We start from the raw sequence: 72,089 nt of genomic DNA, 5'->3' as shown, positions 1-72,089 counted from the left end.
AAATGTGACTAGTGTGACTGACAAAATAAATTGCTAATTTAATTTAATCTTAATTAATATACATTTAATTTTAAATACTCAAATGTGGCTATCATATGGGATAAGTGTGGCTGTATAATGTACAAGCTTTTATGTAATTGTTTCCTCGTGTCCCAGTTTACAGCATCATTTGCCAGCTTTAAGGTCTTCTGTTCTATTGGGCTACCTTAAAATCGCTGTGAGAAGGGCAAAATAAATTATTTGCATCTTTGATTATAATCATGGTAATGAGTGTTAGTGGAAATTACTTCTAAATGTTAATTTCTGAGAAAAATATTATGGCATCATTATATATCTTTGTTCTTGCTTAGCTTCTTTTCAAAGAATGTTAAAAACAACACTTTCTCCAGCCACAATGCCTTGAAATTGGAGATCAACTACAAAAACAGAGAGGAAAAAAACAGACATATGGAGACTTAAAAGCACGCTACTGAAGAACGACTTGGTCAAAAAAGAAATAAAAGGAGACATCAAAACGTGCATAGAAACAAATGAAAATGAAAATAGATCGTATCAAAATTATTGGGATGCTGCGAAAGCAGTATTAAGAGGGAAATTTATGTCATTACAGGCCTATGTCAAGAAACAAGAAAAATCCCAAATGAAGAACCTAACATTACATCTTAAAGAAATAGACAGAGAGGAAGAAATGAAACCCAAAGTCAACAGAAGGCAGAAAATAATGAAAATGGGAGCAGAATTAAAAGAAATAGGAATAAAAAGACAATAGAATAAAAATTAATGCAACAAAGAGCTGATTCTTTGAAAAGTTGAATAAAATTGACAAATCCCTGGCAAGACTCACTAAGGAAAAAAAGAGAAAAGACACAAATAAACAAAATCAGAAATGAATGAGGAGAAATTACCACAGATACCATAGAAATACAAAGGATCATTAATACTATGAAGGACTATATACCACCAAATTCAATAACCTAGAAGAAATGGACAAATATATACCAAGAAATGGACACATACTAAGGGGTTGCGAAAAAAATGTATACAAGTGGACACTTTGGTCAACGTTGCTCAAAAGTAGTTCACCATAATCAGAAGTGTCTGGATGCTGATGGTAACCAGTTTGAGCACCTCTTGTAATTGCAGAAGTCAAACGTGACTTGTATTCATCTTTTGTTATTGGTATATATTGAGTATTACCATTTTAATATTTTTTTTCCTTTCTTAAAATGTGTATACATTTGTTAATGGCTATATATATATATATATATATATATATATATATATATATATATATATATATCCATCCTTCCTAGACTGAATCAGGAAGAACTGGAAAACCCAAAGAGACAGATCAACAGTACGGAAAAAGATTGAATCAGACATCCAAAACCTCCCCAAAAGCAAAAGGACCAGATGGCTTCACTGGTGAATTCTACCAAACACTCAAAGAGGATCTAATACCTGTCCTACTGAAACTCTTCCAAAAAATCGAAGAAGAGGCAATACATCCTACCTTATTTTATGAGGCCAAAATCACCCTGATACCAAAACCCGATAAGGATAACACAGAAAAAGAAAACTGTAGACCAGTATCTCTGATAAATATGATGCAAAAATCCTGAACAAAATACTAGCCAATCAAATACAACAATGCATTAAAAAGACTATACATCACACTCAAGTGGGGTATATTCCAGAAGCATACAGATGGTTCAACATATACAAATCAAACAATGTGATACACCATATAAATCAATAAAGGATAAAAATCATATAAAAATCAATAGATGCAGAAAAGCATTTGAAAAGATACATCTATTTACGATTAAAACACTTAATAAAATGGATATAGAAGGAAAGTACCTCAACATAATAAAGGCCATATACGACAAACCCTCAGCTAATATCATACTTAATGGTGGAAAACTGAAAGCTTTTCCTCTAAAGTCAGAAACAAGACAGTTGTCCCTTGTCACGATTGTGACACAAAGAAATGGAAAGATAGTCCCTGTTCATGGATTGGAAGAATCAACATTGTTAAAATGGCCATAATACCCAAAACATTATGCAGATTTAATGCAATCCCCATCAAAGTCCCTATGGCATTTTTTCAAGAAATAGAACAAAAAATCACCCAATTTGGATGGAATCACAAAAGACTCCAAATAGCCAAAGCAAATCTGAGAAAAAAGAACAAGGCTGGAAGTACAAAGTCCTTGACTTCAAATTAAACTACAAAATGACATAATAAAAAATAACATGGTATTGGTAGAAAAACAGACATACACAGGCCAATGGAGCAGAACTAGAACCAAGAAATAAACCCACATATACATGGGCAGATCACTTTCAACAAAAAAGCCTGAAACACACATTGGAGGGAAAAAAGCTCTTCAATACATGGTGCTGGGAAAATTGGAAACCATGTGCAGAAGAATGAAACTACACTGCTATCTGTCACCATATACCAAAACTGACTCAAATGGATCAGAGAGCTAACATAAGACCTGAAACTATAAATTGCAGAGAAGAAAGCATAAGTGTTAAACTTATAGACCTTGGGTTCCAGGTCCATAAGGATTTTATGAGTTTGACCTCAAAGGCAAGGGAAGTAAAAGCAAAAATAAATGAACGGGACTATATCAAACTAAAAAGCTTCTGCACAGCAAAAGATACCATCAACAAAGTAAGAGGCAACCAACTGCATGGGAGAAGGTATTTACAAACAACACCTCTGATAAGGGGCTAATATCCAAAATATATAAAGAACTCATACAACTCAATAAAAAACAAACAAACAAAAAACACCACAAAGAATCCAGTTAAAAAATGGCCAGAGGTCCTGAATAGACACTTCTCCCAAGAAGACATACAAATGGCCAACAGATATATGAAAAATTGCTCAACTTCAATAGCTATTAGGGAATTAGAAATAAAAACCACAATGAGATACCACCTCACACCTGTTAGAATGGCTATTATCAACAAGTCAAGTAATAACAAATGTTAGAGAGGCTGTGGAGATAAAAGAAACTCTCAGACACTGCTGGTGGGAATGTAAACTGGCATAGCCACTATGGAAAATAATATGGAGATTCCTAAAAAAATTAAGAATAGAATTACTATATGACCCAGCAATCCCTCTTCTTGGTATCTACTCCCCAAATCTGAAAATATTTATCTGTAAAGATATATGTATCCCAATGTTCACTGCAGCATTATTCATAGTGGCCAAGACATGGAAACAACTAAAGTGTCCTTCGATAGATGATTGGATAAAGAACATGTGGTACATATATACAATGGAATATTACTTAGCCATAAGAAAAGATGAAATACTGTCATTTGGAACAACACGGATGGATCTTGAGATTATTGTGCTGAGTGAAATAAGTCAGAAAAAGTTGGAACCATATGACTTCACTCATGGAGGGTATAAATCTGAAAGCAACCAACAAACAAGACAAACAAAGAAACAAAAACTCAGACACAGACAACAGTTTAGTGGTTACTAGAGGGTGAGGGGGGAAGTAGAGGAGGTAGAAGAAAGTAAAGGGGGTCAAATAGTATATAGTAATGGAAGGAGAACTGACTCGGGATGGTGAACACACAATGCAACATATAAATTATGTATTATAGACTTGTACACTTGAAACCTATGTAATCTTACTAGCCAATGTCATCTCGATAAATTTAATAAAATTTATGTGAAAGAAAAACAACGACAAAAGTTAACACTTTTTCTTTAGTTGGGACTTAATTAGCTTCAGTGTGTAATGTAAATGTTTGCTTTAACACTTCTAATTCACAGTTTACTTTTTTTTGCTCCTTAGCATCACTTATGTTCTCTGTATGCTTTGTTCTCGTGCATTTAGTATTTAAGGTGCAAAGAGGCTGAGGTCATATCTTCTACACTGTGGAGTATCACCCCTATGTCATGTAATTTATGTACCTAAACTTTTAATGTATGAGAGGTAAGTTAGTCACATAAATTTTTTAAAAGACATTCTTCACAATATATATTTGTTTAACAAAGTAAAACATAAAATGAAATTTGTTTGGAATAATAAAAACATATAATTATGTAAAGATATAATATGGACCCACATCATACATATATGCCTTGTTTTTAAAATATCACTTAGTATTTTAGTTTTTTATATTGTAAAAAAGAATCACCATTTTACCAAAAATAATCCTTTAAAGTTCCTTTAATAATCAACTCTCTTTTTTCATTAAAAAGATATTATCATTATCTTTTTGGGAGTATATCTATTGCCTGCATATGATACACCTACAATTATTTTGATAAGGGCCAAGTCAGTTTACAATAATAAACAGAGTTGTTCCAAGCAAAAGTTTCTATGTTAGAGAATATAACATGATCTCAGTTACAAGATGAAAGTGTTTTGATATTGAGCCCTTTGGATGGGTGGGAATTTGTTATCCACTAGTGTAAACGCATGATTGAAAAAAAAAAAAAATCACTCCCAGTGGAATACAACTCCGCTGATTATACATAGATTTTCAAGGACAATTCTCTATTATCTCCTCCCCTGAAATTCTTCTCTTAGGGTGTAGACCACGTAAGAGGAAATGAGTCTTTAATAAGAATTAAAAACAACTACTCCAGAGCTAGCTTGCTGTCTGCTCTCAAAATTGTAATGACCTGTAAGACATAGGGGAAAAGGCTGATGAAAGAAAAAGTCAGAAGAAAAAAAGTTATTTAGAGTATTATATTTATCTTAATATAATAATACCATTTTAAAATTTTGACATCATTTTACTTATAACCAAAATGTTCATTTGGTACAGAACACTATTGAGAATATTTTGAAACTGGACGATTTATTTGAGCTGGTTAGCCACGAGCTTCCATATGTCATGAATTCCGTTGAGACATGTAGATATGAAAGAAATTTTTGTTTTCCAGCTATAGGAAAATGAAACTATCTTTCTCCTTTATTATTGAAGTTCCTTCTTCAAGGAAAAATTTATTTTAAATTTTCGTAAGTGTAAAATCATGTCACTGTTCTAATGTAAGAAATAATGTTCAAGATTTAATATTCACTGAAAATATTTTCTTCTTTTTTCTGTTTCCAATTTTTATTCCTATGGGTCTTTTAATTTTTTAGCTATTTTATTTAACTATAATTTCTACTAAAATATATGTATTTACATATTTAATATACCATTTTAGTCCTTGTTGAAGTGCACTACTACTATTTCATTTTAACTTTATCTCCTCAGATTAATAGCCTGACATTAAAAAAAAGAAAATGAGAACTCATTATGAGAGCTCACTATAATTAGGAAGTAATCCCCATAAAACTAGCTAAAATAATACCTAGAATAGCTCTTAGAGATTTCCTAATCCAAGTTCATTTTATTAAGCATTAATAATAGGGTTTTGTATAGATCAGGCACTAATTATAGTTACCATGTACTGACCTAGGGTCTAAATGCTTTACATGAGTCTTTTCATCAAATCACTTCTCTGTTCTGTGGCATGAGTATTATTATTACCTCAATTACACATGAAGACATTTAAATTCAGAGACGGAAAGACAGAGGCAAGAGTGGCAGGAGTAAAAGAAGGAAGTCACTAGGCAAACAAACAAGGGAGTACAATGCCTTCAACACATGGCAGGCGAGAGAAAATGCAATTTCTATTCTACCAAATTAGAAATGATTTGAAAGACAAAATGGCAGTGTCCATGCTTTCCCATTGCAGTGTTATGCTGTACAATCCTTCTGGCATTCGGCAACTGACTACACTGTAATATAGATTTTCAGGCTAACGGAGTTTTGCTGTACTGGCTTTAGGTTAAATGGTTGGCTTTCATTTCACAGGTTAGGAAATAAGTTCATTGTAGTGAAATGATTTGGCCAAGCTTGCAATGTGACTCCTTTCCTGCCAGAATGTTGCCAAGAAAGTCTAGACGAGGGCCTGGGTCCTGGGAGGAGGAGGTTATGGAAGGGGACAAGCAAAGAGAATGCGTGCCCGCCTCACTCTGCAGTCATTTCCATGTTTCAAATATGCGTATGAGAGATGGAATGAGTTGACTGACTCATTTAACAACTTCTTTGATGTCATAACAGATAAGAACAGAAAGAATTTGGGCAGGTGATCTTCTGTGAGTTCTAGTGGGGAGTGAGACCATGAAGTGTTTTATGGCCAAGTGAAACCTGAATCAGGGCAGAAGGGGAAGACCGCCAGGTGCCTCCTTGAGAAGAAAATCCTAGAGCTACACCCTTCCCCCAGCTCCACCTGCAATCTTCAGTCCCCTGTCCATTTTGCACTTTCCTCCTGTGCATGAAAAAGGGGCTCTACAAAAAGTAACTTCACAAGGCGACCTGACCATAAATTCCTAACTGGGAAGGTCTAGGTGAGAAGTCATGTCCCGGGAATATAGCTTCTCTAGGAAAAGGTTTCTCTTTGCCTTAAGCAAGTCATGTCCATTGTTCTTGTGTGTCTACAGTGTTTCCCCCAAAATAAGACTGTGTCTTATATTAATTTTTGCTCCAAATGATGCATTAGGGCTTATGTTCAGGGGATGTCATCCTGAAAAATCATGCTAGGGCTTATTTTCCGGTTAGGCCTTATTTTCGGGGAGACACCCACCGTACCTTAACACGTCTTTGAAATGCCAGAAGTAATACACTTCAAAGGTGGAACCACCCTCAAGAGAGCACAGAATTTTGTTAACTATCCTGTAATCCAATTCCCACATTTCTTTCTTCCACCTTCATCTAATCTTCCTTAAATTCTCTCCTTCATTTCAGATGCATAAAGAAACTTCACAACTGTTCTTTTCTGGAGCCTTTGAGATCTTGCTTCCTGGAAATTGTCATCAGTTTTGGATCAAATAAATTTATAAAAATTCTCTACAGGTTTGGACATTTCTGACACCAATTCTCCTTAGGTTTATTTGTTAAAAGACAAACTGGCATGTATTATAAATTTTAAGAGTATTTGAGCAAACATTAATTCAAATTGGGCAGCGCTAAACTGGAAGTGGTTAGGAGTGCCTTGCCCCACCAATAGGAGCTGGAGGAAAGACTTTTACAGAGAAGAGGTAGCAGCAAAGCGAGAAAATTATTTGATTGGCTGTAGTTTACACATTTGGCTTATTTGGAAAAGCCTAGTTTGTTGTTTGTGATTGGTTGTCTTAAGGTTTTGATTTCATAACCTTGAGGCATTTATAAGCTTAGATTTTTATTTGTTTACATAGGTTACTATGGCATTAAAGTCACCTCATTCTAATGCCCTCCTTGTTTAATTAATTTGACACATTAAAAACTGTTATTATTGTTGTATTTATTATTGTTGTATTTTTATTAACCAACTTTGGATAGCCTATCACATATTGTAAAATTATCCATTCTCTCATTTAGTTTTTACCATAACCATATGTGCCAGATATTAGAATCCCCATTTTACAGATAAATCCTTTGCTTTCCCAGGGGTAGAGGGGGAGATAGCTGTTCCTCTGTGAAATCCTGTAAATGCTAGAATTTGCAAGCTTTGTTCTGAAACATGGACTCCCAGACGAGGTGTTCTACCTTTCCCCAGAAAGTTTGCAGAAACTTTTTAGAAAGGAAATCACTTGTGGGTGGAGGGAGGAATGGAGAGTGGTGATGCAGGAGTGGGGCTGTGGAAGTGGTGTGGGGAAGACCTGATTATCTGGTGTCAGGTATTCTTCTTAGGGTGGAGACTTGTGGGGGGAAGGAGCAGTGGACTGCAAAGTGTAGTTACTTATAATTGATTTTCTTATTTTTATCCCAACATGTCTCATACTTTTACTCAAACTAGGCATTTTCATGTCCCAAGATTCTCTGAGGTTTGTCAAGGCAGAGACTCATTTCCTAGAGTCCTTCTGCTTTGTCTTTTCCCCTATTTTGTTAGTCACTGCTTCTATAATTCATTTCAATCTTTCAGGATGTGTTAAAATTTCTTTTCCTCAATCCAATCATGTATTCCTGTTTGTTGTGACTATACACACTCCCCTCCTTATTTTTAAGATTTTCATTTTGAAAGAATTGTAGATTCACAAGCAGCTGTAAGAAATAATATAGCTGTTTGTACCCTTCTTCTAGAATCTTCTAATAGAACCTCTTGCAAAACTACAGCACAACATCACAGCCAGGACCTGACACTGATACAATCCACTGATCTTACTTACATTTTCCCAGTTTTACATACATTCGTTTGTGTGTGTGTGTGTGTGTGTGTGTGTGTGTTTATTTCTTTGCCATTTTATCACATATGTAGGTTCCTTTATCCACCACCCCAGTCAAGATACAGAACAGTTCCATCACCACAAAAATGCCTCCTGTTACCCTTATATAACCACACCTACTTCCATCCCACCCCCAACCTCCATTGTTAACCCCTGACAACTACTAATCTATTGTCTCTCTATATATGAGTGATTTTTGTCATCTTAAGGTTGCTTTGTAAGTGGAATCAAATAGCATGCAACCTTTCAGGATTAGCTTTTTTCCACTCAGTATAGTTTCCTCAATATTCATCCAAGGTTTTCTGTGTAGCAATGATTTGCTCTTTTTCTTTTTTTGCTGGATAGTATTCTATGCGATGGAGACTCTATAGTTTGTTTGACTGTTTATCTGCTGAAGTACATTTCAGTTGTTTCCAGTTTTGCTGCATACAGCAAAATGGGTAGGATGTAAAAACATAGTGTTATGAGTAAAAAGGTAAAAAAATAGAATAAGGTCTAAAGCAAATGCATCTTATTAAAATCTATACACTCAAACACTGTATGTTTTATAAGGATCCATTCAAATAAATGATAGCTAGGTAACACATGGAACGGTTGTTGGAGGGAAGGAAATAGGAGTGGTGAATGAAGATGAAAGGGAATAAATAAAGATGAAATAATAACAGAGGTGCAAAGAAACAAAAGTACACTAGCAAGCACAGAGTGATGATGAAGAGTACCACGCAGGGATGAGTATGGCCAACACTATCCTGACCCTAAGACCACCACCCCCTCCAAAAAGCAGAAAAGTAGTAAAATGCAAGGGTATCCTTAGAATTATCAGTCCAACCCACTCTTTCCTTGGCTCTCGTTCTGTGAAAGATATGTAATTACTCAGAGAAACAGGTCGTATAAACAATTTTTAGCATATGGAACCCATTTATGGAAGTATGGAGTATACAAAGTACATTGTGAAATAAAATTATTTTAAATAAAGTTTTTGTTCCGAAGTTTAATACATTTTCAAAGTTTGCTCTAATATTTCACTCAATAGCTTTCAAATTATGAATAAGGATATAATCAATATACCTAAAAATTATCAACAAACATTATGCATTATTAAATAGTCATGAAATATTTTGTTATATTATGATAATGCATAATAGTGAATTACTAGTATCATTTTTAAATAAAAATTGAATTTTATTAGATTAATTGATATCTAATGATTAAAACAGTTAATTAGTAAGTCATGCATCATATCAACTATTGAGCATGCTAGGTAAGTATAATACTAATAATTATTAAATAACTTTTATGCCTAGAGGGATGGTATAAGATTTTAAAACTATGAGGGAGGTACACAACATGCATCATAGTCTAAGAAGGAAAACTCAATATTAGGAGGCATTTAAAGAATATTCAATCAGGTAATTTTACACTTGACTAAAATTGCTATAAAATTTAGAAAAAGGATGAGAAACAGTTTTATGAAAAATAGAGCTGACGTTGAGTCAGGAAAAAGAAAACGTAGAAAAGTGGTAGGAGACTCATTTGCATTACAAGTGGAATGGAAATATATATTTTAAGAGAAATGTGTAAAATAGGAAAAGATATATGGGACTATTGTATTTATTTGTAGGAATGTAAAAAATACAAAATGAGATTTACAAATCTATGGCCATCAACAATATAAAGGACTTTTAAAATTATGATTAGAGCCAGAAGATAGAAATAAAATAAAGGCCAGTGAACTGTGGATATAGTTCTGTAAAATGGATCTTTAAAGATAACTATATTCATTTATACATTCTTGCACATTTACTCTTCTGTAAGAATTTTAGAAGGGGCTGATCAAATCCAATAAATAAATGTTGTTAATAAGATCTTTTAAAATATATATTGTGCATCAGTATTTAGTATACCAAGAATATACTGGAAGAAACTGATAGATTTATATTATTTGGTCTTCCTATTCCAGGAGCATGGTGTTTCTGTCCCTATATTTGTTTTCTTTTATAAACGAATTCAATTTTACAATTTCCGTAATAGATAGTGTACAATTCTTATTAAACATTCCTTAAGAATTTTGTAGATTTTTTCATTAAGATGACTATATTCTATAACATTTTCTATTGGTTTTTTGGTATATAAGAAAACTGCTTATTTTTAGATCGTTGGTGTTTTATTCAGTAACATTATCACTCTTCTTGATCTTCATAGTTTAACAGTTTAATCTCTTGGATTGTAACTGCCACTGAAAAATCATGGTCCCTCCCCTGGTTTCCAGAGTTGAGCTGGTCTTTTTTGATTCAGAATCTATCAAATAAAGCAGAGTCCTAATATGCTTTATTGAAGCACACAACCTGTAATGTGTGGCAGGTGTATATAGTAGCAATTTCCTCAATCTTCCTACAGTGAGACCTGTGGCTTCCAAGGTAAGGAAAGAATTACTGTAACTTGCACCTGACATATGGCATTCCATTATGTACTACAATGTCTTTGGAAACATAAAAATAAAACTATAATAATTTGCTAATGGAGTAATTGTTTATATACAAAATTCACAAGAATCTGTTGACAAATTACTAGAAATAATAAGACCCTTACAAAAGTTTACTAGACATAAAATCAATATGCAAACTCAATTAAATTCCTATGTCAGTTTGTGGCTTGTAGTTTTATTTTCTTCCTGAAGTTTTTTGATAGACATCAGTTCTTTATTCTAATATAGTCAATCTTTTCTCTTCAGTTTGTGTTTTTTGGTGTGTTTTGTTTAACAAGTTCTTCCCTATTTTGTTTTCTAAAAGTATCAGTCAGGAGGTATTATTTTTGCATGGTGCATATTAGGAACCCATTTTTCCCATGTGGATAGTCAGTTAAACAACAGCATGGTTTTCTGAACAGACCACCTTTCACGGATGGTAGATTTGTCCTGGATCCATTTCTGGATTCTTTATTCTGCATCATTTGTCTGCTCATTTACCCTGGAATCAAAACTATGCTGTCCTGAATACTACAACATTCTAATAAGTCACAATATCTGTAAGTCTCCTAACCTAGTTGTTTGTTTGTTTGTTTTCTTTAAGTGTGCTGGCTTTTTTGTCCCTTCGATTTTTCATGTATATATATTAGAATCAACTTGCCAAATTTCTTAAAAAATACTGTTAAGATATTTTTATGAATTACAAAAAATGTATGTTGAAGACAGTTGATATCTTTTCAGTATTGAACGTCCCACCCCCATTCATGAACATATTATTTATTATATCACTACGTTTTAAAAGTTTCCTTTCATGTCCTTCAACAAAATTATTTTCCACCTGAATCTTGTACATTTTTTGGTTATATTTTTTATTTGCTATATTTTGTTGCCAGTAATGACTTCTTTCCTTTGTACATTTCATGCTGTTTGTGACAATGTAGATAATCACATAATCTACAACAAATTACAGTTTCATTTTTATCTTTCCAATCCATCTACATTGTATATTTATTTATTTTTCCCATTGTACTAGCAAGGCTGTGCAGTGCAATGTTGAATACAAATGGGGAGAGTGGGCCACTGTTTTGTTGTTAAAAAAGAATGTTTTAGATAAATTATCAAGGGAATGTTTTAATATTTCTTCAATGATTATTACGTTTGATGAATTTGTTTTTAATTCATACTATATTTCAGGTTAAGGAAGTTTCATTCTTTTCTTCTTTCTATACTTAATCGTGTCTTTATATTCTTTCTGAATAATTAAGCCACCTGAATACTTTAGCTCATTTTGTACTTTTTATAAACTGTATTTTCCTACAGGCTTTAGTTTTTGTCCTGATTTTTTTTTTATTATTGCAACAATTTAGAACTTGTAATCATTTTCATGATATAAATATTTGGATGGACCTTTTTTTTTTTTTTTACATAGCATGTCCTCTCTAGAATAATTTTCCTTCCTTCTGAGCTTAATTCTTTAGTAATTAACTTAGGATAATAAAATCACTCAACATTTGTTTTCCAGAAAATGTTTGTATTTCACTTTTATCCTTGAAATTACAGGTTCACTGTGCACTCAGCTGCCTATAGGTAGACAGTTTATTTTTTTCTCTCAGAACTTTGAATACAACTATTCCACTGTCTTCTGTTTTCTATTGTTACCATGTCAGCTCAGTTTTTAGAGGAACTGAGTTCCTTTGGAAATAATCTGTTCCCAGGGTCAGAAGCCTAGTCACAATGTGGTTCAACCAATGTCTCTGTTCCAGGTCTCTTCGGACTGAAATCAAGATGTCAACAGACATGCACCCTTTACAAAGGGAGGTTCTCGAGAGAATCTGCTTCCAAGCTCATTTAGGTTGTTGGCTGAATTCAGTTCTCGGTGGATGCGGGGCTGAGCTCCCCACTTCCTTGCTGGCTGTCAGCTGAGGTGTCCCCTTGCACATAGCACCTACATCTCAGAACCAACAACAGTGTGCTAAGTCCTTCTTAGGCTGGGTTCTCTCTGACCTGCTCTTGGCTGCTTCCCTCTTGCCTCTCTTCTACCACGCCAAGTGCAGGGCTCTGCCTCTCACTGTTCACCTGCTAGTGACCTCCCTCTAGTCTGACTGTCACTCACCACAGCCTCACTCAGACATTCAGACGCTTATTTATTAATACTTAGGAAAACTACTACCCCCGAACCCCAGGAAATGATTGTTATCTGCACTACAATTTGTAAAATCTAAATCCTAGCAACATAACCTGACTTCTGTTTTTGGTCTTTCTTAGTTTTGTCATCCTTCTACCACACGGAATGAATTTAGGGAGAAAGGAAAAAGAAGACCAACTCCCACACCATGTAAAAAAAGAAGAAGAAAGGCATATGTTAAAATGTTTACATTTTACTTTATCTTCTAAGTTAATTTTTAAAAACTGGGTTTTAAAAAAAAATTTTAAAGATTTAAAGTTTTATTTTTTGTAGGCAATTCTTATATGTTCTGAGGTTATTCTCAGTTTAAGTAAATTGCTTGGATCAATTTAATATGAGGAAGAATAAAACCCTTGATAGTTTTAAAAGATAAAGTTAAAAAAAGCAAGTTTAAAGTCAAATGTCTATCTTCTCTTAAGTGTGACAGTGTTCTTCTGTATTCTTTGACTATATCAAGTTATAACTCAAACTTTAAAAATATTGAATGCCTATTAATAGAGACTTTTAACTTTTGTTATTAAGTGATAAGTGACATGTTTTATTAACCTGACTTGGAATGTTTTATATACTTTCATCTTCAGATTCCTTGGAATTATTTTATTCCTTACTGAACAAATATTTATTAAGAGCTTGTTGATGAATAAAGTTCCTCTCCTCATGGGACTTAACTTCTCATGGAAGAGACCAAAAAAAAAAAAAAAAAAGGCAAAAACATGTATAGCATAATGTCAGGGAGTGATAGGTGCTCTGAAGAAACTGATAATGCAGGGTCAGAAGAGAGAGAATGGTTCAGTGGGAACACTTTAGACAAGGCGCTTATGGAATGTTTGGTGATAAGGTAAAGACCTGGATGAAGGGAGGGAGTGAGTCCTGTGACTACCTGAAGGAAGAACAAACCTCTACACATATTTTATGACTACAGGAGAATCCACATCTAAGGACCCAACTTGTGAAATAATGAACAGTAGAAAAGCAGACCTAACATTTCTATAAAGATAAAAATTCACTTCCTGTTTTGGCATTATAAGTCATGAGACTCGAAAATCACACAGACATAAATTCATTTACATGGATCTCTGCCAAAGAACAGTGCGAATCCTTACCAAGCAAATTACGTACACAGATAAGAACTAATGCTATCAACACACTGTTAACAGAAAAGAAGACTATTCCTGGATCATAAATTGATAGGAAACAATTTTTCTTCAGGGTTTTGATTGGGTTGTGACCATCTGCAAAAGTGAAAATATGTTGGGAGAAAATCTGGATGATTAAATATGAAACAAAGAAAGGAAGTCTCAGCCTTTATCCCAGCCCTGAGATGGAACGAGCTGTGTTTCTGCACAGAAGCCAGTTTTGACAAAGACAGACTCATCTATTCTACTCATTTAGTTTGTTATTTTAAGGCAAATGCAATCCACATAATTTTTAAAATAAAATGTATCAGTTTGTGAAAGTAGCATTTATTGAATCGGGTAGCCTGTAACACAACCAAAAGAGTATTTTAAAATACCTATAGTAATTGAAGAATCCTATTCCACGTTTCTAGAAGAATTTAGAAGTATTTCAATATACTTTTATCCACATTATATTTTTTTCAGAAATAAGATGGTTTTTAAAATTTCTACTTCTACAAATTTTGTCCAGAAATATTAAAAACTACAGGCAACTTCTAAAATGTGAGCCCCCATTTTTTAACTTTCCTTAAGCAATAATATGAGTATTTTATTTACTTGATTATATGGAAAACAAACCTTAGCAAGAATATTATAGAGGTAAGTCTTCACATTTGCTCAATGATGTCTATATTTTCTGTAACATTCTATTACTCTCCTTGAGGTCATCTATATTTTAATTTCCAGTACACTTACAGTTAATGTAAATCTAGCAATGTTAAGAGAGTAAACAGAAACAACCTAGTTTTTAGAGAATTAGGACTGCAAAAATTAATATTGTAAAAAAATTCATATTAATTTTTTCAGATTTTCTGACAGCTACTCAGGAGTATGTTCCTTGACAAAGATGATTACTGCTTCATGCTAAATTAAATTCTAATGACAGAGTGAATGCAAGTTATACAAGAGTTAATGCTAGAGTTATTCAGATTGAGGAAACCAGATTTCTGTATACAGTTTAGTGTAGTTATTAAGGGTATTTTGGCACAGTTACTCCTACTTCCAATAACTTCCCAATGCTCAGAAGATCGAGTCTAACCTAATAAATCTTGCAGAAAAAAAAAAAAAAAAAAAAAAAACTTGAAATTTTAACTAACCTACATCTCCTGAAAAGTCTCATATAATTCTTTCCTATAGCCACACTTTCCATACCCTATCGTCATGGCTGGAATATCCTCAGGGGGAATAATTATAATTCCTGTCTTTTGTTTATGTTGTCCTTTCTACCTTGCTTCCTACTCTCTGCTTAGTAAAATTGTTGTCATACTTTCATGTACAGTACCAAAGTCAGCACGGCTCTAAGACCGCTCCATAAGGAAAAAATTCCTGTGACCATTGTACTCTATGCTACAGCATTTAAAATTCTGTAGAATCAAATGTCTGCCTTTGTGTTTCTCCTACTTGATTTTAATGGGTTCCCTCACTGTCAAAACTCTAGTTTTCATGTTTAAATAACAATTTTAATTTAAAAAATTAAATATAAATTACATTTTAGATAAATATTTATAAAATGAAGGAAGTAACATTTCTAAACTAATGTGCCACATAGAGCAAGAGCCATGTTAAGAATTTTAATGAGTAACTGAGATTTATAAAGAATAGGTATCAAAATTAATTGTACTTGAACAGAAGATGGATTTCTGAAGAGCTTTTCCGCTCCGTAACTTGCTATGTAAATAGAATTTTCAAACGTTGGAAAGCAGTCTAGTTCTCTATCCTACACAAATTTAACCCAAAATGCTGTAGCTGAGAGTTTGGAATGTTCTTCTGTATGTCAGTAGGAGATGGGGAAAGGACAAGAGAAAAAAGTCCCTTATCCCAAGAGCCGTTTGGACGTTGCCAAGAGGAGTGTATTCTGTAATTTAGCTGAGGAAATGACGAGAAGGAAATTGTTCTGTGTCTCAGGAACCATGTGGAATTCCAAGATAAGAAAAACAGTTGCTAATTTGAGTATAAAAGCAGGAAACATGATACACTTGTTTCCTTTTATGCAAACACACGTATATGAGGGGTTGTGTGAAAATTAGTATTCTTCTGCTGAACCACAAAGACATAGAAACAAAGTGCTTCTTTTGGATATACTGGCTTTTCTTTCTTTCTTTCTTTTTTTCTTCTCTCTCTTCTATTTCTTGTGGATATTATGGCTAATAACACAGCGAGTTCAGGGAGTTCATTGCCAGAAAACTTTTGGGGTAAGATATTTTCTTTAACTGCTTTTAATGTAAAATAAGGATGCAGAGACATGGCCTGCATTATTTACTAAAAGATTGGATATCTCTGAGACATTTTGTTTGCTGTAAACTGTGTTTTTATAGATTGATTATAACAAATATATTCACATAAAATGTCTTTAAAGTGGGCTATGAAGACAAGAAGAATCTGGGCAACAAATACAGATGTGGGCTGGTGTTACAAGATATAATTAGATAATAATAAGAATAAAAATGAGGAAATAATAAGGTGAAAGTAATTGCTTTTTGGAATATGTTAATGTGAATTTTGTTGGAAAATTAAGTTTTGTTTGTTTTAAGGTTATAGATGATGTATTTTATTTAATGAAACCAATAATTTCTATAGAGGTTATTTGAACTTACATTGTCAATGTTATACTCTTTAATTTCCTGAGTGAATCTAAATGACAAATCTATACTTAAGGAGTATGATAACATAGATGAAATAAGGAATCATATCATGAAATTAGAGGAAAAAACTGTAATAGAGAAAGTTGCGTGGAGATAATATCACATATAACAATCCAAAGAAAGCCTATCACGGGCCGAAAAACAAAGAACACAAAAGGACTTCTTGACTGAATTCAGACAGAGGTACTAGTCAAGCATTGGCAGCAGGATGGAGGCCCAAATTACCAGTTGTTCAAGGCTAAAGGTACAAGGAAGAAGGACACTGACATGTACTCTGGGGTTCAGGGAATTTTTAAAAATAAAGGCAATTTGCGTTACATCCAGAAATGGAGCTTTTGAAGAGATCAGTATTCATACTTACTAGTCCAGAACAAGTTTTTCATCCTCTGAGAGAACTATTTCAGACTTTCTGATGTGATTCAAGGGGACATCTGGGAACCGTGAGGTGAAAAGGAAGCAGCCCTGGCGGACTGTTTTAACAGCCTCACCTACTTATCCACCATCACAGAAAGTTATATGAAAAGAATTAATTCTTTTTTACCATCAACCATTTATGTTTGCTTCGTGTTTGAAAAGGAGAGATATTAGTGAACATTCTAATCTAATTATATAACAAAATTAAGAAGAAGAAAATAAATTATGCTTGCATATCTAAAAGGATGGCTTGGTAATAAATTAATCTAGGGAGACACCAACAGATAGTAAGGTTTTGACTTGTAGATGTCTAATTATACATACTGGTTACAATACTTCTTAGTTTCCTCATTTACAGAGAAAGTGAATGGGCTACACACGTGCTGAAAAACAGCTAGTGTGTGTTTACCCTAAACTTATCATTACAAAAATAAGTAGCTATATAAAGGTATTCAAAAGTAAAGTGACTCTTATTGCAAACATTCAGCTACAAAAGCCAAATCTATTTTTTTCAGACCATTAAAAGCTAAATTTCAGGTTCACTTAAGGAAATCATTATCCACTAAAACAGGGATGATAGTCACGAAATAAACTTGATCCAGTGAGAGCAAATGTTTAATTGGAGTCCAGTTACCAATCTTAAAACTGATAGGTTTATTTTTAATATGGAAATCCGTTCTTGAGAAAGAATTCAAAGTTACCGTTCCAAAGATAGTTCCTCGTGTTTGTTTGTCTTAGTATGTGACTACAACAGAAAAATAGATAAAAATAATGAAAACCTGGAAGGGGAGCATTATATTGACAAGCATTGACAAAACCAGCACAAATGTGCTGAGCAGATACAATGTTTGATGATTGGGAAAAACGTCTGAAAGATTACATTATTTCTTCTGAAGTAAAAAATATTCAGTGTAAAATGCAAAAAATGGAAACATATATAAAATTTTTCTAAAATATAAATATCCAGCTTTTTGTTTTTATTTTTATTTGTATCTAAATTGATATCTATTTTGATCACTGACTTCCCAAACATATTATTTTGAAAATCTTGTGAAGTGTAGTGCAATGCATTGTCTATTGCTTCCAAAATCAATTATCTGCTTGGCACTTTGAATTCAGAGAATTAAAGACTAGCTTAGAAAAATAAAACTTATATATTGAATTGTATCGTTTTCCCAAACTTAACACACTTAAGCTGCATAAAATGTTGTTCTCCAAATATAATTCTCCTGGTTTACTTTACTGAATGCTAAAAATTAAGGTAGTGATAGCAGGTTATTACCAATCATGATGGCTAGCATTTTCATAGTAATCACCCATGAAAACGTACTAAACTTGCCAGCATTAAAGTAATTCGGGCAAGGGTGGGCAGCAAAATCGGCTTGGGAGTGACAACACAACTGAAGACCACCTTGTATCTTTTGCTGTCTTTCATGCATTTCCCTTCACTGTAAACATTCCCCATGAAAGCAGCAGGAAACATAACCTGTGAGTTTGCTGCACCCTGCTGTGAAAGAGAGAAGCATCATTAAGCTTGATTACCCTTTTGGTCCTTAGAGTCCTAAAGAAGACACATGGTAGCTGTGGCTATACGTCCTGCCTTACCACGTGGGTTTTCTCTTTTGGTTAGTATTGTGTATGTGTTTGGCTAGCATTATTGGCTCAGCAACTTGCGTGTTCATCTCGATCAATCCTCTCCAACAATGTCTGTCCTCAAGAAGATTACCCTCTTGGAGGAGATTATGTGGCCATACATATGCAAACAAGTGCCTGTATTGTTATGGAATAACACAAGATAACATACTGTAAAATGTCAATGATTGATAATATATTATGGATTTTAAAAACTAGACCAGAAATGGTCCCTAAATCCTTCTTTGAAAAAAAAAAAAAAAAAAAAAAAAAAAAATGAGGGCTGTAATCTGTTCCTAGAAGGTCAGATAAGATTCAAATCGGGAAAGACATTTCAGTCATTCATTTTTCCTTCATTCACTCACTAACTCATTCACTCGTGTATTTATCTATTCAGTTCATTTGTTTACTCAGATGCACTGACTGGCTACCCATTATATGATAGGCAATGTGTTAGGTGCTAGGATACAAATAAGGCAAAACGAGCATTTCAGGGAGTTCAGGTGAAATGTGATCAGCAAATCTGCACAAATACATACAAGCCATGTTTGTAGAGAAGGGAATGGCTTGAGAAAGATTTGTGTAAAATTTTGATCGGCAATGTAAAAGTTCGAACTCATTTAACACAATAGTTCTCAATTTCATGAAATTAGGTCTCCCCACTTTCCTCTTCCCTAAGACTTTTTCTCTAAGGTTGGAAAGGAAATGGAGTGTGGGGGGAGGGATCATGTACTATCAGGGTTCTCGAAGGAGAGGACCTTTGGTTCTTGGTCAAGTTCTGGCCCCTGCTGACATATACTAATGTTTCTCATTGCTGTGGGGGCATTGCCTTTTTTCCTTCTTGCCTCCACTGCTGAAGGCTTGTAAAAAAATCAGGCTATGTGGTCTATGCAGATTTTGCTAACAGCATGGTTTTTGCTTTCTTTAAGGCCCCTCTGGTCTACTAGCTCTTCCATCTGCCTCAGAAAATCATGACTGCTCTCCTATAACCTGGAGCTGAGGGAGCTTCCTAACATTGGAGCTTCCTAAAGTGTGTCAGGTGCCTTAGACCTGGATGTACTAGCATCCACCCCGACCCTGACTCCTTCTCTGCTCTTCAGGCACCCAGGGTTTCTCAGGGGGCTTGCCATCTTCCTCATCTGGACTCAAAGAAGCTGCCAACAAGCACCAGTTCTCTGGGATTCCCTAAATTGATCTGTAGCTCATCACAGGCAGGGATGGAATGATGGTTTCTTCTCCAAAAACTTTACTGGTCACATACTTTTAGCTTTTCTCCTTGTTTTCCCAAAACTCGTCCTCTGACCCTGACGAGTTATGGACCGAATGTCTGTTTCCCACTCCCCAGTCACATGTTGAAGCTTGAACCTGCAATGTGACTGTGTTTCGAGATGGGGCCTTTGGGAGGTAATTAGGCTTAGATTAGGTCATGAGGGAGGGTGGGACACTCATTGATGGGATTAGTGGCCTTATAGGAAGAGGGACAGACCTTGCCCCCTCTCCCTCTCCACACATGCACAGAGGAAAGGCCATGTGATGACATGGTGGGAAGGTAGTCATCTGCAAGCCAGAAGGTAGGCTCTCCCCAGAACCTGACCATGCTGACATCTTGGTCTTGAACTTTTTAGCCTCCAGAACTGTGAGAAATAAATGTTTGTTGTTTAAGTCACCCAGTCTATGGTATTTTGTTACAGCAGCCTGAGTTGACTAAGACATGACTTATAGGCAGCAGTTTATACCTTCCAATACTGTTTCAGGTAAAAAGATATCTTGTTGAGTCCTGTAGGCTCTTAGCATTTTGAAACAATAACAAACAGTAACAAATAAAACACTCTTGTCTCTTTCAAAATGCCTCATGATTGCAGTAAACAATCAGTTTTCAAGATTATCATCTATTGTATACACTTAACAATACAGTTAGTAATTCTGAACAGCGACTTTTTCTAACAACACTAATCCTCTCCAAAATAATTGTGAATTGATTTGCTGGAGAGTCAGGTGCTGTCAAGGAGAGAAAACCTTTGTTAAAGTCTCACAATCTGATTCGTCTTCCTCCAGAATAACCATGGCTCCTAGAGATACCCTAGCAGATGGGGGTAGGGTTTTCCTAGAGGAGTCAGGAGGGAGCGAGCTTATGGGCTGGACATACATCACAATGATGGTCTCTGGATTCCTGCTTCCTGAGCACCAAGCAAATACTGCGTATTTCAAATGCCTATCTTTAACTTGTATTTGAAAACTCTTGGACATCTATGCATTATTGCATGTTAACTGCCTACTAATTATTTCTCTTATTTCAGTTAAGTGGAAAGTTTGAAAAGTAAGTATCTGCAAAGGCTTGCCTTTAAAAGTGCTGCCTCTGAATTATGCAGAGAGACTCTTGAAATTTCATTTCTCACTGGACTCCATGTTCAGAAACTGTGACTCAGTAGGGGTGGGGGGAGCTTAGAAAGCTATCTCATTTAATAAGTCCCTGACCTTAAACTTCCGCATCTACGTTCATGAGACAAATTTGCCTGTAACAGTCTTGTCTTGCAACAGCCTTGTCAGGTTTTGATGTCAATGTCATGCAAGTCTCCTAAAACAGGCTGGGAAGGGTTCCCTGGTTTTCTATTATCTGCTAAAGTTTGTGTAAGATAGTCCTTGTTTATTTCTAAATGTTTGAAAAAATTCAACAGTGTAATTATCAGTAGTATGTTTAATAGGAACGTTTCAAATGACAGAGTCAATTTCTTTAACAATAGTGGACTACTCAAATATTCTATTGATTTTTCTATAATTTAGGGTAATTTGTGTTTTCCAGGAATTTGCCAATTTGAATTAAATTTCCAAATATATTATCTTAAAGTTATTCATAATACTCTCTCATATGTTTTTTCCAATATATTACTATGACAATGTTCAAATACACAAAAGTATTTAAAGAATTCAGTGTATATTTAGTCTATGATTAATGATGCTATTATAATATCATAATTACATTTCCCAATAATTTACTTCTAGTATACAGAGTATTTTAATGTATAAGTGTAGTCTGCAAAAGCTTACTTGGAATTTTATTTTCATGTTTCAAATGCCTACATAATCTGTTTTAGTGTTATCTTCTTTGTTCTTGATATTGGGTGGTAATTCATTCTCTCCTCTCTCTCTCTCTCTCTCTCTCTCTCTCGCTTTCCTGCCCCCCAACCCCTTTCCTCCTTCCCTTCATGGTCATTCCAATCAGTAGTTTATCAATCTTTATTATTATTTTTGGAAACCACATTTGGTTCTCACTTTTTCTTTCATTTTTGTGTGTCGCTTTTTATCTGTCATAAAATTCTGTGTTCTCTTATTTACTGTATTCTACTTATGTTTTATTTAGTTGTCTTTTGCAAGCTTGTTGATACGGAAGCTTAAATCACTGATTTTTCATACTTTCTTCTTTTTAAATGCATGCATCTAGAGCTATACATTTTCCTCTAAACGTGGCTTTAGGTGCATTTCACATGGCAGTGGACATAGGATCAAAAACCTGAAATTATCCATACAGGTAGCTGGGGAAAGGACTTCAGGAGTAAGTTACAATTAGTGCATGGCCCTAAGTCAGGAGCACGTCTGGAGTGTTTAAGGATTGGCAAAGAAGGCAGTGTAGACAGAGTTCACTGAGCAGCAGGACAGTGGAAATGAGCGCAGATAAATAGTAACAGCTCATGTTGGAACTTGAAGGCCATCTTTAGGAGTTTGCTTTTATTCAAGAAACAGAGGGTTTAGAACAGAAAAGTGATGCGATTTGAGATTACATTTTCAAAGGTTCAGTCTGGCTACTATATTGAGAATAGAGTGTATTCGGGGAGAATAGGATAGATTCCTATCCTATCTTCCTGCAAGGATAGAAACAGGAAGACCAGAGAGAAGGCCATGGCCATATTCCAGGTCAAAGACGATGTCGCTTGGACCAGGGAGGTGGCAGAGTAGTTAGTAAGAAGTTGAATTCTGGATATACAGGTATTGTGAAAATGGAACACATTGGGATTTTCTGGCAGATGAATTACACATAGAAAATACTTACTCTTTGTTTAAATTCTTGGAATTAATGAAGTTTTCTTTGCCCTAAATATTATTCTCTCTAAAAACCTTTTGCCTACATCTTATTGCCAGAACCATTCTCCTTTATATTGTAGGGCACCAGGGACAGCATAGCCTGCTTGGGTCATAGCTAAGTTTATGATTCTTAAAATTACAAAGGATTTTGTGAACGTTCTGTTGTCAAAAAATCACTTTTCAGATATTGGAACAGTTCAACTGAAGGCCACTAGATGGTGACCTCTACTAAATTTTAATACTGATAGAAAGAATTTGAGGTATTGAGTAGCTTTACTAAAACCCAGATTCAATATTAGAATCTCAGAATTGGAAGGTAGTACAGTGACTGTTGTCATTAGGCCAAGGTAGACCAAACGACGTGGGTAAGTTGTGCAAGCATTATAATAATCGTCATCGCTCATTGGGGACTTACGGGCCGTCAGGCCCTTGTGAGTTGTATCGATACATGTTACAAGTTAGGATAACAATACCTAATTTATATGCCATACTTTACTGATTTTAGAGTTTATTTCTTTTGCCTTCCAAGGAATAGCTGCATTTTTAAAAAGCAATTGTTTCTTCTCATTAGTTGCATTATACTGTAATTATACGAAATAAACTTATGGCTCATTTTTCTTTCCCTAAGATTGTTGAGAAATAAGACAAACTGTCCTCAAAAAAAGAATATCTGAACAAATGTATTTTTTCAGGTACATTTGCTTTTATAGTAGTAGGTTTTTAAGAAAGGCTCCTGAAATTTATTGTCAGAAGTCGACCAGAATTGAATTCTACATGTGAAAATTTAAAGCTGTATAGCCAATAGACGTTGTGTTTATTACATGTTTTTTTCTGGATTCTACAGTTTGGGTCAGAAAAATCATTCCCTTTAAACAAAAAGAATCCTATGGAAGACCACTTTGGAGCAGGCTATTATAACTGTGACTCTTGACCTTTCTTTCTTGTTGCTTTTCTGCATTTCCACACTTATTTTTGCAGTTTGTATTTAAGGGAGCTTAACAAGATAGATAAGCTTTTTACCATATTTTTCAGGAAGTCCTAGAGAGAGTCTTATGTTATTATCATTTGTAACTATTAAAACATTCTGCACATGTAACAAGGACATAAGAATTAGTGCAATTATTTCTAAAATAGATATTTAACTGAATTTATGGATAGGGATGTCATTTTCATGGCATGTGCACTCAATTGAACAACAAAGATTAAGCAAATCCATATCCAAGGCACTATAATATTTTTTTCTATGTAATTTTGTAACATCTGTAACTCTTTCTTACCTTATTTTATATTCATTCAAAATTTATTATTAATGTGTATATATTATTCTCATAATTCCCACGTACATTTAAAATTTATAATTTAATCCTTTTCAGACATCTGTATAATATGATTTTATTTATCATAATCATATATTTTGAGTCATAATTTTCTATTCTGCTTGCCATTTCCCTAAATGTTGGGCACAGACACTAGATTTACAGTGTCAGATAGAGATATTATCAGGCCATAGAGAATAATCATTTAAAATCTATTTATTTATTCTCCTGGGAATATAATTCTAGTTTTAGTGTCACAAAAATTTGTCATTTAAGAATCTTTTGGTGGTGGAACATATTCTTTAACAACTCGTCTACTGGAGTTCGGAAATGACCCTTGTTTTCTTATATCAGAACAATATTTTGGAAATCAAACAGTCATCTGGCACATAAATGTACGTCTGACTCCATGTATTTTGGTTGTCTTTGTTAGTTTTCTCAATCACTTTAATAGACAAGAACTTATTTTCTTTTGATCCTATACTTTTTAAGTTTCTAATTATTTTCCTGAATTTGAACCTGATGTTATTTATTACGATAGATAAACCACTGGGAACATTTGTCAGAAGAGACAGTTATAGGAAGGTTTAAAGGGGAAATAGATACATTGAGACCATGTACAGGAGCTCTTGGAACCTTCAAATACTTTTGTTGGGTAACTGAATCTGCTTCGAGATCCTGGTTTTCATCTCCACTTAGTTGAAATAAAGTGAATGTATCTCTTTGGTCTCATTTACTACACCTGCTTATATCCTGAGATATTTAGGTTCCTCAGTCAGGCCCTAGTGGTTACATAAGCTTATCCACAAAAGCAAGGGCATATACTTTGGGAACCTGAGTATCTGTCTTCTCGGTTTATGTCCCACATGAGTGAAAGCAATAGTCCCCTGACCAGTGCTAGTGGTCAGTCTTCAATTATCAAAATAAATCAAATGTTAGTTATACCACACAAACCTTAGATTCTTTCAATATCAAGACAATAAGAAGTTTGAGCCAAGGCATTTTTGAGTTTGTTTTAGCCAAAACCCCGTATCTCTGATTCTATCGATATCTGAAGTGATTGATATTCAAAATTCTCCTGCGGAGGCTGTTGATTCAGGGAAGTATGACTACAGAATACATAATATTGCTTTACCACAATTTCCCAAGTATTTTTGTTCATAACAGGCTATCAAATCTGGAATTCTCCCTTGGCTGCCCACACCAGAATCCTGGGAATCATTCTAGATTTCTCCTTTCCTCAGTATGACAAAGTATGGTGTTTGTACTGGTTGATTTTTATTTTTAGAGTGTGGACGTGGAAGTGGGATTGAGAGTTATTTGACTGTTTTTAATTTTCTTCTGTCTTGAAGGATCCTAAATTTCCCCCTTGCTCGTCCCTCTTTTCTCCTTCATTGTGTGACTTCCGAAAAACACCTCTCCTTTTCTTTCTTTCTTGTTTTTAAATAGCTTTATTGAGATATAATCCACATGTCCTATAATTCACCCACTTAAAGGGTACAATGAAATGGTCTTTATTATTGTCACAGAGTTGCGTGACCTTCACTACAATCTAATCTGAGAACATTCTGTCCTTCAAAAAGAAATCTGGTTCCCGTAGCAGTGAGTCCCATTCCCTCCTACCTCTCCCTTAGTCCTAGACAATCATTAATTTACTTTCTATCTCCATAGTTCTGTCTGTTCTGGACATTTCATGTAAATGGAATCATATGAGAGATGTGATCTTTTGGTACTAGATTCTTTACCCTCTTCTTCCTCAGGGAGGGATTGCTTCTAAGACTGCCTCCTCATTGTTTCCCATATGTACTTGAAAGTGCCTTTCCTATAGTAAGTGTGCTCAGGAACCAGACTACCTTTTCATTATTTTCAGTTTTTCCAGAATTGCCTTCCCTCTCCATGAAAGCTTGTGGTAGAAGCCTGGGAGAAAATGTATTGGTATCTGTATCTGTGTTTAATCTGTTCATTTTTTAGGTAACTTGAAATTGCATGTTCTTTGTCTTCTAATTATGTTGAAGGCAAGGATTTTTGTGTAGTTTTATTTGTTAATTTTGTTGTTCTCTATTCTTTTTTGGAGGAAATGTCAGGAAATTCTGATTTACATTGCTGCCAATGCCTTGGCAATCCTGAATTCCTGTAACTTCTCTTTTAGGTTCCAAATATTTGAGGCACTGATAGTTAGAAATTAATCTGGAATTTTACTGTATTACTAAAAAGGCTAATTTCATGTTTTGACTTTATTTGCTTTTGCCAGATAGAGCCTAACTCAATGAAATCCTTATCTCAAGAGATTGAATGTTATGGACATGACTCAATATTATTTTTGTGAGACACATTTTGTAAGAACAATACTGGGTCTAACAAATTTTTCCTAAATCATCTTGTAATTCAGCAGTCATCTTCCTATTATGAAAATGTACTGTTTAGATTTGATATAAAAAATTGTCTTAGAAGACTTTGATATAAACATCTGTAGAGATAACTGTGAAAGCAAAACCCAAAAATATAGTCTTTCAATAGGAGATAAATGTGAAAATAAAAGGTGGAAATATACTAAATATATGCTAAAATTAAGAAGTAATAATTATTCTTAGGTACCTATTAACATTGGCTTTTTTTTTTTTCCTGGATTATAGATTTTCTATATATTGTCATAGATTACAACAATAAACTGGAAAAAAAAAAAACCATGGCAATCATAAAATAACTCCGTTGAAAATAATAAAAATCAATGAGTCTAAACAAATTACCTAAAAATCACACAACATGTTAGAGATAGAGATGAGTTGGGAATCCTGAATCAATTAGCTCTTGTTGTGTAATAATTCATCTCAAAACACAGTGACTTAAAATGATCATTTATTTTAGTTCACAATTCTGTGGGTTGGCAGTTTGGGCCAGGATCAGCTTAATGGGTTTTCTGTTGATTTTTGCTCATGTGTCACACTCAGTTTTGGTGTTGAGTAGCATCTGAATTATCTAGGTGATCCCTTTCATGTTTGAAAATTACCAGGCTCTTGGACGGGGCAATAGGGTTAACTGAGCCATATATCTCTCACCAACCAACAGGCCTGCTTAGATTTGTACATATGCTAACAATTGCAGGATTCCCAAGAGTAGAGTGGTGGGAGCTGAAAGGCCTCTGGAGGCTCTGGCTTGCACAGAATCATTTCCATAACATTCCATTGGTCAAAGCAAGTCATGAAGCCAGCCCAGATTCACAGGGTAGGGAAACAGATTCTACCTCTTCATGGGAGGAACTTCAAAGCATTTTCAGCCCCTCCTTGTTTTGTTTGTTTATTACCCCGTCTCAACACTCCAATTAGCTAATTTCTAGTCATGACTCTCTCAATACAGAATCCTTAGATAATCAGATAAGATAGCTTACCCCTCTATTTAACAGTAACCAATTTTTGTTAATGAAATTTAGGAGTCTCTATCCAAAAGGCAATACTCAAAATGGATCTTGAGTCTCTATCCAAATACTCAAAATGGATCTCTATCCAAGTACTCAAAATAGATCTCCCTCACCAGAACAGGAAATCTGAACAAATACAAGTTCAGTGAATTGAAGGATACTAATGTAGAGCAGAGATTCTGTGGAAATTCAGAGGACAGGAATTTTATTATCAAAACAAGGGCATGACAGCAGCATGAACTAGAACTTGGGGACCAAGAAAGAGGCCAGTAGTCTGCATAGGTCATGCCATCAATGAGTCAGAAATATGTGACAGTCGAGAATTTCAGGAAATCTAACATAAATCAGTCAGCCCACCAGGTGGTTCTGCCCCAGCACTTCCTGTCTCAGAATGAGCACAGGAAGTGAGACATCATGAAGCCCGCAGGTGGGAGACATCAGTTAGTTTGATGAGCAGAGACAAAGGAAAATACACAGTCAATATGATTACGAAATTCTTTATCATTTTTGGCACATTAGTTACTACAGTAACTCATATCAAAATAATTTCTGGACTACATTTGCAACCTTATAAAAATTTTATAAGCCAAATAGTGGCCTTTTTAAAAAACTGAGACTATTTTTATTACTGATTTCTTAAAATTAATAAAATAATGTAAGCAACATGGAGTGCTACAGCTGAAAATACTATTTTATGTCTTTTTGTTTAAATAAATGGAAACAAACACTTTCTATTTATTCACATCCACCTAGTACCATCTTCTATTTCCCTAACTTAAAAACTATTTAAATGAATCATGTGTTTCATGTCATAGTTACTTTTTGTACTCTGTCCTGTGTTTTCAGTTGAGTCCCTATTTACAAATCAAATTACCTATTTTTTGTTTGTTTGTTTTTGTTTGTTTGTTTCAGATGAGCTTATAATATCCTTCACAGTGTCCATGGCAATTGGGCTTGTCATTGGAGGATTTATCTGGGCTCTGCTTGTATGTCTGTCTCGAAGACGAGCCAGTGCCCGCATCTCACAGTGGAGTTCAAGTCGGCGGTCTAGGTCTTCTTACACTCACGGCCTAAACAGGACTGGCTTTTACCGCCACAGTGGCTGTGAACGTCGAAGCAACCTCAGCCTGGCCAGTCTCACTTTCCAGCGACAAGCTTCCCTGGAACAAGGAAATTCTTTTCCAAGAAAATCAAGCTTCAGAGCTTCAACTTTCCACCCATTTCTGCAAAGTCCACCACTTCCTGTGGAAACTGACAGTCAGCTGATGACGCTTCCTTCTTCCAGTACCTCTTCCACCATCGACACTACTCGTAGCCTGAGCCGTCCTGATTTCCACTGGTCCAGTAACAGTCTTCGAGCTGGCTTTTCACCACCGCCCCCACCTCCCTATGAGTTGATCATGAAGGCATTCCCAGATTCCTGAGTAGGGTGCTTTCATTTTTAATTTGTTTCTTTTTTATTTTGTCTGTTCTTGAAGGGATAGTCTAAATAGACTAAACAGAATTTTGAGGACACATGACTGATGAGTTCCCAAGGTGAAATATGCTCATGCAAGTTGGACATTACGATGTAAAACATATTTTCTTTGATCACATTTTTCCTTGTCTCACAAAAAAGTAATATTTTCCCAAATAGTTGTATATTTATATATTTTGTATTCAATGTAAGGATTATTAAAGGTAGTGATTCTAATCTAAGAATCAGCAGTGATACAGCATATATATTTTAGATTAAAATAAAGACAAGGTATTTGCAGTTTCTAATCTTCATTATCCAATGTGATTATAAAGGGGGAAAAAATCAGTGTAACTTAAATTTTTTTTTCTGTCCAAAGGAATTTTGATTTCACCTTCTTTAGAATGAAAAGTGAACCATTTTACAATTTGGATTTTTAATGGATTATGTGGGCACAAAATGACAGAAAATAGAAGATTCTGAAGTTTCTTGATTCCACTCATTTTTGAGACGTATGGGAATAAAGAAAAGGAAGCTACATTACAGATGCTTCAAATTTAACACAGAGTTTTGTGCTTTGCCTAAGAACAGTTATCCACATCACTGAGGCAGAATCCTTGGATTTACTAACATGATAATTTTACTTTTCTTCACTGTCGTTATGTTGTTAGAAAAGCAACAACTGTAAATCCAACACATTTGACCTAAAAACAAACTTTAACACTGAGCTTACATTTTTCTTAAGGGGTAAATTCTACTTTTTAGATTTAAATCTAGCAACTGGGAAAGCACTTTACCTAGGGACCTTACTCTTTAAATTCATAGACAAATAAGTAAGGGTCAGTGGGGACAAAGTTTGTCATAGAAATAGATGTTACAGCCATGAAGAACATTCTTTCCTGGATTGACTCATTAGGCATCATCCCTCATTTGTATCTCTATGATTTTCCACCTCAGATTCTGTGACGTGTCTTTGTACAATGATTAAACCATGCTACATGGTCCTTGGTGCAGTTGTATAAGGAGTCCACTTCCACAAATGGCCATCCTTTTAATGAAAGGTACATTCCCCAAATGTGGGTACCAAAGAGCTTCAGTGACCCAAATGCCTAACGATCCTTTTTTCATTTAAGGACACAAGTTCACTGGATAATGACGCAAAAGTCCTGTGGTTTATTTCTGACATGGTAAATATTTAGCTTATGTTGCTCTTTGTTTTTCTGAAGATTAGGATTTTCAGTGAAAAAAAAAAAGTATTCTTATTTTACTTTCTGCAATGCAGTGGTCCCAGCTAATACTGTCTGAATATGGCTCAAGAATGTAATAATTTTTATATAACAGAGATTTTGTAGAGCATTTTCTTTCCTTATTTCTATTTACTTATATTTTTTATTATCCCTCAAGGATAATTATTGTAATTATTCTTAATGATGTCTATAGATAGATGCTCTCTAATACAATATACCAGGAAGAAAGAAAAAAAGAATGAATGAAAGAAAGAAGGAAAGGAAAGAAAGAAGGAAGGAAGGAAGGAAGGAGGAAGGAAAAAGAAAAGAGAAAAACAAAAAGGCTCACAGGATAACCAATTTGTTTTAAGTTGTTTTTAAGATTTCAGGAGATCATTAACTTAGTAACAAGACTATCTTTTGCTTGTATGAAATCCTTAACGTTTAACATGGGAAGTAAGCAAAGTTTATGGGTTTTATCTAGATTTTATATTGGGAATAAAAACTGATTTCTGTCTCACAAATTAGAAAATAAAAGCAGAAATCTTCTGGTGAATTTAGTCATCTTTTAGAATTATTGTCTCCTCCCTCTTGTAAATATTGTGCAATGTATAAAATGTGAAATTAAAGCAAAAACTGGAGACTTTTTTAGTTATATTTTTTATTTGAAATGTTTCCTTGATTTTGAAATAAAATTAAACTGATGTCACTTTTGAGACATAGGTTATTTGTTGAGTAATCTGTGAATATCTTCCATTTACTTTGGCATTTTAATAAAGTCTATTCCATTCTCTATTTCTGAGACACAAACACTATTTTATATAAAAATGTATGAAAGAAAAAGGGTGATGTCACAAATAAATGGAACAGAATTTGTCATTGCATTAATAGAGATGTAAAATAACTTATTTATTAAAAAGCTTTAATATAGGTTCTTACTTCACTATATGAACAAATAATTCTAAGATTATTTAATTAACTGTTTGGAGAATAAACTTTTTTATTGAGATATATTTGATATATACCATTGTATTAGTTTCAGGTGTACAACATAATAATTTGATGTATGTATACATTTCAAAATGATCACCATAAGTCTAGTTTGTATTCATCACCTTACATAGTTACAATTTTTTTTTTATGATGAGAACTTTTAAGTTCTATTCTCTTAGCAACTTTCTAATATACAATATAGAATTTTTAACTATAGTCACCATGTTGTAATTACATCTCCAGGGCTTATTTATTTTATAACTGGATATTTGTATTTTTTGACCACCTTTACCCATTTTGCTCCTTCTGATCTATGTGTTAAAATAAATATTTTAGGTCAAAGAAATATTAAAACTAGAGACATTTTAAATGTTAGGAAACCTATAAATTAAAAAAGGAACTCTATTTAAGAGCCAAAAGGATGGAAAAATTACAAAGACAAATATTAATAGTTTTGATTATTTGAAAAATTCTGAAATTATGTTCATCAAAAGATAAACTAATCCATAGTTTTAAAATGAGAGAAAAAAACAGGAAGGAGAAAATAGAGGGAGAGGAAGGGGGCAGGAGAAGGAAAATAAGATGAGGGAGAGAGAGAGGAGATAAGAAAAGATGCACCATAGTAACAAATGGCCACTATCTTTAAGTTATGATTAGCGCACAGAAATAGACATGAAAACACTCAGTTCTGAGTTGACAAAGGAGTAAAGGAACAAAACAAATAATTCACAAGTAGAAAATTTAACTGATGAAAGAGTATATGATGCGATAACTAGTATTACTATTAAGAAATCACACAATACATTTAAACAATACCCTAGCATTTCTGTCTACCACCTTAGCTGACCATTTATAAAAGAATGAGTCTCTTCGTCATTGACAAATATACTAAGAAAGGAGTGCTCTCACACGTTTCTGGTGGCAAGGTAAATTGGGGCTGCCCTTTTGGAAGACAGTCTGATAAAACATATCAAGAACTTTGCACTGGACAGATCCTGAAGCCTCCTAATACTTGATTGATGCACAGTTTCTATTGAGGAAAACGGCGATGGCCTTTTTGGGAGACCAATACTGTTCTACTAGCCAGGCGTAACGGGACCAGAACATTCCATATCAGATGGTGAGCAACTGACCAAATTAGATTTCCTGGTTTGGGCTGACGTAGGTTGGGATGAGGAAAGAGTATAGGAGAATTGCCAGCAGCCACAAGGGGGAAAGTGATACTAAAACAGCAGAGATCTGGGGCAGAAATGCTGCAGCATGCTTTTGAAAACTAAAAAAATAATAATTTTTCAATTATAGTTGACATTCAATATTATATTAGTTTCAGGTATAAAGCATAGTGGTTAGACATTTATATAACTTATGAAGTTGCAGCAGCCTTTTAATAAACTCCCATTACTTACGGTGACTTGTATATTTTTATGACTCTACAACTTGAAAGAAATTAACCTGCAAACCAGTTCAAGGAGCAGGTGATGAGAAATAGACCCTTAGCATGTATATACTGGGATAGTTCTGCCCTGACCTAAGCAAGTGGATCCCTGCTTCAGGTTGCCAGAGGCCCCAGACTTTGGAATACCTTCCTTGAAATTTTCTAAATCACAACTTAGTGTGTAGGACTAGCCTTCTGGCTAGGGTGCCCTGAGCCTGGACCAGAACCCAGTAGGACCTGGTCCATGTTTCTTCCCTCTAGGGTGCTCTTTGATCCTCTATCCCTTGTGTGGGGTTCACCAGATGTCCAAGGAGCTCCACAGCTCTTATTTATGGGGCTTCTTGGGTTTTCATGGTGGGGTGGCATTACAGGAGGATAGCCTGGCAATCAGACACCTTCTATTGATTCGGGCATATTTCTTTCGTGGGATCACATTTTGGACAACGAGAGTGATGCTAATGTGCTGATTTGGGGTCACTGAGAATGAAGAATCTTCATGTGCATTAATTGGATGATAAACAACCACTCAAGTACTTCTTTTCAACTTATTTAAAATATTTGTGGAAAAATCACTGTCCCTCACATGTGCCCAAGAACTTCGTACAACATTTTTAAGCAATGTGTTAAAACAAGATAGGGCCTTGCAAAAAAATATTTACCCAGAGCCTCACACACTGTAGGTGTGTCCCTATGCAGGTAAAATACAGGAAGGCAAAAGACATTTGCCTAATCTGATTTGGAAAGTAAGCAGTCTCAGCTTTGCGGTAGTAAAATGCATGCTGTTTCTGACTCTGTGGTTCAGACTCTACAGTTAATGAAGAGCTCTGAGAATTGTAGCCATAGCTTTAGAGTGATTCCAAGAGGTAAAGCCATGAATAAAGAACAGATTTCTGCCCTCTCTGATCATCTAAGTCAAATAGAGAGCAGTCATGTAAGCCCACTTGCATCCATGGTGGCTCTTGTAAGGTATGTTGTGGAAAGGATAGACCTTAGTTCCACAGTGCCTGACCAACAGGAGCTAGCACTTCAGGGCTAGTGTGTGTCACTGCAGCCAGGAGTCCTTGCACGTTGTAGCTTTCACTTTGAGACTCCTGAAAACCAAATGCAGAAATAGAGACTTTTATGAATTGTGGGATTTCCAGAGTACGGGAGCTTCATGAATAAATAGGGTCCATAGAAAAAAATTCTAGCTTTTTAGGTAAGCCCCAGCTTAGCTAAAAGCCGACCATGGGATGACTGCAAGTTAAATTGTATTATTGGCCGCAATAAGATAGGAGGAACTCGGGCTGGCAGCTAGTAAGTAACAGAAACCAAATAGCCAGGTGGTCATGGGAGTCCCAGAGTAAAGGTATTCAGGGTATTGTGGAGCAGCCTAAGATGTTTGTTCAAAGACAGAGAATACTGACAAAATGCATGACAAAGAGTTAACGATCTTTACATACAGAACTCATATGATCAACGGGAAAATCATTACGAGAGAGAAATTATGAAATTCACTAGTGAAAATGGCCATAAAAATCTGAAATAGAAAGGAAAATGCTATGTGCATTGAAAGTAAGGGAAACTGAAAGCTCCTATTAAGAATCCTCAGACTGCCATGGGCATTCTCGTTGCCTAACTTTCAATAAACCTTTTCTTGCTTTCTTAAAAAAAAAAAAAAAAAAAAATCCACAAAGAATAGGAACAAGATATAGTAGATATCTGTTAAGATTCACAAGGGACACCAAGACAGCATGCACTTTCCAGCTCAGTGACACATATGATATTGCAGCAAATTAGATAAATGGAGAAAACTCCAATAGGCAATGTAAATACTAAATCTGGAAAGAAAAGCACTGGGACATGAGCGGGCTGTTGGAAAGGTTAAGCCCACGCTACTTCAAAGAGTCACTAATCGACAGATTTGACAGAGCTCAAAAGTTACTTTGCCCAGAAGTGCCATTTTTTCCTTTAACAGGCTTTCTATCAGAGGCTGTTGAAGTCTGAAGACAAACTGTCTTTATACCTTCAGAGAAATATATACATGTAATTTGTTCCTCTCTAAAACATCTTTCTTTGATGTGGATTACCTTATAGATGGAGCGATATCGCTAGGAAGGCCTATTGGTTTATTTGGGACTTTACCTAACACATTCATGTCTTGAAACAGAAATAAATTTTCTTAAATTAAGAAAAAGAGCCCTAGCAACATATGAAAACCACAAGAAAAAAGCTGGAGATCTATCTACAGAAGTACCTACTTTTAGGGCAAGTAGAGGCTGATTTATTAGCATCACAAAGCACTGTGTTTTACATTTGTTAAACTCTCTGGCAAGATTGTGATGGTAGATGAAGACACTGCAAAAATAAGGTGGAGATTCAACCACACTGTAGTTGGGTATCAGAGATTTGGGTAGAGCTTTCCCTGTATTAGCTTTCCACAGTGACCCTTTCAGATGTCAGATGATCATAGTTTCTGCAGGAGACTCCAAAAGGGAGGGAGCCAGGCTTAAGAAGCAAACAAAATAGACTGCAATCGTGGATTCAAATACCAAGCATCTTTCTCTCTGTCTCTTATGTTTGCTTCTCTCTACACGTTATGCATCTTTTCTTTTTTTATTTAACATAAAACAGAATGTTGATCAGGTACTAGGGGAAAAATAAAGCCAGAAATTTCCACAACTCCTAAGTTACTGGGTGATGGGGGCAAAAGAGAGATAGTTTTCCCATCTTGAGAGTATAGGACACACTGTTTTGTCTGCCAAAAACCCTGCCATTCTGAATACCACATGGCCTCCCGTGACTACCTACCCATGTGATAATGGCTGGAACAATCACTGCATCAAATGTAACCTCATCCGTTGGTCCAGGAGAGGGTTATCTGATTAGGCAAATCTGGTGACCCTTTGTAGTAGAGAACCCGAGGAAGTCAAACCAATATCTCTCAGATGGCTTAACTGTAAGAAATAAAATTGAAAAGCTATTTTTTCCCATATGGTAAGAAATAAATTAAACTGATACACAAAGAGAAGCACAAAACAAAACAAAACAAAATAAAACAAGACAAAACAAAACAACATGGAATTGCCAATAGCTTTGCAATTCGTAGTCCCAGGAGCTCCTGAAAGCTACTTACATCCCTCTCCTTTCTATGGCCTGAGCAGTGAAATCATTCTTGGATCCCACTAGATAGATACTATAATAGCTTTCTGGTAAATTCCCATTTTTATGTAAACCACATTGAGTTAGATTAGAATTCACCAAAAAGGTTTATAACTAAGCAGGTATTTAACATATACTGCATTATTTCTGAAGCTGATAAATTGAGAAATATGGGTATAATCATATTGTGGGAAATCATATTAGCAACTGCTACTAAAATGAAATATAGAATATCTATCTTAGGAAAAAAAAGTATGTAAACAAATAAAGAGCAGATTGTGTAGTACATGATAGAGAAGAAATGAAATAACAATGAAAAGTAAAAAACAAAAGCGTAAAATGTCATAATTAAAATAAAATAAATTTCATTCTTTACAAAAATAAACACAAGTGAAATAAACACACACAAATAGCACACTTCTAGTGGACAAAAAAAGTTTCAATATTAAGCCAATTGTAAATCTTGCCTAAAATGAAGTGATTCAGAAAAGTTGAAAGTAAAATCCTAGGCAAAGGTATATTAGAGTATACCTATTATCAATATCAGAAAAAGTTGAATTCAAGATGAAACGTGAACTAGGATAAAGTGTATTACTTTACAATATTAAAAAGCATAATCCCAATGAGGGTATACATTACTTTGAGCCTTAGGTAGCAAGTAACAAAGCACTAGAAATATCTTTATAAAACAAACTACAGACATCATGAGGGATACAAAAGAATATTGGATATATGTGGAAGATGTGCTTTATTTATGGATAAGAAGCCTCGGTATTTTAAGACATTTTATACCTAAAAAAAATAATATGTTCAAAGCTATTTTAGTCAGAATCCTGTCATATTTTTTTTGCCTTTTAATTTAGATGAAGATAGAAAGTCATATGGAAATAAAAGTGCAGAAACAAAGTCTTCAAAATTCTGAGAAAGAAGAGTAATGAGAAAAGACTTGGACTACTGGATATCAAAATATTATTAAAGCTAAAATAATTTTAAAATAATGCAAAAAATCAAAGGAAAGTGTACAAAGTGGCTGAACAGAATAAACAATACAGAAATAGAAGTAGTTACATGTGGAAAATTAGTTATAATGAAAGTGGAATTTTTAATAATTGAGAAAAATTGATTATACAACAAATATTTTTGGGGAAACTGGATGGCCATAGGTAAAAAAAATCTCTTACTCATATTAAAATAAATTCAAAACGGATAAGACATGTAAACATTAAAATGAAATAAAAGCATGCAATAAAAATGGATAAATATCATAAGTGAATTTGGGTAGTGGGAGATCAGATTCTTTTTTAATTTTGAAGTTTAATTTTTTTAAATGAACAAATCTTATTTATGTAAAATCTATATTTGAAGTCAACTTCACTGAGATTTGATTAATTACAATAAAACATATTGCATTTTATATGTAGAATCTCAAAAAGCAAATAAATAAACAAACAAAACAGAAACAAACTCTTAGGTACAGAGAACAAATTGATGGTCAGCAAATGAGAGGGGGTTGGGAAGCAAGGATGAAAGCATTAAGAAGTACAAACTGCCAGTTGTAAAAATGGTCACGGGGATGTAAAGCACAGCTTAGGGAATATAGGAAATACAATCAACAATATTTTAATAACTATGTATGGTTTCAGATGGGTACTAAACTTATCGGGGTGATCACTTTGTAAGGTATAGAAATATCTGGTCACTATGCTTTACACCCAAACTAACATAACATATGTGAGTTGTAGTTGGAAATAAATTTTTAAAAAAGGAAAGGCAGAGAGGGTTCTCTCTCTCTCTCTCTCTCTCTCTCTCTCTCTCTCTCTCTCTCTCTCTCAATACACACACACACACACACACACACACACACACACACACACACAGGAAAGAGAAGAGAATGTGAAGACAGAGCAGAAAAAGATTTGAAGATGCTGGCCTTGAATATTGGAGTGATGCTACCACAAGCCGAGGAATGCCAGCAGCCACCAGAACCTGGAAGAGGCAAGGGATGGATTGTCTCCTAGAACTTCTGGAGGAAAAGCAGCCCTGTGAGCACTTTTTTTTCAGCCCAGTAATAAGATTTTCAACTTTTGGCCTCCTCATCTGTGAGAGAATACATTTCTGTTGTAACAAGCCACCATGTTTGTGGGAATTTGTTATAGCAACCATAAGAAATGAATACAAGGCCTATGTTTTGATTTCTCTTGGATAAATATCTCAGAACAGCACTGTTGGCTTGTATCAGAGGTCTATGTTTAACTCTGTAAGAAATTGCTAAATTATTTTCCAAAATTGCTGTACCATTTTAAATTTCCACTAGCAATATGAGAATTCCACTTATTCCATGTTCTCATCAATACTTTTCTTCCTCTTCTCCTTCTCCTTTTTCTTTTCAGCCATTCTGGTAATTTATTGTGTTATCTCATTTTTGTTTTAACTAACATTTTTCTGATTCTCTGCAACGTTTATTGTGTAACGTTTCTCTGCAACATTTATTGTGCTTATTGGTCATTTGTGTAGTATTTTTTTGGTAAAGTATCTTCTCAAATATTGTGCCACTTTTTAAAAACTGTGCTATCTTATTATAGAAATTTGAGAGCTCTTTGTGTCATCTACATAAAAGTGCTTTATTATATATGTGTATTGGAAAATGTTTTCTCCCAAATTTGGCTTGCTTTTTCATTTTGTTCATGTGCATTTCAAAGAACACAATTTCTCCATTTTGATGAATTCAACTTAATCGATTTTTAATGTTTTATAATATTTATTCACCCCCCAAGTCAGAAAGAGTTTTGATCTAGTTTGTTCCTGCCGTGTAATAACTTTGTAGCCACAAGGGGCAGCTCTCTCAGCCCCCTTACCTCTGAATTCTCTCCTCAACTCTGTAAGACTCCTGTGCCCAGCTTGCGTTCCTCCCCTGCTCTGGGAAGTGTCCTCAAAAGGAAATCTGATGTGATTGTAGGGCTTACATCATTTGTTTTCCTTCTTTCTGTTATCAAACTCACATGCTGCCTGTTGCCCAGTACGTTCAGTTTTATAGTTTGTTTGTGGTCAGAGGGTAAATCTTATCCCTTTTATCTATTGTGTCTAGAGGTGGGAGTCTCTGTAAAGCTATTTTTAAAAAATAAAGAAAAATGGTAAAACATTACTTTGGGGTGGGAGGGGTGCTATTAAACACTACTAAAAGACAAATCATGAAGGTAAGTAATATTTGCTCACTAAGTTAGCCTTCATGTAGATTGAATGTTTTACTGTGAAAGATTAGTATCTCAATGGAAAAGCACAAAGGACCAGCTAATTTTCAAAATTAAGAGATAAAACGGCCAGTATGTCCTTGGAAATATATTTTTTCTGAAATGTACTTTAGCCATGTAAATGTAAAATGAGAACATTATTTGAGGATTATAAGTATTTAACCTAGGAAAGTAATTCTAACTGTTATAAAATTTCATATGATAACTTACTACTCAGGTGCCTTAGGATTATTAAAACAAAGTCCCCACTGAGTAGACAGCATACAAAACAACCCTACCCCCAAACCCAAACTTATTTAACAGCTTCATTGGACTAAGAATGGACTCTTGACCTGGAGGTTGTCCTGTCATGTTTTGATTGATGAGATGAGTTGGGATTTAAACTTACAATCAGAGGGGGCTGAATGCAAATTTAACATGCTTACTGTCCCTGAAACAAAAATCAACCCAAATCTCTAAACTCTGACATTGATCATATTCTGCAAATGCTCATACAGAAAAGTCTGGTGACCTACAGCCAAGCAGATATCAAAGAGGAATTATAAATTATAAAACAGGAGTTAGAACCAGAGGTCATGGGGAAATAAAAGGTGAAATGGGTAGTATAAATTTGGCCAGGGTAAATAAACAAAGTAGGAAGAGAGAAAGGAAAGCAGATTATCAGAAAAAAAAAAAAAAAAAAAAGAAAGAAAGAAAAGATTATTGGAGTGGGAAGACAGAGAGCGAATTTCGTTGTTTTCCCCATACCTATCTAGCTCTCTGGTTTCCAGCCCTTTCTGATTTATTTTTCTGCTCTTGAATTCCACTTGTAGGGGACACATATTTGACTTGGTTGGCCAGCACATACTCCCAGTATCATAACTTTCTTAATGGAACAATTCTTCCATTTGTCACAGTCTTATTATGACTTTCAGTCAAAGATCCCCCACCTGTCCCTATCCCCTCCAACCTGCTTATCAAAATGGAAAAAAAAAAAAAAAAAAAATCTCTGTTTTCCATCAAGATTCCACTTGTGCATTTAATTCCATTCCCTTTGTCTTCTTAATGATCTTACTGCTTCAAATACCCTTTCTCTCTCTGGCATTATCAATACTTCTATTTTAAGTTGGGGTCCCTTGGAAACAGACTCTGAACTAGTGATTTGTGGGCAGAAATTTTGACAGAGTTGGGGAGATTCAGGAGTGAATAGCTGTGAATGAGTGAGGGAACAGGATAGCTGAGAAGAGGTTAAAATGAGTGGTATTTCCAATACAGGCCCCAACTAATCCTGTGGAGAGAGCTATGATGGCCTTTCAGAGTTGTCCCTAATTGATGCAAAGAGCCAGACAGTGGTTAGGGATAGGATTAGGGTTAATGTTAGGGTTAGGGTTAGGCTCAGGGTTAGGGCTTGGGTTAGGGTTGAGAGAGCTCTGAATGAGGCAGTATAGAGGCACACCCTGTGAATGGAGCTTTCGGGGAGCTACCAGTGAGGTCAAATCGTTACTATTCTCTGGGCATGGGGCGTTTTGAGACGCTCTTAAGTGACAAAGATTCTTTCCTTGACCAAACTCTGCTCTGCTCCCTTAAACTCTCCTCTCAACTAGGCCATGGCTTTTAAGCCTTCATGTTTGTCTTTGTATTGTCCAGTTTAGCTATAATCCTGTTAAGTAAGTTTACCCACAATCCTCTACCCTTGCTGTGTGATCACTCTTTTTTAAAAAATTAGTTTTAGGTGTACGAAACAATGTAATAGTTAGACATTTACACCACTCACAAAATGATAACCCTCCCCCAATCTATTGCCATTCTGACATATACATCGATTACAATTACATTGACTCTATTCCCTAGGCTGTACTCCACATCCCATGAATATATATATATATATAAAAATTGTAGTTGACATACAATATTGTTCAGCTTCAGGTGTACTGTGCAGTGGTCAGGCATAGTCACTCTTAATATCTAACCAAATTTCTTGTCCTTCACCGTCTCCTCAGGTGATGTCTGATCTCCCTGGCCTGCTTTGGTAAGAATCTTGTGAGGCCAGTTTACTCAGAATTCCTCCTTTACCCCTAATGTTTACTCTTAGTAATTTTCCATCCACTGACACCCACTCTGTTCCTTGGCTATAAATTCCCACTTTCCCTTACTGTTGAGAATTGAGCCCATTTTTATACTGAGGTCTCTTTTCCTCTATTTCCATACTCCTCCCCCCGAATAAAATATGCTTTTGTCACTCTAATTACTATCCCGCTGTGTTTTTCCCCAATAAAACCCATTTTGACTTCTCCAGTGACTATCAGGCTGCTAGTTTTCACAGATACTGTGGTTGCAAAGCTGATGATTTTCAAGGCTACTGTGGAACTGCCAAGAAGGATCTGAGAATAGGTAAGATAAATGCCACATGGCCCACTGTTTATTCAGTTGTTTTTCTTAAATAAATGCTCCTTGGGTTGTTGCAAGTCTTTGCTTTATTTCCAGAGTACTGAAAATATTACATTTTTTTTATCCCAGTGTTTACATTATTTTCATAAAGGACATCATTTTCAGAGTTCCTTGTTCCATCACTCCAGAAATGCCTCTTTGTATTGACATCTTGGTGTTTAGATAATTTTGCTGTAAAAATCGACTGGCGTAAAGTGCATAGTTCCTAAAAATTAGAAACAAAACCCATCAGTCTTTTGCCAGAATACCATCGTGACTTGTCCTGGTTCTGCTTTTCTTGTGACGTGAAATGCCAGGTGGGAGTCAGCACCATCCTTTGGAAGGAGTTAGCTGGTCTTAATGGCTTCCCCTTCCTCGACTATGTATTTCTTGTAAGAACTGAATGTGGAATGCCAACTGATGGCTTAAAGACTGCCACGTTGTATCTCAGTTTCAAAATCTGGATCATATATTCCAAGGCTTTCAGCCGTCCAACTCCCCAGAATAAATCTTCTACTTCATTAAATTTATTGCTCCTGGACAAGTGTAGAATTTGTTGTTCAAACCCCTTCCAAAAGGTCTTGGAGTGGAGAGATGCTCGTGTGTAAGAAACATCAAGAATAAATGTGTTGCTTGACATAATTTTAACCTTTGTCCAGAAACTTCCATTGACCAGAAACTGACGAGAGGGGAAAAGTCATAAGTGGTATTCATTCGGGGTAGAAATAGAAGACGGAACCTGTGTGTAGTGACTTATTTTTCCTCTGCCTTATTCCTAAGTGCATGCTTTTCCACAGTTTATTCCTTACTAAAATTCTCATTGCAGAAGATACTGCAGTAAGATTCCCCACATGCTTTGACATTTTTTTTTTTTTTGGGAAAAAAAAAAAAGTTTCATTCTATTAAGTTAATTCCACCGCAAGATCTTTGCATAAGTGATGTGGGTCTGGCCTTTGACGTTATCTTCCTGAACGTCCTCTGACTGCTCACTCAGGCACACTGTAGACACACGGTCTCATTGAATCTTGTGCTATCTTTACCAAATCAAATCTGTAAAGTTCACTTGCAATTTAATGTATTGTTTTTGAGTCATGTTGACATTTTGACTTCATAAGTGTAAACTGAAAACTGAATTTACTGGAAATTTGTTTTTAAAAATAAAACATTTGCCAGATCCCTGATATACAGATGCTTTATAAAATTAGGCAATTGCTTATGAGGTAATGCTGCTGAAAGAAAATTTTTAAAAGGAAATTTATCTCTAATATTTCTAAAGCACATGAAAGAGTAAGACTATGCTCAATAGGAACAGAAAATTATACAAGGCCTGGTGTAAATTATTAACACAGAATCCAGTTTTTTAAAAGGGGGGCAGAGAACATAATCAAATATTAAAAGAGTAACACTGTTTAGCATTGTTGAAAGAACTGGAAGAGAAGCTTTACTTTATTTCAAAGTTATAAACACTGTAAATTACTAAGTTTTTGGTACAGTAAGCCTATTTTTAAAAAATTAATGCATATTATTTTAAATTAATGGAACCTTTGGATATTTCATAATAAATGACACTTTATTTTATAGTAACATTGAAAGCTGAAATTACCCTAGAGGATAATTTTTATTAATCATTTAAACAGTCTACAGTTAACTCTTGCTACTGAATGGGATCACAATATGATCAATTGAATCATTTCATGTTTACTAACCATTTAGCTATACCCATGCATGTTGGCATCTAGAGGGAAACAAAATGGCTAATTTGAGGTGAAGAGGAACTCTGAGTATGCTTAGCTCGTACATTCTAAGGTTAAGAAGTTTTGACAGTTATAAAACGTATTTTGGGGGGTAGGATAACTGGGAAATTTGAAGATAAACTAGGTAATTGGTGATATTAGGAGAGTATCATGCATTTTGTTAGGAAAAATGTTATTGTGATTATGTAGAAACAAGTTTAGTTTTCAGAGATGCATACTAAAATACATAGAGGTGACATTTTAATTGCTGATGGAAGCAAGAAGGCAGCCAGTGTGAGAAAGCTGCTTCTGAGAGGCGGCTGAGCTGATTGGTTCTAATATGTTCCAGCTGAACCAGCCACCTGAGGATGGCATCTCCTCAGTGAAGCTCGGCCACAACACCAGTTGCTTTAGGACTCCTCCTGGAACACATCCAGGCATCTCCACAATGTGCCAGCCAATTCCTTGTGGCCCAAGGACCAACAAAAGGGCCCTGTCCTGGACAGTGCGTTCTACAACCCAATGCGTGCCTGGAGTGGGGGATTAGACCATCAATCGGAAATGCATGATTTGAACACTGATCAAGAATCTTGTGGGAACTCATGATGTCCCATCAGATGTGGTGAATGTTGTCCAGAAGTGAATATGATGGTTACTGGGAGTTGGGATTAGACAGTTCACTGTGGGATCACAGAACTTCTTGTGATGCTGGGACCTTCTCTCAGCCTGAAAAGGTATAGTAGATGCTTTCAGCGTCTGGCAGGCCGAAACTTTCATGTGGAACTCAGGGAACATGGGCTACGAGCAGCAGCGCTAGGAGTCCAGCCTGAAGTCCCAACCTGGCTGCCTACGAGCATTTCCAAACAAGCAGGGTTATGTACTAAGCTCTACAGAAGGTTGAGAGGCAGTTGGATACTTGGACCCAACCTCAGAGGTACAAAAGACGAAGCATGTGTTCAAGTGTCATAGACTCAAAGACAATAATTTTGAGCATATTCACCCAGCCAACGCCATTTCCCTTCACACCATCTCCAATACATTTGCCACAGGTGGTTCTGATGGATTTGTAAATATTTGGGATTCATTTAACAAAAAGCAACTGTGCCGGTTCCATTGGTACCCACCAGCATCGTGTCAGTTGCCTTCAGTAATGATGGGACTACATTTGTAATAGCATCATTATATGTGTCTAAAATGGGTGACACGGAACACGATGTGTTTTCATTTGCCACATGACAGATGCAGAAACAACCTAAATTCATCTAATCATCTCGTGAAAGCTTTGTTTTGCTTCCTACAAATATATGCTTATCCCCTAAGTCATGTGTGCTAGTCACTGTGAATATGTCATTTAGTTATGTGGATTTCTCTGTTTTCTGGTTTACAAAAAAATTTTGTCTGTATGCCCTTTCATATTGACTTCGTATAGGGTAAGAATTCATTGCGTCTTTTATGCCTGGTATTTACTCTAAAATACTTTAACAGAAGAAAAATGAGAGAAGCAAATATGGCAGAATATTGACCATTTTAAAATCCAGGTGAAGGCTTCACGAGTGTTCAGGATACCATTTTCTCTAACTCTTTCATATATTTGAAAGTTTCAATAATAAAAAACAAATTAAATGTTTTATAGTAAAAAAAAAAAAGTTTTGGTAATTGAGACTTTGTAGCCACCAATGGAACACATGGATTAACAAAATGATTTTTATTACTTTTTTCAGTTTTAATTTAAAAATTTTAAAGTCTTATTAAACTTTAAAGTATATATTAGAGTTAAATATTTAATGTATTGCTTTCTTTGAAAGAAATTGAATGCAAGGGAATATAGCATTTAAAAAAGGTTTTTTTTAGGGTGGTTAGAGTGTGGTACTAATGACACCACGGTTGCCGGTTTGATCCCCACACGGGCCACTGTGAGAGCCGCCATCCTTAAAAAATAAAAAACTTTTTTTCCTTGCATTCCTTTATTCCATCTTTCCGCCTTCTTTGAATTGTTATACAGAATTTATGAAAGGGTTTCTAAATAGATAACACCAATAAGACATCGATGATAAAGTTACAGCCCAGAAGAAGTCAAGTGGAGCCAGTAATGAAGTTAGCGCTCACAAACAGTCTTACATCCTAAACACTTATCAGCAAAGGGCCACAGATTTGTCTCTTAGCTTTCTAACTGTAAATTTGAAGAAAGGAATATAAACAGACAGATGATGCAGAGCACTCATAAAATAAAGGCAAATCATTTTTCCAGGAGAAGCACAGTAATTTCTGATTTGAAGTTTATCCTAAACAGGATCCTGTGTGATGTAATGAACAAAGCCCTCGACAATACACTAAGGATAATTACAGCAAGGAGTTTGTACGGGGATGTGTCTTAACTTACGCAGTTGTCATCATCAAAAAATAATCAATGAAAATAAACCTTTTGGGGCAAATGCCACAGTGTTACCGAGGTAAGCAGCTCCTCAGTGACCTTGGGAGATGTTTGGAGTATCTTGAACAAATCTTTTCAATCAGTTTCGAGAACCCAAATGGATTTGATAAATAAACTTTGAAAGAAGAGTTCTAGGAATCGTTCACACTGTGTACACAATTGGACCTGCATGGGCGTGGACGGGTTTATCAGAGGACAGGGTTTGTAACTCGTATCAGAAGGACCTTAACTTCAGAAAAGATTGAGAACCACAAATTTATAGAAATAAAGAGGCTGTGTGTCCATTACGAATAGCTTTTTCTTAATGAGCTTTTCAAAAGTATATCTGGTCAGTTTTTAGGTTGTTCCCTTGACCTACTTCTCACAATGAAAAATATTATGTCCACTAAAGAAAGAGAACACATGTTGTATGAGCAGCTCACGAGGGAAGGCTTGACCTCCTCTTATGAAAGTTGAGGCACTGGTTTAAAACTAATTGGTAGAGAAACCTACTTCATATATACTGGGAGGTAAGCCTAGGGAGAATTCCTGGGAAACATAAAGATTTTTTTAGAAAATAATGTTGGGTATAATCCAAATGAATTAATTTTAAAACCCCCAAAACTTTATGTAGTGGGTTACAAAGTTAAATGTGAATATTTTTAAAGCAGGTGTAATATAAAAAAAAAAAAAACTTATCATGAACATTACAAAGGAAAAGTTCAATAAATCACTCACAGACTGCCTGGCTTTGAGCAATGCAATTTCCTGGAACAATATATTAAGATAAATTGCTTGCAAAATGTATGTCTCTGTGTCCAAAAATTTTATCTAAAGTTTCTAATTTGAACTCTTGGAAATAGTCAATATTATTGATCATCTTAAAAAAAGTAGCTTCCATTAAATCCCATATTCTTTGTTTTTTATCCTACATCATGAACAGTCTTATTTTCACTTGTCCTACACCTAGTGATAAATCACAGACTGCCTCAGGCTTCTATGCAGATCTCTCCTCTTGCTTCTCTCTGCATTTTCTCCTTAGTAATCTAATCTACCCCCTTAGATTACTAATCTAGTCATCTAATCTAATTACCTCACTCAAGTTGCTGAATCTGATGTATCTCCTGCTCATATTTTTCTTTTGAACTCCCATTCCATATATCCTCGCATTTACCCTCCATTTGTACCACGTGACTTACAGCTCCTTAAACTCAGCATGTCCAAGACTAAATTTGTAATCTTCATTCTCCCCACCTAACCTCACCAAGAACCAATCAGTTCCTTCTCCTTGTTCCATATTTTATTGGAGGCCACCAGCACGCAGACGGTTCAAGCTAGAAATCTGAGAAACCTCCTGGGTTCTCTTCTGTCTCCTCTATTTCCAGTCATGACGTAACCCATCCAGTGCCACCACCTTACAAAAGCCTCCATGACGTTCTCACCTGCACCACCGGCTAAGTGGTTGCTCTGAGAGGGGTTACTGGGAAAACTACCCAGTGGCCTAGGCCCTTTTAGGCAACTCCCATCCACACAGACTCACTACCACAAAATACCGTTGTCTTCAAATTTTCTCTCTGTGTTTTAGAAAACTGTTCAATATAATATTCAAATCCTACAAGCATCAGTTATCAAAGCTGCTAATGCAGTTTGACTGAAATAGAGCAGTTTGAACATAAACACCTGTTCCATGACTGTGAAACAAACGTACATGAGTGACGCCCTGTTAGATGTGAGCCTTTGAGGACTGGGGAGCTGTTCTTGCCCAGGGGGCTCTGACACTGACCAGCCAGCCAGTCCGACTGCTGAGTGTCCATCACCCGCAGGTCAATCTGGCCACTGCGACCATTGACTGCCCCTCACCCTCAGGTCAATGAGCTGCCCCCCCTTCATGCCTTGCCACCTGGAAAAGAGTAAGAGACCCACCCAGCTGGTTGTGGGAAAAGGAGCAGAGAATGGCTAACTGTCCAGCACACACAGGCCTAGGCAGAGCCTGTGCACCTGGTAAGGAAAGTTCTGTACGAGACAAAGGACCCAGCTCTCTGGGGTGAGAGGGTGCAGGAGCACGCCCACCACTCAGCCCAGTGACTATCCCCTTAGCCCACACTGAACTCAGCCTGAACTGAATCCCCTTTCTGACTGAAGCGTCTCCCCTTGTACTCCTACTGTGCACTGGGAGGCAGCATCAAGTTGGCTTGTATTTTCCTCGCATTCTGTGACTTGAAGTATATGTCAAAGATCTCATCCTGAGGGAGAAAATCTGCTTTCACGTCCTCTGGACCTGGAATGCTAGTCTTTATCACTAATATATTGCCCTTCTGCATGCAGTACTTGCCCTGTACTCTGTAGAGCAGCCAGAGTGGTCTTTTTTTATTAGTTTCAGGTGTACAAAACAATGTACTAGTTAGACATCTCAGCCCTCACAATCTATTGCTCCTCTGACATCATATATATCTATTACAATTCCATTGTCTCTATTACCTATGCTGTACTCCAGATTCCGTATGTCAACTATAACTTGATATATATATATATATATATATATATATATATATATATATATATATATAGTTACGGGATATGGAGGACAGAGTGATCCTTTAAAAACACATACCAGCTCACCTCATGCCCCCACTTACTGGCTTTCCTTCCCTTAGGATGAGGCCCTGCATCAATTTCTCACTTATGCCACACCTCCAGGCCTTCTCAAACTCCTTTCTTCCTTCCTTCCTTCCTTTCTTTTTCTTTCTTTCTTTCTTTCTTTCTTTCTTTCTTTCTTTCTTTCTTTCTTTCTTTCTTTCTTTCACTTGCTATAACTGGGATATTCTTCCATAACATATATATATATATATATATATATATATATATATATATATATACATATATATATACATATATATACATGTGTATGTATATATACATATATATAACAGTAGAGAAAAATATATCTATATATCTCTATCTATCTAAAAATATATATGTATATATGTGTGTATATATATATGTGTATATATATATTTTAAGCCAAGTTTCACTCATTCAACAAATCTCAGCTTTGATATACCTTCCTCAGAAAAACCTCTTCCAGCTTTCATAATACACTGCAGTACTTCTTGGGTCAACCCATCTTATAATCATTTATTCAATGCCTGTATTTTTATTTGTTTTTTACTCTACCTGAGAGCAGAGACACTGTTTAGCTTTTCAACTCTGTGTCCCTAAATAAAATAAAAAGTGAAATGAATGAGTTTCTTTCTATCTAATATTTAAGCTCAGAACTGTTATGATAAAAGAACTGGGAGGGATTGGCTTTCTCTCTCTCTCTCTCTGCCTGCTGTTTCTAGAGGCCCTGGAGCCATAAAGTGACCAGTGTACACCTGGGAAGCAATTCTCATATGACTCAACACAGTTTCATTTGGTTATTATTTGGCACAAGAACTACGTCCAAACAAATGGAAATCACCGGATGTCACTGTCTATTAATACCATCAATACACATATTCAAGTGTCTGTGGGAATCCCATAAGATCACAACAGTCAGGTGTTCACACCCTCATCCTCTCTGTTTCTTTTCACTTTGGTTTAAGGCACTTTCTCCATTCTGTGGGTTGCAGATTTGCTGGCTTCACAATCCAGCAACATGTCAGTGAACTTGGAGAGAGAAAAAAGTGTCCCAATCCCAGCTCTGCTACTCATTGGAAGTCACTTGCCTTGTTGGACAATTGATTGTTATAATGCCTCAAAATGAAGATGTAGGACTAAATTACCTTACATTATTTCCAGCTAAACATACGGCTTTTGTGAGTCAAAGAGGGTATCAGTCTCTCAGTCTAGGAAGAGACTAGGAAGTAAAATGAGTACAGATACAGGATATTAGAAAGATGATTAAGAAAAAAAACAGAGCTTATCAAATAGCCACAGCTCCTGCTTCCTAGACAGTGACGTTTTCTTTTCTGAGAATGAGGCACCAGGAGACCAGGAGAGGTGGAGGCCATGGTTGCCCAGCTCTCTTTCCCCAGGTCCGTTCTGCTACTCCCTGCAAAGACCCCTGTCAGGATTTGATGTTTGGCTTCTGGCAGCACATTGACCTTTCTGCCTGCCATGTGTTAGCAGTGAATCCAGCCTCTTTTCCTGGAGGGACTTGAGTGGCATCAGGGGTCTGAATGGGCTTCTAGTATATGTGTGTTTCAGCCAAACTCTTCAAATACTAATTGCTCACCCTCTGACAGACCTGCTCAAGGCTAGAGTGACCTATCTCCAAGTTTCCACATTGATTATTCTAAGGAATCTCCCAAATTGAATTAAAAGTATTAAAACTTTAGAAAGGAGCAGCCCTTCGAAAGCTATTGAATCTTAAAATTAAATGTCTCCAGATATTCTTGCAAATGTGAGTTCACGTGCAGTAGTGGGAGTGCTCCAGGTGGGGACTCAGCAGGTCACAAATATCTCCCCCAAAAGTTAATGGAGAAGAGTTTAATAAAGATGTTAAGAACCAGGCCTGGCCGGTGGCTCAGGTGATTGGAACGCTGTGCTCCTAATGCCGAAGTCGCTGGTTTGATTCCCACATGGGCCAGTGACCTGCGCCCTCTACAGCTAAGACTGTGAACAACAGCTCTCCCTGGAGCTGGGCTGCCATGAATAGCTGGAGTTTGGCGTGAGCTGCCACGAGCTGCCACGGGCTGCCATGTGCCGCCATGAGTGGCCAGCAGCCATCATGAGTGATTGGCAGCTGGCGTGAGCTGCTGTGAGCTACTGACTGATGACCGGCGACTGACTGGCTCAGCTGGGGAGAGTGCAAAGCTCATAATACCAGCATGGGCCAGGGAGCTGTGTCCTCCACAATTAGACTGAGAAACAACTGCTTGAACCAGAATGGGGGGGAAAGGGGGCGGAAGAAGGGGCAAAAGAAAAAAAAAAAAGAACAAATGAGGTGGTAAAGGACCCAGGGACTAGCCTCAGCAGGAAGAGTTGGCACTTCTAAGGCTGCAGTTGACAAGCCAACTACAGAATCTCAGTCTTGGAGGAGGAATGTAGCCTCTTCCAAAACATAGTCCATGGGAATAAATATGAGAACTGTCTTTCCTTTAATCTCTGGTCCCTTTAATTTCCTGACACTCTTCCCATTGCCTAAGTCCAAACAGAAACCAGGGGACCACAGGGCATGATGGATCTGGAGGTGAGAATCTAGGGGGAAACAAGCAGAGTGAAGAAGAGAAGAGAGAAGATCTAAAGAGGCACCTGGGGGATAGTCAACTAGAGGAGGTCTCCTGGGTTTCCAACCTGTGGGTTCAGGTCTGTCCTGAGAGCAAGTAAAACTCACTTGTACTGGCAGGTCATAGAGGACTTAGTTCAAACAAAACAGAAATGCTGAGAGCCTGAAGGCCAAGGAATGGGCTGAGAAAACCTAAGGAGGAAACCAGATGCCAAATAGGGACCAGCTAGAATGATGAAGGACAGAGTAGTTGGAGGAAGACATAGGGCATGTCATTCTAAGATGGGTCTCCAAGTTACCAGGCATCTATCTCATAGTCACTTATATACTGAATCTAATACTAAGTAGAATATACGGTCCTGCAAAGGCTCCTCCTAGGCAAAGTATGAGCACAGGAAACTCAAGGTCATTTGTAGAGCAATAGCAAGAATGAATTTTCACATAGCATGATATACAAGCCACATAGCATGATATACAATAATTTTAGTTTTAAAACTTTAACTCAACTTCTATCTGGATCCTCCATTCCACAGAAAATATATTCCTAGTCATTCCTAGGTAAACATAATAATGCTTCAATTCTGTCAGTTCAGGACAGAATTGCTGTCCCCCTCTTTTCCTCAGAGCAGCATCTAAGCTTCTTAAAGTGTATATAACAACATGATACCTGGTAGGATGCCTGTGGGTCCTCAGGAGATGCTCTGGGCCATGCTGTCATCCACTGAGACGTGCAGTTTCCTCTGGTCCAGGGCAAGGTCTGGCTCTTGGTTAAAGATAGGAACGCTCTTTCTATTCTTTACTCCCTGGAGGGCATTTAGGGTCTTACCAAGGAAGGTGATGGGGGATATGTTGTCCTTCAGGTTTATCTACTTCCTCCTTTACCAGGGCTAAGACTGTTTGTTTATTGTTGGCTGTTGGAAATCAGATGAGAAATATGACAAGGTAGCCTTTACTGTTTAGTCCCCAAGATTAATAGGGTAAGGCTCTGCCATCATCCCTTCAGCCCTACCATAAACTCCCACTAACTTAGGGGCAGACGGTTGCCTTCTTCCCATCTAATAACTTTTTCTCTTCCCCATCTCAGAAGCTCTTCCCTGGTCCAGGGAAAATGGACTCAGTGGGGCAGCAGATATGAGAATTCACTCAGTAAACATTCTTGCGAACTCTTTCACTCTCACATGTAGACTTCAGCGTTCTTCAAGGTAAAAATCCATTAACTGGATATCATCATTTCCATTTTCTCCAAAGACAACTTTCCCTCTCCTTGTTGAAGTGATGTGTTCTGATCCGGAACTAGTGGACGTCATCCAGTTAAAACCTGTTTACATTGAATGTGTGTATGGTACGTGTGTGTGTCAAGGTGCATGAACGACAATGACAGATGACATTGTAAAGTTGATGATATTTGTTCTTAAATCTTTAACAACTTATTTTAAAGCTCCTGTACCCCAGAAATATATGCTCTGGTGATTTCTCTACAGCTTTTCCTCTAAAATTTACTGTCATAAAATTATCTGATAAACATAACCCTAAGATAATGTATAAATAATTCACAGAATTTAATACATATTCTTTCTACATTCATTTGGTTTAAAACAAGAAAATTCTGAAACAAAGGAATAATTTTCTATTAAATTTCAGCATCAGTATGTGGGAGAGGTGATTGGGTTCTGGAACTAAGGGAAAGATTGTTCTCAGTTATGTCATTTAAATCATTATGTGTCTAATTTCTTATCATTCATTAACACATTTTTAAAGTGCAGAATGGAACATAGTAGGGGACTTTAAATGAAAAATTGACCTTATTATAAAATTATTTTCATTATATCATCAATATGAGAAAAGAATAATGGAAGGAAATCCAAATTTTCTAAGTAGAAAGGATTAAAAATATAAATTATAATATTTAAATATATCATACTTTTGATTCTTTTTACTATGCCAGACAAATATTGTATATATACATAGATATATAGGTATATATGTATACACTTACAATATTAAATGTATACATGTATGTATACATGTATATATGTATATATATGTGTGTGTGTGTGTATATATATATATATATATAACAAACATATGCATATATTGTATTATTTGCACATAGTTTATGCTAAAACCACATCCGAGTTTGGACAATTAAGTTCACAAACTCATCCTAGAAAAAGTGCTACATACCTCATTGCTGAATATCACTATGGTCACATTCAAAGTACTCCCCTTGGGAAGCCATGCACTGAAGCCAGCGCCTAGTCCACCTTTCAAAGCAATTTTAGAACTGTTTTTCTGGAATGGCCATCAGAGATGTCATCATATTATACTTGATGTGCTGAATGTCATCAAAACGTCTTCCTTTTGATATTTCCTTTATCTTCAGGTAAAGAAAGAAGTCATTGGGGGCCAGATCAGGTGAGTAGGGAGGGTGTTCCAATACAGTTATTTGTTTACTGGCTAAAAACTCCCTCACAGACAGAGCCATGTGCGCTGGTGCATTGTTGTGATGCAAGAGCCATGAATTGTTGGTGAAAAGTTCAGTTCGTTTTTGTCTAACTTTTTCATGCAGCCTTTTCAGCTCTTTAAAATAGTAAAGTTGGTTAACTGTTTGTCTAGTTGGTACAAATTCATAATGAATAATCTCTCTTATATCAAGAAAAGGTTAGCAACATCGTTGCAACAAGTTCAGGAACTTAATTGTCAGACCTCTTATATGTCAAAGTGTATGTATTTGAAAGCTATAGGACTTAATAAGATTGAAATAAACATGACTTCTTAAATACCTACCCAAATGGGAGGTTCTAGATCACACACTGACAAAGCATTTCTGTGAAGGGCCAACTAGTAAAGGAAGCATTTTAGGCTTTGTGAGCTGTAATCCCTGCGCAACTACTCATCTTGGCCATTGCCACACCAAAGCAGCCATAGACAATAGATATCTGATAAGCATTTCCATGTTTCAGTAAAACTTTACTTATGGACAGTGACATTTAACTTTCATATCATTTTCACATGTCACAAAATATTAGTTCTCTTCTAATGTTTTTCAGTCTTTAAAATAATATAGACTTCCTTCTTAGCTTGAGACATGTAAAAACCAGAGAGTTGAGCCAGATGTGGCTCAAGCCAAGCATTTTGCAGACCTCTGAACTACACCTACCCCCTCAGGATGAGCCTGGCAGAGAGAGGATAGGCTGAGTAAGGTGACAATGCTGTCACACAAGGAGGCAGGAGAGCACCTCTGCAGCATTTCATCTATAATAGCAATAGGGACCCTCTCTTAGCTCTTTGCACTGAGGAAAACAGGGTGAATCTGGGTTTCTGCCTATCTCCTGAGCTCAAAACCCTTTCCACCTGATTTCCCTATATTCAGTATGTTTTAGTCTAGAATTCCAGTTTTCTTTCTCTGTCTGTATAAATGAATGATAGTTCTTACAAATACCACTCTGCTCCGAAGCCTTAAGGTAAAAAATAAGTTTTGCTAAAGAAGTAGGAATATTTTTGAAAAATATGTCAAAATAGGAAAAAAGCAGATGTAAGCAATAAATTCATACTTGTATTTACTGAGTTTTATAGTAAAGCATTCAGGATTAAATCAACTACATGTTTTTTCTTATGTGTTTTTTTTTTTTTCTCCTGGAAGTATCTATAGTTTGTTTGGTTAAAGGATGTCTGATTTGCATCATTTTCCATGAAATAAAATAGACAAAACACACTTTTAGTGAATTCTACCAAAGACGACTTAATACCCGTCCTCCTCAAACTCTTCCAAATAGTTGAAGAACAGGCAATACTTTCTAACTCATTTTATGAGGCCAACATTAACCTAAAACCAAAACCTGGTAAGGATAACACACACAAAAAAAAACACTGCAGACCAATACCTCTAATGAATACAGATGCAAAAATCCTAAGCAAAAATATTAGCAAATCAAATACAACAATGTGAGGTCTGAGCATTAGATATGGTGTATGTTTAAATTTTAAAAAGTAATTACAGTAAAGACACTCTTTGTGAGTGTCTTCATCCTTCATCATTACAATGATCCATGTCACACATCACTTCTGGTATATGGCAATTTCTGTCAAATAAAAACATTGTGGTGTGTCCTCATCCTGCTTATTCACCAGATCTGGCACCGTGCAACTTCTTGCTCTTCTCCAAAGTCAAAATGAAAGGTAAACGTTTTGAATCGATTCAGGACATTAAAGCAGCCACAATAGCACAACTAAAGACACTCACGAAAGAGGACTTCCAGAACTGCTTCAGAAGGTGGCAAGAACAATGGGATAAGTGTGTTTGAAGAGAAGGGGAGTTACTTTGAGGGGGATTAATGGCAATATGTCTTTTATTGTAAGATTTTTTTATTTAAACATTCACCATATTTTTGGATCATACATTAAAAACATATATCATAATCAAGTGGGGTTCATTTCAGAGGCACCCAATAGTTCAATATGTCCAAATCTCTCACTGTGATATACCACATAAACAAAATAAAGGATAAAAACTATATGATCATATCAATAGCTAAGAAAAAGCATTTGACAAGATACAACATCCATTTATGATTGAAACACTTTTCTTTTCCTCTACAATCAAAAAGAAGACAGGCATGTCTCTTGTCACCACTGATAATCAAAAAAATATTGGAAGTCCTACCAGGAGCAATCAGGCAAGATAAATAAATAAAAGGCATCCAAATTGGGAATGTTGAAGTCGAATTGTCACTTTTCACAGATGACATGATTCTTTATATAGAAAATTCTAAAGACTCCACCAAAAACTATTAGAAAAAATAAACGAATACAGTAAAGTTGCTGGCTACACAGTCAACGTACAAAAATCCATTGAATTCCTATATACTAACAATGAAATTTCAGGAAAAATTGAAGAAAATAATTCCTTTTGCAATTGCAACAAAAAGAATAAAACATCTAGGAATAAACTTAACAAAGGATGTGAAGGAACTATACACTGAAAACTATAAGACATTATTAAAAGAAAGTGAAGAAGCCACAAAGAAATGGAAAGATATTCTGTGTTCATGGGTTGGAAGAATCAACATAGTTAAAACGGCCATATTTCCCAAAGCAATATGCAGATTTAATGTAATCCCTTATCAAAATTCCAATGGCAGTTTTTAAAGAACTAGAACAAAAAAATCATCAGATTTGTACGGAATCACAAAAGACCCTGAATAGCCAAAGCAATCCTGAGGAAAAAGAAAAAGGTTAGAAGTATCACACTCCCTGACTGGAAATTACACAATAAGTAAAACAACATGGTACTGGCATTAAACCCGACACACAGACCAATGGAATTGAACTGGAAACTTAGAAATAAACCCACATATATATGGGCAGATAACTTTTGAGAAAGGAGACAAATGCATACAATAGATAGAAAAAATAGTCCTTCAATAAACGGTGCTGGGAAAATTGGAAAACCACCTGCAAATGAATTAAACTAGACCGCTGTATGTCACTACATACCAAAACTAACTCAAAACGGATTAAACACCTAAACATAAAACCTGAAACAATAGCTTGCATAGAATAAACCATAGGTACTAAACATATAGACCTTGGGTTCACGGAGGATTTTATGAATTTCACCTCAAAGGCAAGGGGAATAAAAGCAAAAATAAATGAACGGGACTATATCCCACAAACTAAAAAGCATCTGCCCAGCAAATAAGGCCATCCACAAAACAGAGAGGCAACCAACTGAATGGGAGAAGATATTTGCGAACAACACATTTGATAAGGGGCTAATATTCAAAATATATCAAGAACTCATACAACTCAAAAACAAAAAACAATTCAATTAAAAAATGGCCAGAGGTCCTAAACAAACACTTCTCCCAAGAAGACATACAAATGGCCAACAGATATGTGAAAAATTGCTCAACTTCAGTAGCTATTAGGGAATTGCAAATCAAAAACACACATAGGTACCACTTCACATCTTTAAAATGGTTATTATCAACAAGATAAATAACAACAACTGTTAGAGAGGTTGCGGACTAAGAGGAACACTTACACACTGCTGGTAGGAATGTAAATTGGTACAGCCACTATGGAAAAGAGTATGGAGGTTCCTCAAAAAATTAAAAATAGAATTACCATACAATCCAGTAATCCTTCTTCTGGGTATCTACCCCAAAAATCTAAAAACATTTATCCATAAAGATATATGTTCCCCTATGTTCACTGTAGCATTATTCACAGTGGCTCCAAGATGGAAACAACCAAAGTGTCCTTTGATAGATAATTGGATAAATGGAATGCGGTACATATATACAATGGAATAGTGGCCATAAGAAAAGATGAAATACTGCCCTTTGCAACAACATGGATGAATCTTGACATTATCATGCTAAGTGAAATAAGCCAGACAGAAAAAAGTTAAGAACCATATGATTTCATTTACATGTAGGATATAAAAATCAAAATTGACAAACAGACAAGATAAACAAACAAACAAAAACTCATAGTCACAGATAAGTGTTGAGTGGTTACTGGAGGGTGGGGGGTGGTAGAAGAGGGAAAAGGGTTCAAATGTGTGGCAATGGAAGAACTGAGTCTGGTTGGTGAACACACAATGCAACATATAGATGATATATTATAGAAATGCACACATTAAACCTATATACTTTTACTAACCAATGCCACCTCAATAAATGTAATAAAAAACTTGAAAAAGACCTAGGGTCTTATACTAATAAAAAATAAAATAAAATACACTATCTGTGAATTAAAATTTTGAACCTGCAGATGGTGCTACGATTCCATTTTAAAATTCAGTTTTGCTTTCTAGTTTAAATTCATAGGAAAAATGCAGTTTTTTAGTTACTTTGTATCCAGAAGTAAAAAAAAAAATAATTATTTCTCTTTAGTTATGCATTTTACTATTATGGGAAAAACTGTCTTTACCTTTGGAAAAATCTCCTGTATGTATTTACTCTTTGGAAATGCTAAGTGATTTATTAGACCAAATAATAATAAACTTTTATGTCTTTTTTCTTTTGGGTTTTTTTGTGTTTATTATTTAGCATCCATTTTTCTGTGATGTTGAACCAACTTACTTTGCTGTTGCTGCTCTTAAATAAAATTTCTTCACTGAGATTTGGGTGATGAAGAGCTAAAGATAAAAAATAAAATTCATATGAGAACATTTTCAACATCTAGTTTGTAATAATCAGGTGGAAAAAAAAAGATTTCCTGGACTTAAGCCACAGGAACTCTGGCTTAAGTCAGAGCTGTCAACTGGGAAACAAATTTCCAGACATTTTGAAATTTAATTCATTTAATTTTTCTTGTAACGGGATTAGAAAATATGACTAAGCCTAGCAGGATATTCTTTTACTGGATCAGTCTGACTTTGAATGAAGCAAATAGATACTAAAATTTCAAAGTAGAAGAAAGAAATAGTCTTTAGAGCCATTGTCCCTAGAGGGGCTTATAAACAAACATGCAAAAGAATACACACATGGAAAATTTGAAAAAATAAAAGGAAAGATGACATTTTACTTTGTTGTCCATAGAGTTTTCCATGTGGTGGCATTTGTAGCTTAAACTCTGGATGGAACGTATGCTAAGTAAGCTACTTTGAGTAAAAAACTGAGAAACAGATAACTTTAATAACTTTAAGCAGTTATTAAAGCTCGGTACTCTATAAATGCTTTCCAACTAGTTCTTTGCGACCACCTGTCAACTGAGTTGGAAATCTTCAAAAGGTGCTGTGGGTATGGGAGTGTGTTTAGGAATGGGGAAGAAACAAAATCACTCTGCATAGTACAAGGACTTTTAAAAATGGGTATAATTTTGAAAAGGGAAGAGAAATACAATTGCCTTGATGCAGAAGTCTGATCATTTTGTTTTTGAGATTGTGTATGTGAGTGTGTGTTGGGAATGGTGATATTCTACAACAGTATTCCTCCTACTTTTCCATCAGTATCCATGTTACATGAGCTCCGAGCCTTTTTGAAGCTCTTATACTGGGATTAGTTTCAACACAAAGGAAATAAAATAATGGAAAGATGAAAAATGTTTTCTAGATGTTTTTAAAATTATGGTAGGTCTCAAAAAGATGACATAAACCAGGACCAACACAGAGAGCATAAAAGTAAAAAGAAGATTTTAGGAGAATTGATGCTTTGTAATAAAAGAGAATTATACATTTGCAAGCATTATGAACATAAGTGTTTGTTGTTTTCTGAATCTATTTCTGCAAATGAATTTCTTATTTTCTGAAGAACCCCAGTGACCCTGGCTATAACATTAATCATTCTTTTATTTTATTACTGCTAAATAAAGATTAAAATATTTCACATTAAACTTGGTATCTGTTTTTGTTTAAAGAAAGTAAATTTCCTCTCTTTCACATCTTGAAGTTATTCACTATATATTTATATAAATCGGATATAATAACAATTAAACAAGAACTTCTAGTCCTATTCATCCCGTGGGAGTACAGCTGTGACGTATTTCAGAGAGCTTTGTGATTGCTCAGCCCTAAGCACGAGCCCTATAAAATGAGGGGCTTTGAAATGCTGGTCAGGGTAGAGTGCAAAGCAGCTGCTGGCAATAATACCAATCCCTAGCCAGGACCAAGTTCTGGTTCAGCTCTAAGGGCAGAGAACTGGTGGAGCCTTTCTCGGCCTCACAGGACTTCAGCACCTGAGACAGCTCCAATATTCCCCTGAACAGAAAGCCTTGCAGGATTACTCCTAGGCGAGGTAAGTGAAAATTTAACCCTTCTTCTTTTTATCTCTTCCTGCCTCTGGAACTTTTCTCTGGGCATATTAATTTTTTTCTCTCTTGAAAATATTTTTACAGCATTCTTCCTTTATAACAACAAAAAGACAAATTTCTCAATTTACCTGGTAAGTGTAGAAATGCCTCAACTTCTCACATACGAATGCATTTTCTGAATTCATTTAGTTCAAAGATGCTTTCCCTGCTTGCTTTTACTCAATTCTGTTTTTTTTTTTTTTAATAATGCACTAAAGTGGTGGGTTTTTTGTTTATTTGTTTGTTTGTTTTTTGCTTGTATATTAATTTTTGACTGAAGGGTTCAGTGGGTACATTTGTTTTTGAAGTTTTTAACATTTTTTTTAAGTGCTGTTATTTTAGGTTTACATAACCAACATGTGACATAGAGAAAAAGACCTTGAACTCCTAAGTTTATATCTAGAAACTATTTTGAAATATAATGTGTAAGTGGATTAAATGTAAAAAACACAAACTTTGTTTTTAACATGTAATTCTTTTTGTAACAAAAAAATATTTCAATGGTAATATGTGATTCAATGATTTTTTTGGTATTGACTTTTACTATTAATTAGGGTAAGTTGTTCAAACTCAGGCATAAATAAACAAGTTCACAGTAATATTTACAATTAAAAGAGGAAAAATAAATGCTTATACGAAATTTTAAACTGATATATATATACACATTTATATATACATATATACACACACATTATTCAATGTATGATACCCTAGCTTTATATTAATCAGATACAAAAACTTGAAATAGAAGAAACAATTAGTTTTTTGAAGATATTTCTTTAGTTAGAAAAGATAGTACACTTGAATGGCACAACTCTACTATGAGGAAATGGTCTCTAGGGTTTTCCCAGCACTATGAGAGTGTGGCATTCTGTATTTACTTAGGACAACTATGTGCCTAGGAAAGTTGGCAGCAGTTGAAAAGGATTCTGTTTTATTCAAGTATCTGTCACCAAGGAAATCGTCTTGATTTAAAAAGTGTTCACATTGCTGTTTAACGCTTTCTATAAGATGAAAATTACTTTTTCCAAACTCTGCAAGAGCCTTCAGAAATTACTACTAGACACTCAGAATTCCCTTGCTGGTGACATCGTGTTTAGAAAATCTGATGTGACTCTCTCCCTTCCGAGGTTCAGAAATGGAATCCAGAGGGAAGCCCCAGCTTTTTGTACGCCTGATACTCTTCAGCGTGCTCTTCTCACAAATGCTGGCATGGCCTCTTTTCGAAGCACCTTCTTTGAGGTAAGTTCTCTTTCAATTCAAACAGTTGAACAATCCATCTTCAGCTAATGAGAATTTCCTTTCTATTATTTTGGATAAAACAATTTTTAAAAATTGTGTATTATTTATTTAGTTAAGTATTTGGTTGATGTGTTAAGCAAGTTTTTTCAGTATCAGGTCAACATGATTATTCTGAGTCTAAGAATTGGCTCTCAGGAATGAGAGACAGAGTCAATGACTAGTATTACAGAGAGGGGAGGTTACGTTTCCAAACAAGGCAGAAGGAGGATTTGGCTTTCTATTCATCCAAAACCAGTTTTAGACAAGTAATGAGGTTTATCCCGTGTCATCTCAGTTCAGATAGTTTCTGATGGAAAACAGGTGTTTAGTTGTCAACATCATTCTAGTTCATTTTCATGATCAATCAGTAAATAATCATAAGATTAGTAGTTGATTAATGAAACATGTACAAAATTGTGTTGGATTCAATCTAGGCAGAATCGATTTGCCAATATTAAAAATCATGAGATAATTGATCTACTGAGACACCCTGACCCAATGAGTGACTTTTAATGTACTTGGCTTTAATGCAAAATCCTTAGTGTACTGTTCCCTATGATGTACTTCAAATTTAAAATTCATAAATCATAACACAACTTCTATTTAAAGCTTTATCTGAGACAAAATAAATTCATGGCAAAGAAATAAACAGTAAATGAAAACTAAATTAGTTTGATTTGTCCTTCTGGTTTATAAGCACCACGATATTTCAGAGTAAAATAATTATTTCATCGCTATTTTCCCATTCCTGATTCTTTGCTCAAGGTAGACATATGCTCAATAGAGTGAATAATTTCTTAGCCATTACTTTTCTGCATGAAGTCTGCTTAAAGCCAGATCTATGTTGCTTTGATAACTAAACAGAATGATTCTGTCTGAATGGTTATATCACCACAGGTGAACAATGATAAAAATACTAAAGTTTGCATTGATCACTAGTCTTCATACTCAAAGAGGGCTATTTGTTACTGAATACCAACTACCACATCACCAAAAGACACACAAAAGCCCAGGAGCCAATATATTCCTTGGAGGTTTACCATAAAAGAGAAAATACACACACATGAACATAATTTTAACAGTGAGCTTGTGTTCAAAATGTGTATGCATTCATATAGTCATATTCCATGTATATGCATGACTATTCTTAGTCTTTCAGTGAAGCATTATTCAGTCCTTATTAAAATATATTAATATATAAGAATAGAAACCAGAAGGTCCATAAAATTCATTGAACTTGAGTAACTATTCAGAGATGGATAGATTCTTTGGACTTGTTCAATGCAAAGAAACCTATCAGACTAAGGTAAATCTTTGAAGTAAAATTCGGGAACCTAGAGAAAGAAAAGCAGTTAATACTCAGCTACCGAGAAAAATTTGAGCCAAATGATGCTAAACATCAACAAATATACAAATTGCTACCAGTTCTCACCTTGAACATTCAAAATTTTCCAAGTTTCTATTTTGTATAAAAATCTTTCTTCTTGTAGGATTTAACTTTGTAAAGCGAAAACATTACGGAGGACACGTACTTCACTTAATGCTCACATAGGATTGAATTAGTACCTCTTACGCTTAGGGCATACAACTTGTGAAAGTTGTATGGCATGTATATTATAGGATAAACAAAATTTTACTCTTAATACTTTCATAAACCATAAACGCTATTGTCAATTATGCTATCCATATTTTTAAAATGGGTGATACTTTCCAAGATTTTGAGTGTCTTATTTCAAATTATTGTAAAATATAAGCACTGTCTTCTGAGAAAGGAATGTATTCTACTTCTACTGTCTTTTTCCTAACATGTTGGGTGACAGAATACCATTTGAAGGAGCAAATGAACTTGACCAAACTTCATTAAAAGCAGACACTGACGTCTTGCCAAATGCATTTGCTGAAAATGACAAGTGAGTTAATTTTAATTGAGTTTTATTTTAGAAAATGTATCTCTGAAGTATAAATGTTTCATTTTTGCGTCTCCATGAAGCTATTCCTGCAGCATAGCACTGTAGGTTTCCACGTGTCATGGCTTCCTCCAGTCTGACTTACTGCAGCTCTTGCAGCTGTCCATGATGTTCATGTACAGAGGTAGCAACAAGCCAGGATGAGCCATCACTCACTTACTTTCTGTTACACAAACTGTCAACATCAAGATTGTATCGATTCTAGTAAAACTTCAGCATTTAGGATTCCATGATAGAGCAAGTTCTGAGGCAAGAGTTTCATATCTATGTAAAGAAAAGATGCCTAATAATAAAAACTACTTATTCACAAACACATTTGTCAAGAGTAGCATTTAAGGACAGAGTAGCTCTATACTGAAGGCAAAGTATAAAAGCTTCCTCATTAGGACAGAAAAGTTATTTGACAGGCCCTAAGCGCCTCTCCAATTTAAGAGATTTTGCTTCCAGATATTTTGGCAGAAGAATAGCAAAAGGTATAATAGAGGTTTCACTACAAATCAGGATATTTTCCCTCTGCAACTATTTTACGGAAGGTAGGAGAAATAAAGTATAATACATACATACACACATACATACATACGTTACACACATACTAATTTAAGTATATTTCTCCCACCAATATTTTTTAGAGAAGGATGAGTTTTATAGATTTTATCAGGGAAGGTTTTTAATATTAAGATATACTTCACCAAAAGCCAATTTCTTTAATTTTTCAACATTTTGGACTAAAAATATAGAATATGTCTTGATATAAGTGACAAGAAAATAGCTTTTATTAGGTTGTTAGGAAACCTTCTTTTGAGTTAGGTTTGCATAAGAAGCTTTCATAATAAGCTATCAGTTTCTTTCTTCTTCATTAAGCCAAAGTTATTGGCTTAATGTAATTGGCTTAACTATTTTAGAAAACTATTTTCCAAACAATGGTTATTCTTTTTTCCTCATTTTAGGAATGCCAGATATGCTGATGGATTTCTCACTAATGACTTTAGTAAACTCTTGGGTCAACTTTCTGCCAAAAAATACCTTGAGGCCCTTGTTGGAAAACCAGATAGGTAAAGAGAATTTATGATTTTTATCAAACATATTATGCTTATTTAATCTGTATTTTCATTGTTAACAATAATATAAAATATATTTTCACTGTTAACAATTTATTTACTTTGTTCCAAATTGATGACTCTTGATAATATTCATTTCAGTTAAAATATAATTTATATTCTTCAAAAAATATACAAGGCCCATGCATTAGGAAATAAGGCTTTCTAGTAATAGCATACTCACTAGTTCAGACACACTTATTTTAGTAAATAGCAATTGTTTGTAAATCCACCATCAAATTGAACTAGACACAGTAAAAAATAAGACATAGTATAAACTAAAGCAAATTTTAGGGTTAACCGTAGTACTTATGTTTTAACTTCCTGCACAAACCAAGAATCAGAAGATTCTTTCTTTAAATGACAAATAGCTGAATATTTGGATGGCACTATGCAGGTGGCATAGATTCTAAAGACTCATTTATTTCTAGTGAACTTTTCTTCTCAATGTCAGAATACAACTTCAAATATTCTCCCTTTATATGTTTTTTAAATAAATTATTTGCTCAGTTAGTACCGAATGTGTCTTAAGACACTCCCAGAAATTGCCAAAATGTGTTGAATTATACCTTACTCCCCAATTTTTAGGTTTAGGTGTATTTTTCCTTTAGTATTATTGTGATAGAAAATGAGGTGGGTGTTGGAATTCCTTTTTATCTGACTCCAAGAAATTGGGAACTTTGGCATATTTATAATTACTTGTTAAAACTTTTCGGTTTCTCTTTTCTCACACTTCTTAGCAATAACGTCTCAGAGAATCTGGGACTAATCAAACGTCACTCGGATGCAGTTTTCACTGACAATTATACCCGCCTTCGAAAACAAATGGCTGTAAAGAAATACTTGAACTCCATTCTGAATGGAAAGAGGAGGTAAAGAAACAGAAACCTTGTTAAAATGAGAAATTATAAATTACTTTCAAAAGAGAAGCTACAAATGAAGACTTATCTCTCTATCTACATTCTGAAGCAGTAATTTTCAACCTTGGCTGCCATTAGACTCCCCTGGAGAATTGTTAAAATACTGATGTCTGGCCTTACCCAAAACTCATTGCCAGGAAATTAGTGCCTCTAGAGGTATGGCTCTAGACATTGGTATTTTCTAGGGCTCCCCAGTTGATTCTGTTGTGCCTCCAGGGTTAAAAATGATGAATTCTAGTCTGAATCTGGAAACAAGTTTTATCAAAAGCATCAATTTTTAAAATAGGTAAAGCACATTCAATTAGCAATTTGGTATCACATGGAACTCCCTTTATGTGCATATGCAAAACCTTATTTTACTAAACTAAGCCATGGGTTCTTTTGTCTTCTCAGATTCTGGTAAATGTAACTCTCTGAGCTGTTTGATATTGGAGAACAATAACAGCAAGTGGGGTGATCTCTCCTTTTATTCCAATTATTTTGGTTTGATGGTATTAAGGACAATTTTGGTTGGGTGAGGTCAGACAGGATGTCTCTCTTTGCTCACCAGATGCTAATTGTGCAAGAAAAATTTTAGGCACTTTAAGAATAATTCATGCGTAATAACTAACCTAAAAGATCATTTTTTATTTTTTTTTTAGTTTCCAGAGCACTTTACATAGGACAAATGATAGTTTAGGTCACGGATTATTATTTCCTTAGATGTTTTCTCATCTAAGAGCCTGAACATGAACAATTTTCTTTTTCTGGTCTTCAGCACTGAGGGAGAATCTCCTGATTTTCTTGAAGATTTAGAAAAATGATGAAAAAGTTCTTTACGCAAAGCTGGTGACAACTTCCCAGTGGTGGGTATATCTGTGTATTCTTACTATGTTCTTATAGCAAGCATCCAATTATTTAAGTAGATAAGAGTAATTTGGTAAGACACATCTTAGAGTTCTCACAATAAGACCGCATCTAAGTAGGATACTTCTACCTGAAGAGAACCCCAAGCCAGTATACACCTAAAAATGATTCTGATCACGCAACAAGAGAGCTCACGATAAGTGAACAGTTTGGTATCTCCTACTTTACTAAGATGCATTCCTATCCTTCTATTGAGATACAACACAAAGGAGACTGACTCATACTAATGATAAACACTGGCTTTCTTTGGAGAATCCAGCCATGCTGCTTTTATTAATTGAAGATTTAGTCCCACAATTCACGGCTAGTACCTCACTGAAGTACAGGAAATACCACCAAATTACAGCATGGCTTGCTATTGTGAAAATACCACATCACTCTGGGTCTAATTGTATTCCTTGAAATATAGCAAACTTCCTAGAGCAAAAGTCCAATTTAGGTTATTTTACCTATAAAGTGAATGTGGTACTATGACCTCAATAATATTCACTGTAAAATAATTATTGAGAAGAGAAAACATGACTAGGTTTCTTGCTTTGTTAAGTAATAAACTTCTTATCACAGTTGCTTTTAAGTGCAAATGGATACAAGGCATATTTCTCTCCTGAGTATTTAATGTTTACATTAGCTTATAAAAATATATTTATAATACTAGGTAAATTCTTAAAGAAATTTTGTATTATAATTATATGAGAGGTTGACAAAATTTTTCTCTAATGTCTATGGAATAAATATTTTGGGGTTTGTGGGCTCTGTGGTTTACATTACAAGTACTCACATCTGCTATTGTAGCATCAAAGCCAAGATAATATGTAAATGATAGGAGTGGCTGTTTTACAAATAAAATTTTATTTGTAAAAGGTGAAGGTTTGTGCTGGACTGCAACCGTGACTAGGTCAAGGAGATTAAAATAGACCCAAGCTTGAAGACAATTCAAGTTTCAGTTGCTCCAGCAAATATCTCAGGTTTTCATGAGAGTGCTCAAGAGTGGACAGGGTGTCTGGGAGGACACGTGCACCACTGGTTGCTTCTGTCCACTGATTACCCTTCACCTCTAACAGAGATAAAAGATAAATATCCATTATTATAAAAAGGATATTTCAGAGAAATGAGTCCCTTCGCTCAAAAAAGAAAGTCAATCCCATGTAGCTTCTTTAAATAAAAAGTTTATAAGAAGAAGTCCTCTCCACTAAATTAAGAAATACAATGCACACTAAGACATAAAGAAGGATAAATCACACAGGATTTTTAAGTTGTTTGATCATTTATGAGATTCCATCCTCCATTTTTTGTTGTGTTTCTTTTTTGAATGGGTAGGACTGGATAAACTATTTTGACAGAAAACCTTGTGAGTCAATCACCTGTGAAAATTACAAATGGGTGATTGCTAATGACTAACCAGAGAGCCCCTTCACATTGCAGTTTCATTTGTGACAAACAGTCCTTTGGAAGATGCCCTCCTGGTATTACACAACACAATCTAACACAGGTTGTTGACAGGGGGCAAAGAGAAACTGGTGTGTATCAAGTGAGTGGAGAATGAATGAAACTAACATGCTATAAATAAAAATATTTTTACACTTATATAACAATTTTTTCTTTTTCAGAATTTTCGAAGAACAATGATTAGGTGAAGTAATTATATTTTGAGTTCTACATAAGTAATTCAAGAAACATCTTCAATATTAACACCAAATAAAATACTCTGTTGTGAATGGTGTGATTTATTTATTCTAATGTAATAACTGTGATGTTAATATTGCAAATATTATTTGATAGTTCTTAAATTTGTCTTTAAATAGTGAAAATCCTGTAATTTCATATGCTGTGTATCCTTTCTAACAAAAATATATTTAGTGATAAGAAAATACTAGGTTAATTCCAATTATACGAGGCTTTATGGAAGGGTAGTAATAGAACATAATTGATGTGTTTATTCATAGAGCACACTTAACTATTCAGAAGAGTGGAGCAGATAATCAATGTGTCCAAATTTGAATGTTAAGCAGATGGAATGCTGTATTAATCAAACCTGAAAATTTCTATGAGAATTCCAACAAAATAAAAAATACATTCATTAAAAAGATGTTTTTAAAAATGTTATGTATTCCCACATCACAAGGCAAGCTTTATTTTCAATGGGATTAACAGTCTCTCAAATTTAAATCTCTTACTGCCAAAGACTCTCTTCTGAGGTAGTGTTTCAATGAAGGAGAATGGCCTCTGCTTCTGACACTGGATCTTTCTTTTATGCTCGTGTTAAGTACGTGTAGAATGTAAACTGAGTGGAGCATTTGTTTTCAGTAATATTTTTTTTCAATAATCACTCAAAGAACGCTTTGATCGTAGCAGCTTCCATCAGTGAACATACACTTGGAGACACAACTATTTTCCTAAAATGATTGTAAGAAACTAAATATAGAAAATAAAGACTTTGATTATCATTGCAAACACTTTCTATTGTCTGATTCTTTTAAATGATGCGGAAGTAGGTTGTTTCATCTCTAAATTTACAAGCACCAGAAAGTTTTTATGATGTTTAAAGTAGGACTGTGTCGGATGTTGGGTGAGTTCTAAAATACAGTGACTTAAATAAGATATAATTTTCTTCCTAACATAAGGCCAGACATAAAAAGTCAGCAGTTACTATAATGGTTGTGTTCCATGAAGCCCTCAGAAATCTAAACCCCTTCCAGGTTACCTTTCATCTTCTATGGTGTGGCCCTTCTCCTCATCATCCAAAATTTCTGCTAGAGTTCCAGCCATCATATCTGCAGTCTAGAGAGCAGAATGAAAAAAGGGTCATGAAAAAAAGGAAGTAAAGACTGCATGCTGGTTCTTTTAACTGTCACCTTATGCTAACACCCCCTGACTAGAACATCTATTGCACATCTAATTGACTGATCACAGTCACTTGAAAACAAAGCTGGTGAATGTTTGTGTTTGTGCGTGTGTGTTCTGTGTGTGTGTGTGTGTCTGTATGTGTGTGTGTGTATTCTCCATGTACCCAGTCATAAACTGTGGTACTCTTAATATAAAACAAGATTAACACTAAACTTATGTGGTAGTATATTTTTTTTTAAATCTTAGTCTGTGGATCTTAAATACTTACCAAGAAGGCTTAAAGAAATGATAGAAAAAGTGGGAATCAGAAAAATCCTAACCATTACTGAAGAATCAATATCATCACAAGAGAAAGCTTTGATCACTTTCCTTCGCTACAGTTACAAAAAATGGCTATATAAGGAAAGACTAGTCTAGAGCTACAAATAATTGCACAGCAGTTTACACAAGTTGAGGTATAATTGGACTAATTATAGTTTTATTTCATATCTGACTTCACAAGTTATTAAATATTTAAGTGACTTTGTTATGCAAAGCACTGCAGTGAAAACTGAAAACTTCCAGATGTTATTTACATGCAAGAAATTTAGAAACAATCAACGAATACAGTAAAGTTGCTCGCTACAAAATCAATGTACAAAAGTCCATTGCATTCCTATATACTAACAATGAAATCACAGAAAAAGAATACAAAAAACAATTCCTTTTGCAATTGCAGCAAAAATAATAAAATATCTAGGAATAAACTTAACCAAGGATGTGAAGGACCTATATGCTGAAAACTATAAGACATTTTTGAAAGAAATTGAAGAAGACACAAAGAAATGGAAAGATAGTCCGTGCTCATGGATTGGAAGAATCAACATAGTTAAAATGGCCATATTACCTAAAGCAATATGCAGATTCAATGCAATCCCCATCAAAATCCCAATGTCATTTTTTAAAGAAATAGAACAAAAAATCATCAGATTTGTTTGGAACCACAAAAGACCCCGGATAGCCAAAGCAATCTTAAGAGAAAAGAACAATGCTGGAGGTATCACACTCCCTGACTTTAGCTTGTACTACGGGGCTACAATAACCAAAAGAGCATGATATTGGCAGAAAAACAGACACATAGACCAATGGAATAGAATTGAGAACCCAGAAATAAAACCACATAAGTATGGACAAATAATTTTTGACAAAGAAGCTAAAAACATACAATAGAGGAAAGACAGCCTCTTCAATAAATGGTGCTGGCAGAATTGGATAGCCACGTGCAAAAGAATGAAACTGAACTGCTGTCTGTCACCAGGTACCAAAATTAATTGAAAATGGATCAAAGACTTAAGCATAAGACCTGACACAATAAACTGCATAGAAGAAAATATAGGTACTAAACTTATGGGCCTTGGGTTCAAAGAGCATTTTATGAATTTGACTCCAAAGGCAATGGAAGTAAAAGCTAAAGTAAACGAATGGGACTGTATGAAACTTAAAAGCTTCTGCACAGCAAAAGAAACCATCGACAAAATAAAGAGGAAACCAACTGAATGGGAGAAGATTTTTGCAAACAGTGCCTCCAATAAGGGGCTAGTATCCAAAATATACAACGAGCTCATGAAACTCAACAACAAAAAAACAAACAACCCAATTGAAAAATGGGCACAGGACCTGAAGAGACATTTCTCCAAAGAGGACATACAGATGGCAAATTGACATATGAAAAAATGTTCAACATCACTAATCATCAGAGAAATGCAAATAAAAACCACAGTGAGATATCACCTCACCCCAATCAGAATGGCTATCATCAATAAGACAAACAGAAACAAGTGTTGGAGAGGCTATGGAGAAAAAGGAACCCTCATACACTGTTGGTGGGAATGCAGATTGGTGCAGCCATTATGGAAGGCAGTGTGGAGGTTCCTCAAAAAATTACGAATAGAATTACCATTAACCCAGCAATCCCTCTCCTGGGTATCTACCCAAAAAATCTGAAAACATTTATATATAAAGACACGTGTGCTCCAATGTTCATTGCAGCTTTGTTTACGGTGGCCAAGACATGGAAACAACCAAAATGTCCTTCGATAGATGAATGGATAAAGAACTTGTGGTATATATAAACAATAGAATACTATTTGGGGGTAAGAAAAGATGATATAGGAACATTTGTGACAACATGGATGGATCTTGAGAGTATAATGCTAAGTGAAATGTCAGACAGAAAAAGCAGAGAACCATATGATTTCACTGATATGTGGTATATAAACCAAAAACAAGAAAAGAACAAGACAAACAAATGAGAAACAAAAACTCATAGTCACAGACAATAGTTTAGTGGTTACCAGAGGGTAAGGGCGGTGGGGGATGGGAGATGAGGGTAAGGGAGATAAAATATATGGTGATGGAAGGAGAACTGACTCTGGGTGGTGAACACACAATGGGATTTATAGATGATGTAATACAGAATTGTACACCTGAAAACTATGTAATTTTATTAACAATTGTCACCCCAATAAATTTAAAAAAAAAAGATCAAATGGGGTCATAGTAGTAGTGCAGTTTGATTGTGAATCTGAAGAATTATATTTCATTTAATTTATATAAATGCTTTTCAATGACTTTCTATTCTTTCAAGAACTATGTATTCAATGCCTCTGATATGCAATGTAGATATCTGAGAGTTGGATTCTGGGCAGAGGGAACAGCAAGTTCCAATGAGAAAGGGTCACGGCGTATCTAGACAGCAAGGAGGGCAGTCGGCCGGAGCCGTGTGCACTGGAAATGGCTGAGCAGGAGATGAGGTGAGATCTCCTCGTGGGGCCTCACAGGCTATGGAAGAGTCGAGGACTGAGATGAGGAGATGGTACGGAGTTTGGGACAAGAATGTGACATTCTCTAAACTCTTTTTTATAGGGTCATTCAGGCTGCTACATTGGGAATAGGGTGAAGGCCTGGAGGGGTGCTAGGGATGGAAACACGGAGACAAACGAGGAGGCTACTGCCACGAATCAGGTGAAACACGACGGTGGCTACCAGGGCACAGACAGCGCAGGTGGGGAGCAGTGGAATCTGAATACGTCTTGAGAGTGAGTCACATTGTTTGCTTATAGATTGAGGATATGAAAGAGCAAAGTCCAGAATGTTTCCCAGGTAAATCACCTGAGCAACTTGAAGGATGGACACGATGGGAGGAAGGAGCTTCCAGCACAGGATGAGGACTTCAGATTTGGACATTTCAAAGCTGATGCTGAATAGAGTTGGAGACACACCTGAGGAGTCCTGAGGAGATGCTGTGCTGAAGACAAACAGTTGGGAGACTTCAGTATATATATGAGATTTAAAGGCACAATCATGAGATCACCAAGAGACCAAAAGGGCTGAAAATAAATCTCAGTAGAAGATCTCTGGGCTGCCATAACAAAGGATCACTGAATGGGGGGCTTAAACATAAATTATTTTCTTTC

At 35.4% G+C, this 72,089-nt stretch overlaps 2 protein-coding genes and 1 pseudogene across 5 annotated transcripts; all 3 read left to right on the top strand.

The window, feature by feature from the left end:
- The first annotated feature begins 16,048 nt into the window (after positions 1–16,048).
- On the top strand, positions 16,049–30,961 carry MYCT1 (MYC target 1). The gene is made up of 2 exons (XM_019735403.3): positions 16,049–16,259; positions 28,476–30,961. Exons 1-2 carry the CDS (start codon positions 16,208–16,210, stop codon positions 28,985–28,987), a joined length of 564 nt encoding a protein of 187 aa, XP_019590962.3. The 5' UTR covers positions 16,049–16,207; the 3' UTR covers positions 28,988–30,961.
- Positions 30,962–43,529: 12,568 nt separating this feature from the next.
- On the top strand, positions 43,530–44,437 carry LOC109449310 (mitotic checkpoint protein BUB3 pseudogene; annotated as a pseudogene).
- A 14,936-nt stretch (positions 44,438–59,373) lies between these two features.
- On the top strand, positions 59,374–68,246 carry LOC109449314 (VIP peptides-like). Of its 4 annotated transcripts, none has more exons than XM_019735409.3 (8): positions 59,374–59,564; positions 59,665–59,711; positions 60,756–60,861; positions 62,721–62,810; positions 63,815–63,919; positions 64,705–64,836; positions 65,642–65,729; positions 67,398–68,246. In XM_019735409.3, the coding sequence occupies exons 3-7, from the start codon at positions 60,758–60,760 to the stop codon at positions 65,685–65,687; spliced, it is 477 nt and encodes a 158-aa protein (XP_019590968.2). In that variant the 5' UTR covers positions 59,374–59,564; positions 59,665–59,711; positions 60,756–60,757; the 3' UTR covers positions 65,688–65,729; positions 67,398–68,246. The 4 variants fall into 4 exon arrangements, with proteins under 4 accessions (XP_019590968.2, XP_019590964.2, XP_019590969.2 ...); XM_019735405.3 differs by having other exon boundaries at positions 60,750–60,861; XM_019735410.3 differs by lacking the exon at positions 59,665–59,711.
- The last annotated feature ends 3,843 nt before the right edge of the window (positions 68,247–72,089 follow it).

Source organism: Rhinolophus sinicus, chromosome 2 (genome assembly GCF_057876585.1).
Source record: "Rhinolophus sinicus isolate RSI-liver-muscle chromosome 2, RSI-T2T, whole genome shotgun sequence".
Classification (NCBI taxonomy): Eukaryota; Metazoa; Chordata; class Mammalia; order Chiroptera; family Rhinolophidae; genus Rhinolophus; species Rhinolophus sinicus.
The sequence above is the reverse complement of the archived record's forward strand: the minus strand, read 5'-3'. Positions and strand labels throughout refer to the sequence as shown.

Bases quoted from the DNA above. Each gene is read 5' to 3' on its own strand.
- MYCT1 (XM_019735403.3), top strand. From the start codon at position 16,208: ATGGCTAATAACACAGCGAGTTCAGGGAGTTCATTGCCAGAAAACTTT. The intron at 16,260-28,475 runs GTAAGATATTTT...TGTTTGTTTCAG, and splicing joins ATTGCCAGAAAACTTTTGGG to ATGAGCTTATAATATCCTTC.
- LOC109449314 (XM_019735410.3), top strand. From the start codon at position 60,758: ATGGAATCCAGAGGGAAGCCCCAGCTTTTTGTACGCCTGATACTCTTC. The intron at 62,811-63,814 runs GTGAGTTAATTT...TCCTCATTTTAG, and splicing joins GCATTTGCTGAAAATGACAA to GAATGCCAGATATGCTGATG. The intron at 64,837-65,641 runs GTAAAGAAACAG...TCTGGTCTTCAG, and splicing joins ATTCTGAATGGAAAGAGGAG to CACTGAGGGAGAATCTCCTG.